General features: G+C 50.0%; 1 non-coding gene and 1 pseudogene across 1 annotated transcript; both read right to left on the minus strand.

Moving 5' to 3' along the window:
* Positions 1-15767: 15767 nt before the first annotated feature.
* Positions 15768-15839, minus strand: TRNAP-CGG (transfer RNA proline (anticodon CGG)). The gene has a single exon. It is a non-coding gene; the product is annotated as a tRNA-Pro (tRNA).
* A 10069-nt stretch (positions 15840-25908) lies between these two features.
* On the minus strand, positions 25909-37649 carry LOC136502997 (uncharacterized; annotated as a pseudogene).
* Between the last annotated feature and the right edge of the window lie 34440 nt (positions 37650-72089).

The raw sequence follows: 72089 nt of genomic DNA on the forward strand, positions 1-72089 counted from the left end.
GGCATTTGGACCTCGGTCCATTCCGCGACGAAGTCAGCCAACACCTAGGATTTGATCGCTTTTCAGGAGGCATACTTAATGCCCTGATCCATCAACTCGAGTGCCCATTTTGTGGTTCTTCCCATGGCGTCCTAGCTTTGGACAACCTCACCGAGGGGGAATGATGTCACGACCATCACCGGGTGTGACTCGAAGTAGTGGCGTAGCTTCCTTTTGGTGATGAGGATGGCGTATAGGAGCTTCTAGATTTGGGACTAGCGGGTCTTAGAGTTGGATAGTACCTCACTGATGAAGTACACAGGGTGCTACACCTTGAAGGCGTGCCCCTCTTCTTCTCGCTCGACTACCAGGGCGGCGCTGACCACTTGTGTGGTGGCCGTGATGTAGAGCAGAAGGTGTTCTCCCTCGGTGGGAGGAACCAGAATTGGGGCCTTTGTCAGGAGATGCTTAACCATGTCAAGTGCTTCCTGGGCCTTGGACATCTATTCGAAGTGATCGACCTTCTTCAGAAGTCGATAAAGGGGGAGACCTCGTTCGTCGAGGCATGAGATGAAGCGGCTAAGTGCGACGAGGCACCCTATAACTCGCTGCACCCCCTTTATATCCTGAATCAGACCCATCCTTGTAATGGCTAAGAGATTCTCTGGGTTGGCCTCGATGCCATGCTCAGAGACGATGAAACCAAGCAGCATGCCCCTCGGGACCCCGAAAACACACTTCTTGGGATTGAGTTTGATGTTGTTTGCTCATAGTTTGGCAAAAGTCTGCTCAAGATCGGCTATGAGGTGGTCAGCCTTTTGGGTTTTAACCACGATGTCATCCACATAGGCTTCAACAGTTCGCCCGATGAGGTCCTCGAAACACTTGAGCATACAGCGCTGGTATGTAGCCCCAGTGTTCTTCAGACCAAACAACATTGTGACATAGCAGAACGATCCAAAGGGGGTGACGAACGATGTCACGAGCTGGTTGGACTCTTTCATCACAATTTGATGGTACCTGGAGTACGCATCAAGGAAGCAGAGGGTTTTGCACCCTGAGGTAGAGTCGACTATTTGGTCTATGCGCGGCAAAGGAAATGGATCCTTTGGGCATGCCTTGTTGAGACCCGTATAGTCAACACACATCCTCCATTTTCCACTCTTCTTTCGTACAAGAATGGGATTGGCTAACCACTCTGGGTGGTATACTTCTTTGATGAATTCGGTCGCTGAAAGTTTTGCTATCTCTTCGTCGATGGTCCTACGTTTCCTCTTGTCGAAGCGACGCAGGCATTGTTTCACCGATTTGGAGCCCGGGCGGATCTTCAAGGTGTGCTCAGTGACTTCCCTCGGAATGCCTAGCATATCCGAGGGTTTCCACGCAAAGATGTCTTTGTTTCCACGGAGGAAGTCGACGAGCGCGCTTTCCTATTCAGAGGAAAGCGTGGTACCAATGCGCACCTTTTTGCCCTCAGAGCTATTGGGATCTATGAGGACTTCCTTAGAGCCTTCTGCTGGCTCGAAGGACCCGGTCGACTTCTTGGTGTCGGGTGCTTCTTCGGTGACCTCCCTCTTGATGGCGGTGAGCTCTCCAGAGGCGACGATTGCTGCGGCATGACCATAGCACTCGACCTCGCACTCATAGGCGTGTTGGAAGGAGGTGCCGATGGTGATGACCCCGCCGGGGCCTAGTATTTTTAACTTGAGGTATGTATAGTTGGGGATGGCCATGAACTTCGTGTAACATGGACGTCCCAGGATGGCGTGGAAGGTTCCTGGGAACCCAACCACCTCGAAGGTGAGGGTTTCCGTCCTATAATTGAATGGATCCCCAAAGGTAACGGGCAGATCGATCTGCCCAAGTGGCATGGCCTGCTTTCTGGGCACGATGCCATAGAAAGGTGGTCGGGTTGGGCGGAGGCGTGTCCGGTCGATGCCCATTTCATCGAGCGTCTTGGCGTACATGATGTTGAGGCCGCTGCCTCCATCCATCAGTACTTTGGTGAGCCGCTTCGGACCGACGATCGGGTCGACCACGAGCAGATATCTCCCCAGATGCAGGACGCTCTCCGGGTGGTCGGTTCGATCGAAGGTTATGGCGGACTCTGACCATCGGAGGAAGGCAGGCGTGGCCGGTTTGGTCGTATATACGTTGCGGCGCGTGACCTTCTGATGGCATTTGGAGTCATAGGCCACCGATCCTCCGAAGATCATGAGGCAACCGTCCGGTGTCGGAAAGCCATCGTCCTTCTCCTCAATGTCGTCTATGGTGGGGGCAAGGTCCTTTCTGTGCTCCCCTTTGTTGGAACCTCCAGACAAGAACCACCGCATGAGGCTGTAGTCCTTGTAAAATGCTTCACCGAGAAAGCATGGTTCGAGCATGGCCCCTCGAGTAGTTTTTCGAAGTGGTTCGGAGTGCCCTCCGTGGGCTTCCGACCACCCTTGCAGTCAGTAGCGGCTACGAGCGAGTCCTCGTGCCGTTGCTTCTTGTTCTTCCTTTTGGCAGAACGATTGGAGGCACCTTCACCGACGCCCTCATCTCGCCTAGCCTTGCCCTCGAGACGATTGAAGATAACTCCGACCGCTTCTTCTCCTGAGGCGTGGCTGGTGGCGATGTCTAGGAGTTCCTTGGTGGTTCACGGGCCCTTGCGTCCCAACTTATGAACCAAAGACTCGCAGGTAGTCCCGGACAGGAAAGCTCCTATAATGTCGGTGTTGGTGATGTTAGGTAGCTCGTTGCACTGCTGGGAGAAGCGCCGGATGTACCCGTGGAGGGTCTCACCGGCCTTCTGACGGTAGTTTTTGAGGTCCCATGGGTTCCTAGGGCGCTTGTATGTGCCATGGAAGTTCCCCACAAAGATCTCCCTTAGGTCCGTCCAACTCTGGATTGTGTTGGACGGCAAGTGTTCCAACCATGCTCGTGCCGAATTGGCTAAGAACAGTGGAAGGTTGCGGATAATGAAGTCATCATTATCTGCACCACCGACTTGGCAGGCAAGCCGATAGTCTTCGAGCCATAATCCGAGGTTTGTTTCCCCAGAGTACTTTAGGATATTGGTCGATCGTCGATACCTTGGCGGGAAAGCAGCATTGAGGATGTGACGGCCAAAGGCCTAAGGGCTCGGCAAGCCGGGGCTCGGGCTTCGGTCTTCGCTGCTGTCGTAGCGTCCACCGTGACGAGGATGATAGCCATGGCGGGCTCCTTCTCTCGGGTCACCGTAGGTACGTCTGCGGGCATCGAGGGTGCTGTGTGCATCGTGGTTGCGGCTGAGACGCTGATGTACCGGGCCGCGGTGCGCTGCCTGCCGCCCTGTGTTGCCTGGTGGACCGACACGTCCCTACTGGACCGCTCTAAGAGCGTGCGTTGGCTGACGTCAAGCTTGCGTCGCCGAGACAACAAACTTTCTGCCTGCTGCGCCGCCGCACGCTCGAGTAGCGTGCGAATCTCATGATGGGCCCAATGATCCTCGAGCATCGTGGCCTCTGGAAGGCCATGGAGCAAGGCTACCGCTACGGCGATGTTCTGGCTTGCCTAAGCGAAGCGAGGGAGGGCTTCATCGTCTGCGATGATCCTTCGGTTCACGTCGCGGGCTATGGCGCGTGCGCGCCCACCGTCTCCGCGACGCTCAATCTCCTGATCAAGCTCCATGCATTCCAGCTCAAGCTGGAGTCGCGCTTCCTCGGTCTCCCAGTGTCGAGGTGCCGAGAGCTCAGTTGCTGCTCAGCCATGTGCTTGTGTTGTGTTCTGATCGGTTTGAGGTTTGATGGGCTTGTGATGGTTCGATCGGGTCTGGCTTGAATCGATGCGATTCGAGTCAAGTCCCCCTCATGGGACGCCCTACTTTCCCTTTTATAAGCCAAGGGAAAGCACGGGTTACAGCGGAGGAAGAGAAGAGATGAGAGAGAGGGAGAAGAAGTCCTTCAGGATCGCCGGTCCTTATCCTTCATGCGGGTCCCGCCGACCCTGTAGATGTCAACAGGGACGACTCCACGTCGTGGCCCTGTCCATCACTGGCGCCATGCACAGGCATCGTCTGCTGGTCATGGCGCTCCACTCCGTCCTGGCGGACATCATGGTGAACTGACGCGCCTATCAGTGTTCGTACGAGGGTTAGACAAAACAGCACTGGTACGCCCGATGCTGTTCCTGATGTGAATCCTCGTGTATGGCCCGTTGTGGCCGCGAGTTACATCGGGGCATGCCGGTCTCTCCCCTGGTGTCAGAGCTTTGACCTAGGCCAATACGCTTGGACCCGGAGTGGTTGGCGGCGGTGTGGGCCTCCGTCGGGCGAGGCGGAGTCCACAGCCTCGGGGTTGGGCGAGGCGAAGTGCAAACCCAAGGGTCGGGCGAGGCGGAGCCCACGGCCTTAGGGTCGGGCGAGGCGGAGCACAAACCTAAGGGTCAGGCGAGGCGGAGCCCGTGGCCTCAGGGTCGGGCGAGGCGGAGCCCCCTAGAGGCCGGGAGAGGCAGAGCGCAAACCTAAGGGTCGGGTGAGGCAGAGCCCGCAACCTTGGGGTCAGGCGAGGCAGAGTCCGCGGCCTCGGGGTCGGGCGAGGTGGAGCCCGCGGCCTCGGTGTCGGACGAGGCGGATCCTCGACCCCAGGGGTCGGGCGAGGCGGAGCCCATGACCTCGGGGTCGGGCGAGGCAGAGCCCACGACCATGGTGTCGGGCGAGGCGGAGCCCGCGACCTCGATGTCGGGCAAGGCGGATCCCACCCCCAGAGATCGGGCGAGGCGGAGCCCGCGACCTCGGGGTCGGGCGAGGCGGAGCCCGTGGCCACAGTGTTGAGCGAGGAGGAGCCCACCCCCAGAGATCGGCATCAGAGGTCGGGCGAGGCAGAGATCGCCCCCCAGAGTTCGGTCGAGGTGGAGATCGCCCCCTCGGGGTCGGGCGAGGCGGAGCCCCGCGCACCTGGGGGTCGATTGGAGTTGTAGCCGCGCTCTTGACTGCTCAGATGAATCAATGTTGATGGTCATTAGCTCCTCCTCTTCGGGTACCTTAGTATTGGTCCCCGACAGTAGGTGTTTACATGGGTCATGCTTTCTAGAATTATCTGAAATTGTTCATTATCTGGTTGTACTTGTGTTGCCTCCTAATATTTTAATACCTCCTGGTTCATTCCCAATGTTTAACTTTGAAATATTACAGAGAATCAGATAAAAAAGGAAAAAAAGAAAAGAAAGATAAAAGTGTTGTTTCGATACGCTTATAATCGGATTATCCATCGTTGGCCACGAGAATCGATAAGAAGCTTGCCAAAACGCCCCCTGCCATGGATGGTTCTCAAGAACGTCCATGATCTATGCACCATGAGATTGAACTGGAGATACGACGACGATTGTTTAGGTGGGACTAAAAAGGTATGGTATGCTAGCTTAATGGCTGATGTGGCCTCCATCATCTTGTTATTATTTTTTATTTTAAAAAAAGGTAGGAGCTCTGCCCTTGCATTAGTAAAGGATGATAAAAATAATACATGAGGTTTTGATCTTTAGGGCCACCCACTAAACATGTGGTGCTAGGACATAGAGAAAAATGAACAGACCAAACTCCAAAGTGAAAGGGGTGAATAAAAACAGGATTTCACTGAAAGATTAAAAAAATATGGTCCAATAGGTTCATCTCCACCTCTAAAATACTCCATCAATTATAAGTTATAATTCACTTTGGCTTTTGTAAGAGTTATATTATAGTTTTATGTGTATTTATAAACAAATTACACTCTCTTCATTTTAAGTTATAAGTCATTTGGTATTTTTAGATGTAAAAATAACTTTATTTAGACTATACCCAGATACATACATAATATAATGATTTATAATTCGAAAATGACTTTTGGATTATCTGTAACCATAGTCAAACTTACGGATACTTTGGCTTATGAAGAACTCAGAAATCCTAATTTTGGTATAAAAAGAGCAATTGGGATTTTTACTTATGATGAAGAACTCAAAGATCCCAATTTTGGTATAAAAAGAACAATTGGGATTGTATTTGGTTCATAGCCACATCTTGACACGCAATTAAGAAAGAAGAGAGATTTTATATGGTTGTGGCTTGTCAAATTTGTTTAGGCCTTTACCTTATGTCATGGCCTCATTTTCTTACCAAACTCTGTCAAATGTGTGGTGGTCATTTTCTCACCACACTTTTTACTGTAGCTATACTTTGCTTATGTTTAGCTATATATAATCGTGAAACGATGGGGTAGACAAAAGGCAAATATGGAACTTCACCTAAGGTCCGATCCAAGCATGCATGCTCACGCACATCGTAATTCGAATCTCACTGTTACTACATACATTATACATACGATGGGTGTGTTCAGGCAAATTACAGTTTTCTTTAGCAAGGACGCAAACTATAGTTTGATGAGAGTAGCATGTGTTGGTAACTTTGTACTAGTACGAGAGTAAAATAACTTTGAGAATGGCTGGGAAATCTGGACTGAGCAACGAAATGAGAAGCAGGAAAGAATTTGCGTCTGGCCTGGACCCTTTCTTTTTCTACGCCGAAACTACTGATGGAGGTGGCCTCGTCAATACCCAATAAATAACATGCGGGGGCACCACAGCTTTCCATCAGAACAGTCAGTAATCAGATTGGGAACACCGGTGCGTGCCCCGCTAGAGGCAGGTCTGACCAGCGAACTTCCACGCGAGCACGGCGGCGATGATGTCCGACGAGAATCATCACCACCCTGATGATGTGGGAACGACGGTGGGCTAGCTAGGTAGTGGATCCCCGGCCGGAACGTGATGGCATAAGAGATGACGACATACATGGGCGAACGAACGCTAGCTTTACCGGCGGTGACTCCTCCACGGCCACCGGCGGCACCACAATTTCCAGAATCACCAGCAGCATTGGACGGCGCCTCAAGGCCGAGGAGGGTCGCCGGCACCAACGGAGGTGGCTGCCGGGCCCGGGGTGGGCGTCGGCGACCGGCTGGTGCTGAGTGCTGAGAGAAGAGGCGTCCTGGGTTGGTAACGGGACTGTTTGTTAATTTTTTTCTATAGATGCTTTGGTGGTGAAATTCTTGAGGGCTATGGGATGGAGACATCATCCTGTATCATATCTGCAATGGATATTGCTGACAAATCAATTGCTCATGACAGTTGGATCCCCAATTGCATCTTGTGATGAAATGTGTTTCAGTTTGAAGGATATATATATATATATATATCAAACGGTTTCCGCAGTAAGCCAAGTTCCAAGAAATCATCCAAGACAGCTCAGAGCTCAGAAGAGAACAACTTATACATCCTCCACGAGATCTGCTGACAGTGGAGAAGCAACACAACTCCAAGTCTCACTCGTTTACCAAGCCTAGCTTTTATTTTGTTAAATAAATACCAACCTATTCCACATTGGGAATGCATTTGCCCTGATAGCATAAAGCATACAAGTGTCATTTCATTTTGCGCATATATATACGATAAAAGCCGGATTACATGATGGCATCAAAAATATAAAGTTGGCCTGATTCAGTTTTTGCTAATTAACAGAAATATACGAACCAAGAAGACTATTATTATTTCAAGTTCCTGAAACACAACCAATGACTACTATGTGCTAGATAATGAAGTCCTGAAGAAACTACAAAGGCTTCACATTTGCTAGTGCCACACTCTAACGCTTTCCATTTTATGAGTGGCCACCAATCTTAGATGAATGTCATTTGCACAGCCAAAACCAAAATGGTCGGGTGCTCCATATTCTATAGCTTCAGAACTATACATGGAAACAAAAGAAACAATTGCACGAATTTATTCTATTTATTTTCAGGGTCACCCTAAAGATTATAAGGTACTACCTCCATTCCGTTTTATAAGACGTGGGCTGAAATAACATGGTCTCCTAAATTACATTTTGATCAATTTTTTACTTTATATTATATTATTTATGCTTATAAATTTATGATTATTGGATAGTACAATTGCTTACGAATCTAACGTATCAATTTTATATTATGATAATTAAAAATTGTTAGCCAAATTATTAGTCAAAATTTTTAGAGTTTGACTATTGATATGCATGTACGCCTTATAAAAGGAGACGGAGGTAGTATATACCAAACTACATAAATGCACGCACACGCACACGCACAAGAACAAACTATAGTAGTATAACACTTCATTAATACATAGTACTGTATATATCAAATCTATCACTTACATGTTTATCCTACCAAAGTCGGTCAATTGGAAGTAATTATGTGATCCAAAGTCGGTCAATTGGAAGTAATTAAGTGGTCAAGTTTTGAATAATAGTCAACGGTGACAATTATTTGAAAACAAAGGAAGTATTTTACTAGAAGCTACTAGAACATTGACTAGTTTCTTCCATATATACAGATTGGGTCAAGTTTCTGCCCAAAAGAAAAAGGAAAAGAAACCTAGCCATACATGTGTTATATATAGACACAGAGAAGGAAAAAAACTGACCACAGTATCTAGACACAAAGAAGGAAAATGTCATTTAATTGATAGGAGAAACTTTTATTTAACAATAAAAATAAAATTTTCCACACACCCTGCAGTTAAATAAGGTCTACATTAATGACAAGCATTTGAAGGATCCCGGTAGACATTTGGACTTCTATGTGAATGTGATATGTGTAAGGAGTAACCTATGAAAATAGAAGCATAAGTAAACAACATATAGGAATTCTGTGGACCCTCTGATTTTTTATTAATACAAAATCTCACTTTGGGGATCTCCCCCACAGTTTTTTGCATCACGAAAAAACTCTTCTAGAGACTAGACGAAAAATTACCAATATATACCTAGTCCATAATGGTATTATATGTATGTACTACAATACTAGGCAAATGTTTCGTTCATAAACCATTTAGAGGGCAACTTTTGACAAAATCCATAAAAAAATAAGTAGATGTCTAATAATTAAGTAGTTGATCCATGCCAACTCTTTTATAGAATAGACGAAAAATTACCAATATATACATAGTCCATAAACAGTAGTGCCAAAGTTTAACATTTGAACGCGACTGCATGAAATCGACCAGGGGGTTGGTTGAGACCTCGCTCAACTATCCTTTCTAACCTGGAGATCTCCCTACCGTTTGATTTACTAGTTTGTGCAAGTATCCCTATATGGTTGTATCAATTCTATGCTTCTCATTTATCCGAACAATAAAAGGGCACCTCACTTCAGTGAACTGAATACTATTCTTACCTTTAATGATTGTTTGCCTCCAGACATTGTATGCCGTATGAAACAATTTTTTTCTTTCAGCCCACCAGACTCCTTCACAACATTTGTAATTCTACACAATGAATAACCAACTAGTAGTTAGCAGTATGAACAGAACATATTGCTGTATAACTATGCGGCATAAATTCTGTTACATAACCGGGGAACACTTGCAGATATTATCGGTTCCAAAGCAGCCAAATCATCCATGAGCTTCCAATTATCCTTGAAATTAACTTGGTAAGTAAATATTGCAAAGATTCAAAATTGTAGCACTACAGCATGTCTGTTAATAGAAGACATTTTGTCAAAGGCGTTTTTTTCAAACTGCCTTAATTTCTTGTTGTATAAAGGCATTTATCTCAAACGACCTCTGAAAGTATATTTCTAAAGGCCAAATTGAAAAACGCCTTAATAACCTGTAACAATTAGAGGCATTTTTTTTTGTCAAAAATGCCTTAGTTAGTGCGACATTTTGAGGCGTTTTTCTAAAACGTCTTTTCTGTCAGTACTGTTTGGACTCGTAGAAACGATTACTGCTCCTACCGCGAATCAGCGCCGCTCCGCACTCCACGGCCTAACGGTAAAAGAGCTCTAGCAAGCGGACGTGTGGCCTATTGTTTTTTAATCTCCTCCACGCACGCGCCTCCCCGCGAGTCGCGACGCAAATCGGCGCCCACCCCTCTCCCTCCCGCCAACCTCGCGCTGCCCACCCTTCCGCCGCCTGCTCCTCCCCTGCCCTGGCCTCCCTCGCCGCTCGCACCTCCCCGACGCGCCCCTGCCCCTCCCCCGCTCACCTCTCCCACGCCGCCCATCCCTCCCCCGCTCACCTCTCCCACACCGCCCGTCCCTCCCCTGCCCAGATCCGAAGTGAATGCGCCTGATGGAGGTGGATCTAGTTGCGGCGAGGAGGAAGAAGGTGCACTCAGCGAGGGCGACAACGGAGGCGGGTTGGATTGGGAGCTTGAAGGCAGTACAAGGGCATGAGGGTCATCAGAAGGGAGGAGGGCCCTTGCTGCTTCCCCACCAGCAGGCACGCTGATCCATGACTAGGTCTCCATTCCTTCCTATGAACGTCTGCATCCTTAATCTGTTTGTACGCAGTGGCGGATCCAGGAAAAATTTTAGGGGGGGGGGCTAAACAAAAGTGCGACAGCAACGTACCTCCGACTGCTACTCGATCTTAAGTCTCGGCCCCACCTACACGATAGAACTTTGCCTAAACATTTATGGGGGCTCCAGGGCTCCGGTATCGGTAGGGGGGGCTCGAGCCCCCCCCCCTCCCCGCCCCACCATTGAATCCACCACTGTTTGTACGTGTATGGTTTTGTTCAGAGACTGATCTAGTCTTGTATTCCAGTTTGTACACAGACCTAGGGTTCCTGTTTGGTGTGGCCTGTTTGTGTCTTAATCTCGTAGGCAAGGTGTTCGATGGAATGCCTCTTTCAGCTTTGAGTTGCATTCAGTTTCTGTCGAAATTGATGTCAAAGTCAATGGGAAAATTTGATGCTCATCTTGCTTGTTAGTTTCACAACACAACTTGGATTTATAGGTAATATATTATGGGATGTAAGTGCAGAACATATAAATGCCACATAAAATGTTTGCTCCATACAGACCGACAAACAAACAGGAGATAACCATGCGTGGGTATATAGATATATAGTTAACTGGTGTGGTGGTCCAGTGGACATGGGAAGTCCGTGGCAGGAAAACTATGTGATGGTGGGGGAGGGTCACAGACTTACAGTGAGCTACAAGGGATGTACTCAATAAAGATACTTCAAATTGGTCTAGAGTTATGATATCTAAATTGTCCAAAACTTTAAAAAATCATCCAAACTAAGAGCAACTCAAAAGCAAATTGTATATTTGCATTAGATTATCCTATTCCTATAAGCACCAGCTTATAAATGGCATTTAGGAGTTTAGTGTTAATTAATTCTCAGAGTGCATATCAAAATAGTTTGCGGGGGTTTCCATATGAACACTAGCTATAGTACCAAAAACGACGACGAAAAAAACATGTTTCGTATCTAATACTTTCAATTCGACTAATAGTGATGGAGATGATCTAGAAGATGATTGTAGAGGCGCGGTCCTTCTCGAACAGGGCCGCCATGCCATGGATCCAGTTGGGAGCCATGGTGTACGCCTTCTTCTTGTTGAGGGCATGATGATCCATCCTGGTGAGGGAGTTGGAGTAGCGACCTATATATCATCTCGAACAACGAACCTTCTGATACCCCGCCCGCATGACCTCAGCTCACATAAGGTGGTGCGGTCCTCAGCGTCATGTTTAAGATTGAGGATGATGACGTCACCGAGACACGCAAGATGACCCGCAAATCGCTTGGGCTAGTGAAGACAAGGGAGGTTGCCGCAGATCCATCGAGGAGATGAGGACGAAACGACTTGCTACTGGTATGTGATAAAGAGGGGAGTCTTTTAGATATTGACAAGGTAGTCTGCTTTCTTCATATCCGTAGTATTCTATTTCATTGAAGTGGACAACAGTAGTAATTTTGGCTAACAAAATCATCACCTCTCAGACTAAAAGGAACGTAATTTTGGCTAACAAAATCATCACCTCTCAGACTGAAAGGAACAATGCAAACACTACCATCCAAAGGGAAAGAGTGGGCAAAGTTGATACAAGACATGACGAAGCATTTCAGGAACCTCAAAGACTTACTCAAACTGGTTCTGAAGAAATGGTTGTTGGACTTCTTGTGAAGAAAATATGATATGGTGTGGTTTTGCCACATCTGCGACTGATTCTGTTAGAGCTAGCAATTAGTGTGATTAACTAAGAGATGGAATTTTGAAAGTAGATAGCTTGTGTATAGCAAGTAGAATGCATGCCATCTAGGTAGTATGCAAGCTCTAAAATTGTGATCTGGTGAATGCTCTACATTTTTGTTTTGAAAATGAATGAGGTACTTGTTAAGTAGCCAAACGAATGAATTGTTGGAACTTGGGTTCTGAACAGACCAAGGGGAGAGTACAGAATAGAGAGCTTGGCGGTGGATGGGGGGACACATTAGGATTTTGAGAGAGAGAGAGAGTTCCTTGCCCTTATTTCCTTGGGCACTATATATAGGCAATGGTAAATTACAAGCACTTCCTTGATGTGGGTGAGTTTTACAAGCTACTACTCTAGCACTAGTTGGGCCTCTTCTAGGGGACCTTAGCCCATATACTATATGGGCTTCCCCCAATATAGGCCCTCAGCTATTAGGTCACATGGCCGGTACAATAGGACCTAATAGATGTTCATATTAGAAGAGGCACAAGTACAACTTAACCTAGTCGTGAGGATCGCCATTATCAATCTAGTGCACGCCTCACTAGAAATTCCATCCCAAAAACCCTATGGGAAAAAAGGGCATGAAGAAAAGAGCATGCACACAGCTCTAGACTATACATGTGCTAACTCCTGAGGCTTCTAGCTCCAAGTGCCTTGATGTTGATCTTCCCTATGACTTCATCTTTGAGCCCAAGCCGGCCAACACATATTTATAGAGCCCCAAAGGGTCACATACTCGTTGGGCTCAAAACATCTTCTCTGCGCACTGACCGAACATGCTATTAAGTTGCACTGGACGTGTCTGGTCGGTGGCATCCGGTCGCTCCAAACACGCCACATGTCCTGTTCAATTGAATATAGCCGTTAGCGCCCAATGGCTAACTTCACACGCTCAATCAGCACCTGACCGGACATGCAGGTCACATGATCGGACTCCCTAGCCACCTGTGTCAGGTGCACTCCAGAGAGGTTCTAGAGAGCATTTTACCGATCGGACGCGTCCTGTCATGTGCGACCGGACTCTCAGCAGCGTCCGATCCGCACAACACCGGCACTCGTTCACCGTGCGCTGCCACGTCTTCAAGACCGGACTCAGAAACAGTACTAGCACCGGGTCTGGTCCTTCTACTTCATCAAGGTTCGGTCAAGGGTGCAGAGATGCGCCACCTTTACTTGCTCTGACCAAACTCGCCGGTCAGGATCCGGTCCTGTTGAAGCCAGGGTCCGATCCCTTTGCAACCCCTCCTTTTCTTCTCCAACTTCTTCACCCTTGCTTCCAAGTGCTAACCACATTGTGACTCACCTTTGTGCATTGAGTTACCATTTTCACAAAGCATTTTCAAGGGTGTTAGCACTCACTAGAATCTAAATGCATATGCAATGAATTAGAACATCTAGTCGCACTTTGATAATCGCATTTCACAATGAATTTCACCCTTGAATTTCACCCCTCTTCATAGTACAGCTATCGATCCTAAACCCACTCACACCCACTAGGTGTCTTGAGTGGCAAAACAAAATGGCCCTATCATTTTACCTTTGCCTTGAGCCCATTTTATTTTTCTCTTTCTTCTTTTCCAAATAGGGAGCACTTGATCTTCACTTAGGCCATCACCATGATCATCATCTAGCTTCACCACTTGGATTGGACCAACCTATCTCAATTACACACTTAGAGCATAGGGTTAGTCCTAATAGGTTTCATCAATTATCCAAGACCAAACTAGGGCTTTTAATCTCCCTCTTTTTGGTATGATGACAACCTTTCACAAAGATATGAATTAAAATCATTTTGGATTCATGTTGCTTGCCCAATTTTTTTACCATGTGTAAAGGATATGGACAAGTTTCATAAACCTGAATTGATAGCATTAGCTCCCCCTACATATGTGCATAGATAGGAAGTTGTTGACACAAAAATGTGACAATATGATCAACACACAGCAAGCCGAAAGATCTGAATAGAACGAGACCAAAAATCTGCTTGGCTTCAACACAGAACCAGTCGATTCTGAAAATCCAACGACGTGCTAGTCAATTTGACCTGTAATTGACAATGAGAGAAAATCTTATCAGTAATTTAAGGTGGAACATGTCGGTGTTGCACCAAACATTTCTAAATGTACGGCTAGATAGCCGATTCAATGAGGCTATCAACTAAATAGTCGATATCCAGCGTATCCATAAGAAGCGATACAAGAAAGCATCATCGGATAAATGGAACATGATCGATATAAAGTGTTGAGCCGATAAATTTGATGAAAAGAGTATAACATGCGAACAAATCGACCGTCTAATATAAATAAATCTATAAACAGTTTGAGTCTAATCTATTATCATTAACGGTGAGGTTCGATCAGATCGATACAACTATGATAATAATGATAAACTAAAGCAAAAGAATCTATAAAACCATCTATATGCCGACAGATTCATGAAAATATGCTATATGCGTGAGAGTATAGACAAATCGGCTAAAATAGTCGATGCAGTCATAGCAAACAAACAAAGTACGTATCTTGATCATGAACAAAGCCACTAATCGATAATTTCTAATCTAAAGTCTTACCAGTGAGGTTCGACCGGATCAATGTAGCTATGGTAGTATCATTAGATTGGATCTCGTTAACTAGTAAATTTATTCAAGATTGAAACATGTCTTTGAATGCATACTATGTTTGATTGTAATAGAAATAAAACAGCCGATCTAGCGGATTCACGTCGAGCCAAAGGGAGGTTGCCGCAGATCCACCCCGTAGATCCACGTCGCCTCCCAATCTCTTCTTTGCGTGTGTACGGATGTGCACGCGTGTGTGTGCATGTGGTGTGAGTGTGAAGTGTGTGGGTTGTGTGCGTTCAAATTGTACCCGATAAAGAAAAGTCCACATGGTATGCCAACATGGAAAAATATGTTTCACGGCATACATATGATAGTACATGCACACGTTTAACAAGTTCATGCATTAGTTTGCACAATTTACATGTTGTTGGACTAAAGTGAAACAACCATACAAGTAGTTGTATGGTGGATGCAATTTACTCTTCCAGGAGAAAAAGGGAAATTTTTTTTACAAGAACAGGACCTTCGGAGCTCAGGAGGACGCGAAGTGTGTGTGTGTGTTTCTTTTTTTATTGGAAAGTATGGTTTCTTCTCCTTTTCTTTTACTGCTTTAGCAAAAACCTCTTCTTTCGGGCTTGGAAACAAAAACCCAGGACCGTCCCAAACCTGGCAGGATCTTCGTTCTGTAAGAGATAATGGTCGAATAACAAACAAACAAAAAAGCCCCGAAGGTTAGGAGGACCTTCGGCTACACAACGAAATAGAAACCCACAAGCTCTGATTGGAAAACTGGGTGCGCCAAATAAGAAGAGGCTGAAGGCTCTTAAGATCACAGATGAAAAGTAGCTTGATAGTGTGATGCTGAGGTTGCAAAGCTTGACCACCTCGATCGGGTCGAACCTTCGCAGAGCCACATTTTTGCCAAATCGGAGAAAAGAGTCGGCTCAAACACCTTCCCAAAAAATGATAAATCGTCCTTCACGGAAAAGGCAAAAAGGAGAGAAAAAAGGATTTTCCAAATGCAGGTGGTGCAGCAGCCAAAGGGGTTTTGAACAAGAAAAAAAAGGCAAAAAGGAGAGAAAAAAGGATTTTCCAAATGCAGGTGGTGCAGCAGCCAAAGGGGTTTTGAACAAGAAAAAAATAAAACATAAAAGGTTTTGAACAAGAAAAAAATAAAACATAAAAAATTAACAATAGGGGGGTGTTGCGAGAATCGAACTCGCGACCTCTCGCACCCGAAGCGAGAATCATACCACTAGACCAAACACCCAACTGTTGTTGTTTGTGTCAGTGGGTATTTATTAAACCAAAGACTTAAATGGCAGTGAGCAATGCAAGACAAACCACACAGGAAAAACCAAAGACTGAAATGGCAGCAAGCAATCCTAGTTTTGCAAGCCAATTTGTATTGATGCCCAAGTGTATATACAAACTCTATGTATGCCGTGTTAGTTTGGAACATGCGTAACCCACACACATGCCGAATTTAATTCTGCATGTTCTCTAAACATGATACGAGATGAACAGCCTACCGTTTATGCATGATGACATACGCCATTAAATATGCAACACGAACCTTCCTCACAACCCAATCCAGGTAAAATAGAATCGATCCATGGGAATATATACATCGTAACAAAAGTAGAGTAAAAGTTGAGGGAAACAGGAAATCAAAGCCGGCCATCGGTGCGATACAGCATGCATTGCGCCACACGGCTAGCTAGCATCACGTGGATAGCATTAGAGGGGATCCACTGATCGTCCAATCCAATTTCCAGGATCCAGATTGAAATCCCAGCTTCTGTCATTCACCGGTGATCACTGCACCAAGGTACACCGGTCCGCCCCGTGTTACAAGTAGAGCTAGCTATACATTGCTACCATACCTCACTGCTGCTTGCATCATAAACGTGATTCCAGCAAACTACTTCTGTACAGGAAAAAAGAAGGGGCCATTTCTTCTGGGATAAGCTTCGGTTTTTACTCCAGCTCGGATTCCGACACCTCTTCCTCTACCAGCTCAAAGGCGTCGATATCCGCGAAGTATACTCTGCTTCTCCAAAAGGTCCTCTAGTAAGTTGGGTGTGCTTGCAATGGACCGCTTCTGTTTCAGAAATGGCAAGCAATTAGAGAGTCGGAAGTTATGGCCACAGTATGGAGAAGAATTGATCTTATAAATGCAGCTTTAAGCGTACTATAAAACTGCAGTATCTAACCTTCAAACACTTGTATCATCATATTTATATATGGCATAGCATAAATGTTTCAGAATAGATGCACTTTATGCAAAGGAGAACCGGAGTGAAACTTTAACATCTCGCAGACTTTACTGCAGACACAGCTCTAATTAATTAAATACTACCACATTATAAAGTTTGAACAAAATCTTGAGTTTGTGACTGTAAGCATAATGGCACTTCATTGTGTAGACCCATGAAGAGAGCACAATGGTACACGCCTTAATAACAGAAAACCTGGTAGGGTCAGTATGAGGAAATGCACTCAGATTGTGGCCCTGCTTACCTTTTTACCTTCATGGCAAGGAGCTGATGCAGAGGTGGGCCGAGTATCCTTTTTTCCTGAAAGATTAGTGAAATTCAATAGTTCATTAAACGAAATGCACTCAGACAGTAACTGTTAGGTATCAATGAAACAAGATGGACTAAGGATCCCTATAGTCCTGACTTCTGAATATCCTGTTCATGCGATGTGATGGTAAGTTTGTTGTGTCCGAAATTCAAGACATCACAACACCACTTCTTCTACTCTATATCACTATATGTCATTTTGCAACAAGCAATGCAAGCATTAAGACATCGAGTATTACAGCAATTCCATCGTATGAAAACAATAAGAATGGAAAGGTTTCATATCAGTCTAGGAGAACCAGGGCTTCAACTCTTGTTACCAATAAGTGCATTGGACCTGAACATTGCAGAGTGAAAGGTGAATGGAATTATGTGACGTGCGCAGGATGCAGCACAACGCTAAGGGGATGTTTGGTTCAGCTAGGAGCTCCTAAATTTAGTCCCATTTAGTCACTTTTTACCTAAACACTATGACTAAATGAGGACTAAAAGGGCTTTAGTCCTCTGTAGCAACTCTGGAGTGACTAAATGAGACTAAACCATTTAGGAGGGACTAAATCTAGCAGCTGCAATCCAAACAGGGCCTAAGCGTGGTGGACGGTGATTCTCACTGATTATGATATCATCGGACCCTTTTTAAGAAAACTAGTAGAGTATTGATTCTCACAGGCAATCAGGAATATGCATTATGAAAATTTCAGGTGTAGGGGGTGTTTGGTTTTTTAGTCGCTCCTAAAATTTGTCACATCGAATATTTAGATACTAATAAAGAGCATTAAATATAGATTAATTACAAAACCAATTACATAGATGGAGGCTAATTTGCGAGACGATTTTTTAAGCCTAATTAATCTGCCATTAGCACATGTTTATGTTAGGATCATAAATGTGTACCTCTCTGTAACCGTAGATCCGGTAAGCCTCCTCGCCTTTCTCTGTTGCGACGCGTAGACGCCGGTGCCACGGCGTAGTAGGCATCCAGTGTAGAGACAGCTCCGGTGAGGAGATGAGGTGGCGATCCAGTGGTGTTCCCGTGGCCTGCAGAGGCGACGGCGGTCGTCGGTGGGCACATCCCGTTGCTGGCAGCACTACTTTAGGATCGGATTAGAGTTTTCTGTAGGTGGGATGATGGCTCCGTTCAACCTCGTAGCCCGAGCCTTGATCCCCACCTTCTTTTTATGTGTGCTGTGCGACAGGGGCCCACCAACCGTATTAGGGTTGGGCTCCCCTGATCAGGGAGCAGAGACAAGGGTCCAATAGACCGTTGGGCCTATTGGTGGAGATCAAGTAACATTCTCCCCCTTGATCTCATTTCATCTTTCACTTTCATATCATTTACTTTTATTCATTCCATTACAGATTAGCGCATAGAGCATGTCTTATCGTTACGGTCCATTACCGATAGACTTAACAGCTACAATACACTACTCTGTTCTGAAATAGATACTTATCTTTAGGCCTTCTTTTGTCCAGGAATTTTAGGCTTCCCCTTAAACACATGCTAGCTACATGTTCTCTGAACACCATGTTCTCTGAACATGTTGGGTGGTAAGCCTTTTGTAAGTGGATCCGCGAGCATCTTTTCTGTACTTATTTACTCAAGACTTATGACTTGATCCCAGACTTTATCTATCACAACATAATACTCTATGTCAATGTGTTTGGCAGCACCACTTGACTTATGTTGTGAGCATACTGTACAGCTAGATTATAATTATAGTATAACTTAAGTGGTCTATAGATGTCGTCAACCACCTTCAAACTGGGTATGAACTTTTTTAGTCAGTTCACCTGCCCGTTGCCTCATAACACGCTACAAATTGTCATACATTGTGGACGATGTAGTGACAGTTTGCTTTGAGCTTTTCCATGAAATAGCTCTCCTTTGCGAGATGATAGAAAATCCACGTCTGGATATATATTCACTCTCGCATAATCAGAATCTGAATATCCCACTATGTGGAGTCAATCATATCTTCTATACGTCATCATGAGGCCTTTCATTCCTTGCAAATAACGCAAGACTTTCTTTATCAATTTCAGTATTCTGTTCCAGAATAGCTCTAGAATATGCCAAGTAAAACCCGGTAACAAATGCCAAGTCAGGGCGCGTACATACTTGAGCATGTTGTAAGCTTCCGACAGCTGAAGTATATGGAACCACTTTCATTTGATTGAGCTCATATTGGTTCCTGGGGCATTGAAAATCTTCATATCTGTCGCCCTTGACTATAGGAGCAGGTGAGGGGCTACATTTGTGCATACTGAATTTCTTTAAGATTCTTTCTATGTATGCCTTTTGTGACAGTCCTAATACCTCTTTTCTTATATCTCGGTGAATCTCGATCCCTAGAACGAATAAGACTTCACCAAGATCTTTCATATCAAGTTTTCTTTTAGGACAAAACTTTTTTGTCTCCTGTAGTAGACTGACATCACTACTAGCAAGTAAGATATCATCCACATACAGGACAAGGAAGATAAACTTCCCATTCTTAAACTTTGCATAGACACAATTGTCCTCTACATTCTCTTTAAAACCTAAAATTCTTTATTGACTGATCAAACTTCAAGTATCACTGTCTTGAAGCTTGCTTTAATCCATAAATGGATTTCTTTAGGCGGCATCCCATTTGTTCTTTTCCTTCCATGACAAAACATTTCGGTTGTGCCATGTAAACATTTTCCTCCAAGTGTCCATTGAGAAATGTCGTCTTTACATCTATCTGATGTAATTCTAAATCGTAATGTGCCACTAATGCCATTATGATTCTGAAGGAAACTTTACATGAGACTGGAGAAAAGGTCTCATTGTAATCAATCCTTTCTCTTTGCATATAGCCTTTTGCCACAAGTCGTGCTTTATATTTCTCTATATTCCCTTGAGAGCCAAGTTTTGTTCTATAGACCTATTTATAGCCTACTGTTTTGGCTCCTTTAGGAATTATTTCCAAGTCCCAAACTTTATTGGCATTCATTGATTTTATTTCATCTTCCATGGCCTCAAGCCACTTTGATGAATGATCATTTCTCATGGCTTCTTCAAATGAGGTGGGATCATCCTCCATTTGAAATTCCTCAGTGTTGTACACTTCATAATCAGCAGGAATAGCTGATTTTCTAACTCTTTAAGACCTTCTAGGGGCCTCTACTTTTGGCACATCTTCTATTTGAGGCTGTTGTTGCTCCCCCTCATATGTGGCAATAGGTTCTATAGAATCCTGAAGAACATGTTCCTTATCATAATTCATTGTTGCCACAGGTAGGATAACAACAGGTGCTGGCACCACAGTATCTAGCTCTGTCGGTGCAGCTATAGTAGGTAGTGAGAAAATTGGCTCATGAATCATTGGAGTGGGCGCTTACACCCGCTTTACTTCAAGGTCAATTTCTCGAGCTACCATGCTCTCTCTCATCAATTCATCCTCTAGGAAGACAACGTGTCTTGTTTCCACAAACTTTGTATATCTCTCTGGACAGTAGAAAATGAAAACCTTTTGACTTTTCTAGGTAGCCAAAGAAATGGCACCTTACTGTTTTGGGATCTAACTTCCCAATGTTTTGGTTAAATACTTTAGCCTCAGCAGGGCTCCCCACACACACGCAAGTGGTTTAGTGAGGGTACTCTTTCTGTCCACAATTCATACGGTGTTTTTGGCACTGACTTACTTGGTACTCTTTTGAGAATATGAATAGGGTTTTTAACACCTCCATCCACAGGCTCAACTATAAGGTGGAGTAACTTATCATACTGCTCACCATATCCATCAGGGTACGATTGATTCTTTTAGCTACTCTATTCTGCTGAGGTTCACCCGGTATAGAATACTGGGCTACTATGCCATTCTTTTAGGGTATGCCGACTGTAGTACTCCCCCACGGTCAGACCTGACTATCTTAATCTTTAATATCTTAAATTTATCATATGCTTCTGTTCTTTCTTTGATTGGATAAATATAGCCATAATGGAAGTAATCATTTGTGAATGTTATGAACGAATCATAACCATCCACACTCTTTACAGGAAAATGACCATAGATGTCTGTGTGAATAATCCATAAAATTCCTGTGCTTCGTTTGTCATCTTTCTTAATCTTCTTTACATACTTTTGTTTTATGCATTCCCTGCATTGTTCTTAATATGAGAGCTCTAATGGAGGAAGAATATCATTCTTAACTTGTCTTTCTATTCTCCCCCTCGAAATATGGCCTAAACGACAGTGCCATAATTTCGACAACGCATCGTGAGCTCTCTTATGTCACCATTTCCAGAGTAACACTCTATTATCAGTTGCTTTATCAGCTGGATAACATATGTCTTTGAAGAGCCAGTGAACTGACTCTTTATTCTATCAAGGTACTCGGTGACCGTGTCATACTCTGGGATTGAGCCCACAATTACAGGGTCAATTGTGTTCTTTATCTCAGCCAAACATTTCTTGTTGGCAGTGACACACTTCCTATGCTTAAGGCATAGGACATCTTTTAGGATTCAAAATTCCTCTCTTTAGTTGCCTAATCGACATTATTCTCTTTTGTCTTCCTTATCGGTGCCACAAACTCAGTGGAACACGGTGAGGTGACTATCCAATCCACCTTAGACAAGATGAAAATCAGATCAAAACTTTTCTTAACATAAAAATAATATCATTTTCATGCCTTGATTCCAACGTTGGTCAAAATCAGAACATACAACTATTCTTATACACTAATTCTACATCACCGTTGTGCAGAAATAGAATTAATACATAAATCATTAACTTTCACAATTATTCTTACACACTAATTCTACATCATTGTTGGACAGAAATAGAATTAATGCATAAATCATTAACTTTTATAACTGTTCTCATGCACTAATTCTACATCACCGTTGGACAGAAGTAGAATTAATGCATAAATCATTAAAATTATCAACTTTTCTTATACACTAATTCTACATCACCGTTGGACAGAAGTAGAATTAATGCATAAATTATTAAAATTATGATATTGTTATTAACAACGTTGGTCAGAAAATAACATCATAATCATGTCAAATCTTTTTTTCTCCAATTAAATACCACATTGGTTCAAAATAACTGGAGAATCAATATTTTCTTTAGCAGCGGAAAAAATCTCTTTTTCTCCAATTAAATACCATATTGGTTCAAAATAATTGGAGAATCAACAACTTTACTTTGGCCGTAGAAAAATTCTCTTTTCCTTGAATTTTACCCATAGGGAAAATTGTATTTTCGATTTCCTTTAATCCATTAATCAATTTCTAGGAAATAAAGATTTACTGGAAAAACTTTTCTTTTCTCCAGTTAAATATCACGTCAATTCAAAATCACTGAAGAATATATTTTTTCTTTAGCAGCGGAAAACATATAGTCAATTTCTTAAATTTTTACCCACAGGGAAATATTACATTTTCTATTTTTCTTTTGAACCATTTATTCATTTCCAGGAAATAAAATATTTACTGGAAAATAAAAAGGCAAAACAGATTCAAAACCTCATTGTTGGGCTGGAACTGATACAGTGGCCTGGCCCATCTCTCCGCGCGCGCAGGCCGCACCCAGGCCGCAACCTGGGCCTAGGTCGGCAAAGTTGAGCTGCCGTGCGTGCCCGCCTAGGCTGGCGACGGTCTGATCTGATCTGTGCCCTTGATTTCGATCCGACGGCCGGGCGCTCGTTTCGAGCAGTATAAAAACCCGCCGACGCCGCAGCCGGTGCGAACCCTTGCTCAGTCTCTTCGCTACTCTCTCTCTCTCTTCACCCTCTCTCTATTCCTTTCTCAGTCGCAGCGCAACCGAGTGACCAAGAGCGAGACGGCAAGCGAGCGGGCGATGGAGCGAGTGCCATGGCGCCGTCGCCGGCCCCCTCGCTGGCGCGCGTGCTCCCCGACGGGTGAGCACACCGCCGTCGAGCGGCCTGGCCGCGGTGCCCCCTTGGCCGAGCCCGGCGAAAAATCTTCCCCAGCTTGGTCTTCTTTTCCTGCGCGACAGTGATGTCGGCAGCGCGGTGCACGGCAAGTTCGTTCTCTTCCCCTTTTCCCCCTCTTTGATTTGGATCTGTTTTCCTCTTATCCGAACCATTGAGTGTTGGGGATTAGGGTTTAGATCTAGGGTTAGGGTTCGGTATCCGACCCTCCCCTTTTCCCCTTTCTCTGATTTGCTTTTGTGATTTTGCTTTTCTTTTTGGAGTTCATCCGAATGGATCTAGGGTTAGGGTTTCATTTTCTTTTGATTTCTTTTTCTTTTCAGAGTTCATCTGAATCGGTTCCCTTCCCTTTTTCTTTTCTCTTCTTCTTCCCCAATTGGATCTAGATCTTGTTTGCTTTTCTTTGTTTGACCGATTGGGGTTAGGGTTCATGTGCCGACCCCTTTTCTTTGTTCTTTTTCTTTTCGCTTGTTCACCCGAAAAAGGGGATCTAGGGTTAGGTCTTAGGGTTCGGCCAAATCCGAACCCACTCTTCTTCTTTCTCACGCGAGTTAGGGTTAGAGTTGGGAAAAACCCTCTTTCTTGTCAGATCCGAACTGGATTTGATCTTTTCTGTTCTTTGCCGTGCGCCGTCGAACGGTGCGGCTTCTTTCCCCACGCGGTGGCGGTGATGACCGGGGTTCCAGTGACGTCCGCCACCCCCGGTCCTTTCCCTTTTCTTTTACCCGGTTAGGGTTAGGGTTACACAGAAGCAACCTAGCTCTGGTACCATTGTTAGGATCGATGATTACCTCTCTGTGTGTAACCGTAGATCTGGTAAGCCTCCTCGCCTTTCTCTGTTGTGATGCGTAGACGCCGGTGCCGCGGCGTAGTAGGCGTCCAGTGTAGAGACAGCTCCGGCTCGGTGTAGTCCTCGCGGACGCCGGTGCTCGGCGCGGCCGGTGAGGAGATGAGGTGGCGATCCAGTGGTGTTCCCGTGGCCTGTAGAGGCGACAGCGGTCGTCGGTGGGCACATCCCGTCGCTGGCAGCACTACTTTAGGATCGGATTAGAGTTTTCTGTAGGTGGGATGGCGGCCCCGTTCAACCTCGTAGCCCGAGCCTTAATCCCCACCTTCCTTTTATGTGTGCTGTTGGTTCCTAGTCACAATCATTGCACAGCCTGACAGCCGAGAGGCACTAATACTGACGAGGCTGAATTGAACATACACCAACACAGATGACATATACTGGGGCTAGGCAAGTAAAGTAATCTCACCTGCTGTTGGTCCTTGCAGATTTCCCAAGAGGGGGCACCTCGCCGTGGCAGCGACAGGTTCCTTGCCCTTGCTGTTGGTGGCGGTGGGGTTCCTCCTCCACCTCCCTTGAGCCTCGGTGGTCCTACGGTGAACTGTGGAGATGGTCGGCGATTTGAGCACGCTACGCTCCTCCTCGAGGACTGCAAACGAAGAGGAGGCAGGATTAGAAATCCCACTCCAATGCGGATCGAAAAGATGCCACTACCATTCAAAAACAGCCGGTTGCAGCGGATCGAGCACAAATTGGTGCAGTAGCTTCACTAACCGGCGGCGGAGGAAGGCTTGGGCGCGGGCGTGACCGAGGCGGCGGAGGAAGGCTTGGGCACGGGCGTGGCCGAGGCGGAAGGCTTGGGCGCGGGCGTGACGGAGGCGGAGGAGGCCGCGGAGACGTTGGAGGGCGCGGGGAGGGACCGGCGTGCGGTCCTCCTGGGCTTGCTCGTGGTCGGGGTCTCAGCGACGACGAGGAGGTTGGTGACGTCGCCCAGCGGCGCCGCTGCCGCTTGGTGGCGCAGGACTTCGGGCTCGTTAGGGACGCCGGGGGCGCCGCGGCGCTCTTGGAGGTCCTCATCGTCGGGGTCTGGACCGCGTGCGGGAAATGGGAGAGCCAGGAGAGGGGAACGCGCGGAGGCGCGATGGATGGAAGGCTCCGTGGACCGATGTGGGCTTTACTCTATGGATTATTGAGGCCATGTTTAGTTCCCCAGATTTCCTGAATTTGGCACTATACAAAAAGAAGATTCCCCATCACATCAAACTTGCGGTACATGCATGGAGTACTAAATGTTAACGAAATCAAAAACTAATTGCACAGTTTGATTGTACTTTGCGAGACGAACGTTTTGAGCCTAATTAGTCAACGATTGGACAATTATTACCGAGTAAAAACAAAACGCTACAGTGTAGCTACAGTAACACCGAATCCGGCCTCCAACTAAGCATGGCCTGAGATGGGCTATGCCCAATACGTCATGGTTTTGGGGCTTTAAGATTTACCGGGACTATTTAAGCCAGCTGTCCTCAAATTTTCCCCAAATTTCAAACACAAACTTAAGGTCTTAAGCTGGATAAGAAAATATAAAAAATAGGCCCTACACCCTGGGAACGATGCGCCGGTTTGGCGAGAAACCAGGGAACATGTTTGCGATCTGTGAATCCTCCTAAAGACGTTTTTATCATGCATCTTGACAGTATATATCTACATGCTCCATTCCAAAGCGGAGTACATAGCAAAAGCTTAGGTATCTAGAAAAACCAAAGCGTCTTATAATTTGTAACAATTTGTAACGGATGGAGTACTATTCATGAGCAGCAACATGAAAACAGGCTAATTAAGTCACAAATGGAGGATTACATAATGGTAATAGTAGTCTGCATAAGCACTATCCATAACTTCATGATGGTTTACACGTAGATAGATAATCAGCATAAGCAGAACAATCTTCCAAAAGGTGCCATCACAGTGAGGACGAATCCACCATTGTGTCTAGGACATACTAGTACTAGTTACCAGGCCATTCGGTTCAGAAAAGCAGCATCTGATTAACACTAGGTTGCCACAAATGATTCAAGCATCTACTAGTTAAACTTAACACATTCAGCCAGGTTCTACATGTCTAGCCTGCTCGACAGAACAAAGCCATAATGTTAATCCTACATGATAATTAACTTGCAGCCATCAGCCCCGCCGCAGTGCTAATATGCTGCCGAGATCCATGGATCAGTCAAACTTTCAGCCTCTTTCCGCTGTCTCCAACCTGGCTTGCTTCCACCTCTCTCTGCCAGGAAAAAAAAGAAGGCTTCAATCAAAATAAAGAATTAGGGTGCGCTCAATGTCCAGTTAGAACTAATCTCTCCTTTTAAAGATGAAAGCTAAAACAATTAGTTAAGAAAGAAATCAAAGAGACAGTGAACAGCAGCTACAATAGCAAAATATAGGAATGCTAGGTTTCAAATGTAGAGAACTTGCAATGTCCAATTCGGCAGTATTTTCCAGATGATGACATATTGCTATTTAACTGACTCAGGACAGGTTCATTTGTTACACAGGCAAACACTCATAATTTAGATACAATAGCTTTCATTTACAACATTTTTTAGTTTCGTTTTACTCCCTCTGTCCATCTATGATCAGAGTATCTGCTTGGGGCAGCAAGACCAAGTAGAAGGAAAATTCTCACCGTTATCCACTAATCACAAGTGTCACGACTGCTAGTAGTCCCCAAGCATCAGCGCTTGGGAGAATAGCGGCATAGCATCTCATTGATGACCTGAGTAAAACTAGCACCTAGGTATAGTAGCTGCATAGCATTACGCGTTTATCAATTCTAAAACCCTTTTTGGGCCTTGTATATGTTCATCAAACTTGGACAGAGGGGAATAGTTTAAATTTTAAACTAACGCCTACAGGCCGAACCAGTCGACAAAGGCCCTGTTCGGGAGGCCGTAAACGATCGTGGATTATTTACTGCTGGCTGATTTGGTGTGAGAGAAAAACACTATTTCTAGCTGGAAATTTACGATCGTTTACGAGCAAGCGAACAGGCTGAAACTTAGTTACACACCAACTCTGGAACAAAGATATATGTATCAGTTGAGGCTCAACGTGTACCTCACTATACTAATTTTCAGGACAGATCCTTAAAGTGAGACGCAACTAGCTTAGTACCAACTGTACAAAATTTTTCCTAAAGCAAGACACAATGTTTTCCTGGTGTGGGAGAGATTGAGCTCTAACTAAAATTCAGTTTGATATTGTCTAGTATTCCACAACTAGCTTTGTACTAATGACTATACAAAAATTGTCCTGAGACAAGTAACAATGTTTTCCTGGTGTTGGAGACAGAGCTCTAATTAAAATCCAGTTTGATATTGTCTATAATTCAGTTTGATATTGTCTAGTCCACAACCATGACAGGCGATAGAGAAGGCTTGCACCAATCTGCCCCTACATCAGTTCCAATGTGGAGAGAACTAGCTAGGCCAGCTAAGAGCAAGTATAATAGCAGGCTATAAGCCGACTAAATGCTGAAGTGGAGAAGACAGAGGAGAAGCGGGCTGTAAGCTTACAGCCGGCTTGGACACAATAACCAAGAAAGTCTGTGAGAGAGACAAGTGGGCCATGTATTAACTGTAAAGAGCTAACTACTATATAAGTAGGCTAAGAGAAGGCTGCAAGGAACCTTACAGCCAGCAAGCCGGCTGTATTATTAGTCTTGCTCTAATAGGCAAACGTTCCTTGTGAATTTGAATTGAACTAGATTATGACAGACAAGGCAGAGAGCTCCGGCCATGCATTAAAAAAAATTAAATGCAATTAGGGAGAGAAAATCCCCACCTGAGGTTGAGATGTTTCATTCAAAAGGGATAGTAAAACATATCCGGCCAATGGTTTCCCAACATGCAAATTACGCACTACTTATTTAATGAAGAGTTAAATGCACCAGAGGTCCATTAACTTGTGATGATGTTTCGGTTAGGTCCATCAATTTTCAAAGTGACTTTTTGGGTCCATAAACTTTGTACGTCGTATCACCTAAGTCCATACCTCTTCATGTTGGCTTCTCGTGCTGATGTGGCATGATGTCGTGGCATGCAGGCCAGCCGGGCAGGTCCAGCTCGCGACGCGCACCGCTCCATGCACTGGGACGGCGCGCACCGCTCCATGCACTGGGACGGCGCGCCACCACTGGGCAGGTCCAACGGGTCAAGCGACGCCCTGCGCCGCGCGCTGCTCCCGTCCCCGCCCCCACCCCCGCCCCGGCACGGCGGGCGCTCCCACCACGACGGCGATCCGGACGTCGTTCTCCTCCGAACCCCTCTCCGCCGCCTCCTGCACAGCACAACGCAACCAACCACGCGCATGGCGGTGCCTTCCGGGACCGCGGGTGCTGTGGCGAGCGCCGGCTCGGCGGGGGCCGCGGCGTGGCGGCGGCGGCGGCCTGCTGCCTGGAGGAGGTGACGTCCTCGACCTCGAGGAGGAGCAGCCGCTCGGCGCGCGTGCGGCGCTGGGCGTGGACGAGCGCCTGCATGCGACGGAGCGTCAGGTTGGCCTGGCGCCGCACCAGCTGGCCCCTCACCATCGCCTGCAGCCTCACCATCCCCCGCAGCGCGGACAACGCCTTCCTCGCCTGCGCAATGCAACCGTTTCACATTTCACTCCGTACGCGGAGAATCGCCGGAACCGAGAACCGCACGCCACCCGCGAGGCCCCGATCGCGGGCGCCGTCAGGGACAACTAGGGCGCCACGCTCTCCGTGTCCGCCGGCGGCACGCTCGCCATTGCCGCGGGGAACAAGACCGTCGTGTGGTCCGTCCAGCCGGCGTCCAGGCTGGCGAGCCCCACCGCCCAGATCCTCGACAACGGCAACCTGGTGCTCGCGGATGGCGTCGGCGGCGCCGTGGCGTGGGAGGGGTTCGACTACCCGACGGACACGATGCTCCCGGAGATGTAGCCCGTCCGACCCCTCCCCGTGCCCCGTCGCCATGGTGATGGACACCAACGACAACCCCCAGGTGTTCATCTGGAACGGCGGCGAGAAAGTCTGGCGCTCCGGCCCCAGGGACGGCGTCCAGTTCACCGGCGTGCCGGACACCGCCACCTACTCCGGCTTCACCTTCAGCTTCATAAACAATGCGCAGGAAGTAACTTACAGCGTCCAGGTACGTACTTATTAACATATTATCTACAACGTAACAACACCTAGCTCCATTTGATTGCTTATTAGATGCAAGTAACCATCACATTGGACGACGATGCAGGTGCACAATGCGTCGATCATCTCGCATCTGGGTGTCGTGAGCACGGGGAACTACGGGCTGCTGCAGCTTTCGACGTGGGTGGAGGCGGCGCGGGCGTGGAACCTGTACTGGTACGCTCCCAAGGACCAGTGCGACGCGGTGTCTCCCTGCGGCCCCAACGGCGTGTGCGACACCAACAACATGCCCGTCTGCTCCTGCCTCCACGGGTTCACCCCGAAGACCCCCGCCGCGTGGGCGCTGCGGGACGGCCGCGACGGGTGCGTGCGGTCCACGCCGCAGGACTGCCGCAACGGCACCGACGGCTTCATCACGGTGCGCCACGCCAAGGTGCCCGACACGGAGCGGGAGCGCGGTGGACGGGAGCCTCACGCTGGAGCAGTGCCGCCAGGCGTGCCTCCTCCCCGACGTCAGAAGCGTGACGACCGCACCCGCGGTGGACGACGCGGCCTCAGGGACGACGGCGGCTGCAGCTGCGACCTGCTGCTGCTGGTCCTGCTCCTGCGCCACGACGACGACATGCACCTCGGCCTCGGAGAAGCAGTGCGACGACGTGGACGCGAGCGGGCCGTGTCCCTGTGCGCCACCGGACGCGCCCGCGCCCGCCCCTACGCCCGGCCAGGCGTCGAGGCTGCCGCGCTCGAGGAGCTCGTAGACGAGGATGCGGTCGCGGTCGGCGGCGCAGTAGCCCAGCAGGCGCGTGAGGTTCGGGTGGGTCAGGCTGCCCAGCACCTCCAGCTCGGCGCGGAACTCGCGGTTGCCCAGCACCTCCAGCGCGGCAGAACAGCAGCTACTGCCACTACTCGACGTCGACGACGACGCCGAGCCGCACGCCGGCGAAGGCCGAGCTGCTGTGCCAGAAGGTCTCGCCGACGCCGTCGGCGCTGACGGACGCGAGAGCGCGGACCCTCAGCGGCCGTTTCGACGACGCGTCCTTCGTCTCCGCGTCAGAGCCGGTGCCGAGCCGGCGCAGGGCGTGGCGCGCGGACCTGCCGTCATTTCCGAGCTACATGGCTAACACGGAGTCGTCGCGCGCCAAGGCGCGGTCGCAGAGCGCGCCGAGGCAGCGCCTCTCGTCGGCGTCCGAGATGGCGGCCGCGGCCTCGCTGTCGCCGTCGTGGTGGGAGTATGGAGGAAAACGGTACGGATATTTATTCAACCGTCCGTTCGACCCAACAAATATGAACACTTATATGGATAGTTACTCGGATATCTGTAATTTTTTTCGGACACGGATAATAAAATGGATATCTTAGGCGGATATCAAATACCGTAATTTTTTTCGGACACGGATAATAAAACGGATATCTTAGGCGGATATCAAATACGAATGTAATATCATCGATATCCAGCGGATATCAAATACGAATGTAATACGGTTAAGTATTGGATATATCCGGATATTATTCAAACGGATATTATCCGGATATTATTCAAATGACCTTGATGGAGAAATGATCAAAATAAAAATTGTAGATCTCAAAAAGCTATGAAACTTTGTTGTTTACAACTTTTTCATTTGAAATCATTTAGTGCTTCAAAATGCTATTTGAATTTCAATTTCGAAATGGGTAAAGAACGCCTATTTCTCTTTTTAATATTTTGCTAAAACTTGTAACTAGTTTTTCTCCCTCGTACTAACTTCAAATTTGATATTTTTTTTTTCTAAAATTTTCTAAAATCATGTTCTATCAATTTATTATGTTCTTATAGCTATTATTGTGTTCATCTTTTCATGTGACTGTATTCTATCTATTTGAATTTTGAATTTCAAAAAATAGCAACTTCAAACGTTATTTTCAAACATTAAATGACTTCAGCTGAAAAAGTCATGAACATAAAAGTTGTAAAACTCATCAAGATCTACTATTTTTATTTTGATCATTTGTTCATCCGAGATTATGGTAGTAACATTGTTCACAAAATTTACATCTCTCTTGTAGTTTCATAAACTATAAGAGAGATGTGTGAGATTCATTAATAATGTTACTGCCACTATGTTAGATGAACAAATGACTAAAATAAAAGTTGTAGATCTCAGAAATTTATGAAACTTTATAGTTGAAAACTTTTTTATTTGAAATCATCTTGTCAAGGAAAACTACGTTTGAATTTCTCAAATTTAAAATTTGGATTTTTCAAACGATATCAGAATCTCAGATGGAGAAACAACCAAAATGAAAGTTTTAGATCCCAAAATGTTATGAAACTTTGTTGATTACAGCATTTTCATTTGAATTTGTTTAGGGCCTCAAACAATAATTTTTTGCTTTTTTGTTTTTTTCCTCGAATTGTGATTTTTGGAATTGGGCCAAAATATTACTTCTTGCCCAAACGGCCCAATCCTCTATAACCCTAGCTAAGCTAGCTGCCCATATATAAGTTCCCACTTGGATATATATATATATATATATATAAATATATATATGCTGCTTTTATATATATATGCTGCTTTTACTCAATATCGAATAGATATTTGTATCCAACCTTCTCCGAATCCGATTCATACCATATTCGATACTCATTATTCGCATCCGTAACCGAGTCAATCCGTATTCGTATATGTATCCGAACGCTATCCGTGTCCAAATCCGAATCCAAACAGAAATATGAAAACAAATATAATATGAGTGATATCCGTTCGTATCCGATCCGTTTTCATCCATAGGTGGGAGCGCCCGTCGTGCTGGGCGGCGGTGGGGGCGGGGACGGGAGCAGCGCGCGGCGCAGGGCGTCGCTTGACCCGCTGGACCTGCCCGGCGGTGGCGCGCCGTCCCGGTGCATATAGCGGTGCGCGTCGCGGGCGCGTCGCGAGCTGGACCTGCCCGGGTGGCCTGCATGGCCACGGCATCATACCACGTCAGCACGAGAAACAACGTGGAGAGGTATGGACCTAGGTGATACGACATACAAAGTTTATAAACCCAAAAAGCCACTTTGGAAGTTGATGGACTTAACTGTTAATGGACCTCTTATGCATTTAACTCTTTAACGAACTCGATTGTGTTAATAATATATATACAGCAGTAAATTTATGAGCAGTATATATGCTGTATGTTCATTCATTGATTCAGGCCCTGTTTAGTTCCTAAAAATTTGTACCCTAAAGTGTCACATCGAATCTTGTGGCACATGCATGTAGTACTAAATGTAGACGAAAAAACTAATTGCACAGTTGGGTGAGAAATCGCGAGACGAAACTTTCGAACCTAATTAGTCCATAATTAGACACTAATTACCAAATACAAACGAAAGTGCTACAGTAGCAAAAAAAAAAAACCAAAAATTTTCGCCAACTAAACGCGCTCTCATTCATATACAAAACTCAAAAACAGCAAGCAATATATAAGTAGTGTCTAGTGTATAAGTTGCATGTTGGGAAGCATGCAACCGCAGTCAGCAGACATTACCTGGCTGTCCTTTGCACCGCCGTGCAGGGGAGCGCAGAAATCAATAGACAGGAGGCGGGGCGTCATCTGCGTCAGGCTTTACGGCGGAATACCAGAGCTGGTGGAGACGATCTTGTTGCGGCGCATGTCGATGCCAAGAACATAGTGGCGTTTGAACTGCAGCTCGGTTCCCAGAACAACCTGGCAACCCTGGACGATGAGGCGTTCCTCGATATCATTGACGAGGGCGTAAACGACACCATCCTCACACGGGCTCAGCCCGGGGCAGAGAGGCGTGCACTGCGGCACGTTGAGCGCGCGGTACTCCTCGGTCGCCCAGAGGTCGTCGAGGGTATAGTTGGCCAACCGGGCCGCCCGGCCCGGCACGGGCACGGCCTGGCAAGGCACGGCACTAAGCGGCATGGTGGCCCGCCGTGCCACCGTGCTGAGACAGCAGCCCAGGCACGGCCCTATCAGGGCTGAAGCGTGCCGTGCCGTGCCTCCAGGCACGGTGGCACGTCAGTGCCGTGCCAGCTCAGGCACTATGAATATTTTCTGTCACAAGCAATTTGACAGCATCATATTTAACTTCACAAGCACATTTTCAAATCAACAACTCCAGAAATTGAAGTGGAGAAGCAAAATCAGATCAAACACACAGAGAGTTAAGAAAATAGTAATAGATAGGGAGCTTGTGCAATGACTGCTTCATTAAAAACCCACCTAGGTAAAACTCACCCTTGTGAGAAACCCTAGGCAGAAAAAGAGTACAGCCAAGCTCCAGATAAGTTCATTGTTCTTAATCTTACATCATTGTCCAAGTTTCAAATTACAATCCCATTACAGAAATGATAACTAAGAGAGAAACTAATTGTCCAAGGTCTTCAAAAGCTTCTTCAAGAATCCTTGTCCAGTTGTCCTTGTCCTTGTCCTTGTCCTCCATATTGTGCTGCAGAGAGAACAGAGTTAGCATTAGGATAATGATGTAGATTTAGTGATGTCCTCCACATTGTGTTAGGTTTTGGTTTAGTGATGTACCTTGGCATCAATAAGCACTAATCAAGATAGAGTTCTTCAAATGCTTCTTCAAGCTCCTTGTCCTCCACATTGTGTTACAGCCTTGCCTCCGCCAACTCCCAGTCTTTGATGCAAGTGAGCATCTCCACCGTCTCCGGCTTCAGCCTCCTCCGCCGCTCCTCGATGATCCTGCCAGTCATGCTAAAAGTGGATTCTGAAGATATGATAGACACAGGAACAGTTAAAACATCCTTAGCCATGATGGACAGCACTGGATATGTCAGTTTGTGCTCATGCCACCATCTCAAGATGTCAAATGAATCATCCAACTGGCTAACAGTGTCACAATCCAAGTAGTTAACAAGTTCAGATGCATTAGAACCTGTAGAAGTAGCAGCATGTAGCAAAGCAGTAGCAGATGTATCTCTAGACAGATTAAGAGTAGAATGCAACATAGAAGTAGAAGATGTACCCCCACCAGAAGAATTAGAATCATCATCATATATTTCATCCCAAGCAGACCTTTTCTTACTAGACAGGTTTTGAGGGACAGTCCTGCTCAACCTAACAGCTCCAAACTTCTTCTCATACTTATTGTAAACATCTGTCAGTCTAGCTCTAGTGCCAACCTGGTAAGCACTGTAATCTGTACTGGTAAGGTTCATCAACTTTCTCAGCACTTTTGAGAAACCTTTCATTTTAGCTCTAGGGTCCAAGATGAATGCAAAAGAATAGAGCAAAGGTATGTCCCTCCAATACTTATTATATTTGTCTACCATAGGTTGAATCACATCTCTAAGGTAAATGTCATTAGCATAATTATTCAGGTGTATAGCAATTTTAACAAGATAATGAAGCATAAGTGGAGATGTAGGATAGTAAACACCAGACAATGTAACTGTAGCATCATAGAACAGTTCAAGAAACTTGAATACTTTTTCAGCAACAGTCCAATGCTCCTCAGTTAGAAGCAACTCACCATCTTCAACTCTAGGATAGTTGGCATGAATGAAAGTAGTGAAAGGATCTTTATGAGAAAACAAAGTCTTAAGCATGAGATATGTAGAGTTCCACCTCACATCCATGTCCAACTGAAACTTTCTTGGCCTAAAACCAACTGCAATGCAGTAGTTTTTGTATGCTACAATTCTCTGGTTAGATGAGTTCAAAAATGATATTGCAGTTCTAAAAACTTCAATCAAAGGTTTAAGAAAGTCAAGTGCCTCCTTAACAATCAGGTTGATTATATGACATGCACAACGCTGATGCAAGAACATAGTAGTAACAGTAGATTCAGGATGTCTTGGATCCTCTACAGGAACCTCAAGACCAAGATATTTAGATAAAATAGGTCTAAGCATACGCATGGCAGAAACATTAGATAAAGCATTGTCCAAAGTAACAGCAAACACTTTTTCAAGCACACCATATTCACCAAGTACAGATGTAACTCTATCAGCAATGTTCTGTCCATTATGGGAACAATCAATAAGCACAAGACCAAGCACCCTCTTCTCTAGTTGCCAATCAGGATTTATGTAATGAGCAACAACACTAAGATAATCCTCTTTGGCATTGCCATACCATATATCGGAGGTAAGGCAAACGCAGTTAACAGAATCAGAAGCAAGTCGTTCAACAAGCTTAACCTTTCTTTCATCAAACATTTTGGTCAAGTCTCTAGTGGTGGTTTGTCTAGAGACAGCAACAAACTTAGGATTATGAGCATTTTTTATGTACTCCTCAAAAGCATTAGATTCACCAAAGCTGATAGGAACATCTACCCGAGCAAGCAATCGACACAATTCAGTACGAGCACGCATAGGACAGTATTCCCAATTACGCATAGAACCATCAGGATTAAAAGAGATTTGAGACTGAGTATAGTTCCTAGTTTTCTCAAGCCTCTTAGCACATTTAGCACGGTGACGACGAAGATGTCCAGTGCCACCACTAGATCTACCAGAGTACTCCTTGTGGCAATGGATGCAGACAGCGCCATACCTGATTTTCTTACCTTTGGGACCGATTTTGAAGAGCTTCTTGAAGTCGTTCCAGACATCAGAGGTACATGGGCGTGATACCTTGTCATCGTCATCGTTCTCACCGTCTTCTTCTCCACCACCCCCTTCTGCAGCATCAAGGTCGATGGGGTCCCCCTCTACGCCAGCTCGAGCTCCACGACCGAAGAGCTCTTCTAGGTTGTCTTCGCCCATGTCGTCGTCTTCGTCATCACCAGGGAGGCTCCACAGCCTCTCATCTTTGTCTTCATCTTCCATGGCCGTGGTACTAGCCTCCACCGTGTCTTCAGAGATAGCGGGGGGCCGGGCCACGACCGACATTCTCACTGGCGCTGGCCTCAAACGGCTGCCAAAACACAAAAGAGAAGAAGAAGAAGTTAGATCAGGAATGGAGAAGAAGAAGAAGTGAGACCAGATCTAGGGTTAGGGTTTCTTACCTCCCAGTCGTCGACGACGTTGAAGGAGCTTCGACTCCTCCGAGCAGCAGTGGATCAGCGGATCTATAGAACAAAACACACAAGTTAGAGAAGAACTAAAGACGAAGAAGCAAGATGAACGGGGAGCTGTGGGATGGCGAGAAGAAGTAGAGGTGGGTATCCTACCTGGATCTTCGTAGCTCTGGCTTAGGAGCCACCGGAGGGCGAGACATAGAGGAGGGGACGACGGCAAGCCGTCGTCGCCCTCACCCCTAGGAGTTGCCGTTTGCCACGGCTAATGAAGCGCAAGCGAGGAGACCGGCGCGGGAGAGTGGGAAATGAAGTAGGGTTTCGGCCTTTCGCCTTTCGGGTGGGAGAGGGGAGTGAGGCTGGCGTGGCTTATATACACCGCGTTCCAACGATCGGATCCAACGGTTAGAATCATTTAGGTTCCTGATTCAACAGCTGGCGTTCATCAGGTCGTGCCGATGCCGGGCCAGGCCGCTTTTCCATGCCGTGCCCATGCTGGCCCATGGGCCAAACTCAAGGCCCAGGCACGGGCATAGGTGCGGGCCATGCCAGGCACGGGAACGGGGCCATGCGGGCCGGGCCATGCTTGGGCCGTGCTTTATCGGGCCATGCCCGTGTCAGCCCAGCGGGCCTGGCCCATCTAGAAAACTTTAGTCAAGGGGGAACACGCCGTCTTCCTACCACCCTATGAGGTCAGGCGATAGGGTCTAGGCGGTGAGCCTGAATTGGTGGGTGTTACAGCCTAGCACCAGTAAGCCCACCATGGCGATGAACTTGATGCGGCCGCAGACGCAGGCAGCAGAGCGGGACTCCTCCGGGCGCAGGCGGTACGGGTAGTCGGTCACACTAACCGTAGGGCACCCGTCGGGCAAGGGGATGAAGCGGAGCTTAGGATACTCCGACCCCCAAGGGTTGGTGTAGATGACAATGCCTTGGAGCAGATCCACCCAGCACAGGCAGTCATCGGGCCCGGAGAAGGAGGTGTCGCCTTCGAACATGTGCATGTCATTGCCGAGCGCCCAGCACACCTCACGGGGGAGATGGACCTCCTTCCGGGCCCACTGGGGTGTGGGTTGTTCATCGGAGCGCCATAGGAGGAGCACAACATCGGGATCGGGGGATTTGCGCTGCGGCATGGTGGCGAGCTCGGTGAGGAGGTACGCGGAGGAAGGGCTAGGGTGGCAACGCAGGACAAGGGCTCTCGACTCGATCCCGTGGGTGCAGCAGCGCGTCTCGGGGGGGGGGGGGGGGGGGGGCACCGTGGAGAGGCGAGCAGCGGAGGCGGCGGCATCGTAGATGAGGTAGCAGCCGCAAGTGGATGAGCCTGGGCCGGAGTAGTTGCCACCGTAGAGGATGAGCAGGCTCCTATCGGCGCACGCGACAAGGGGGTAGGAGGATAGCGAGCCTCGATGGGACTTGGAGACCCGTAGCCTAAAGGTGGCGATCTTCGGCGCTTGGGGGAGGACGACATCTGGCTTCATGAAGCCCACTATGGCGACGGTGGCCTGATATAGCGCTGGGATGAATGATGCCTTGGTTCCCCCCATGCTCTTAACCGCCGCAGCCGGCGATGATTCATCGTCGCCCTCGTCGAAGCTACAGTCGATGCAGCGGTTGAGATGGACATAGGCAGGAGACATGGCGGCGCCGGACTAGGGGTGATTAGGGAGATTTAAATTTTTACTCCTTAGAAAGCATCTCAACACTCACCGCTACAATTTTATCAATAAAGATAGAAAACAGATACAAAAATGTCACTTTTGCTCACATGGCACGCTAGTCCTCACATCAGCAGGGATCCAAGTCAGCATACGGGCGTCAAATGTCTCTCTTGCCCCTGCTCTCTCTACTCGAGCGCACAGTCGCCATGGCCATGGCCCGTATCCGCGCCATCTCCACCCTAACCTCCAACCTCGTGCACCACCACGTTCGCCTCGTCCTCCTCTCCGCCCGGAGCACCTCACCCGAGCCGAAGACCGCCAGAGCAGCCCCAGAGTCGGGTCATCGCTGTTGCCACCGCGTGCGCGCGTAGCCAGCCGGTCGCGTGCGCACCGGCTGCCATGGCCGCGAGCCTCGAGCTCGGCCACCGCCATTCCCTCTGCTGCACGCGCTTGCGGGCAGAGCCAAGCATGCCTCCAGCTTCGCCACTTAGCCACCTTTCCATGGCGCATGCTCGCCTAAACCTACGCCGCTGGGAACCACCGCGACCCTGTCGTTGTCGACGTGCACGTCCGCAGGTAGCTGACGCGCGCGGTTGGAGCCCTGCGGCCCACCTCCGCCTGCTCTGAGGCTGCTAGTAGCTGCTCCATCATGCGCTGATGACGCTCGCCACCGCTACAACATGTCGGAGTGCTTCCAGCACTGGGCCGCGGCCGCACCCGCCGCCAGCAGCCGTGGTTGGGCCGCCTTGGCCACCTCCGGCCGAGCCACCCCAAGCGTGGGTGGGTTAGCACTGGACGTCCCGCACCATGATTGCACGTCCCACGCCATCGACGAGGCCTTCGCCGTCAAGTCCATGGACTAGTCGCAGTTGGCCGACGACCTCGACCGCGAGCTCGAGGAGCTAGAGCCGAAGCTGGCGCAGCTCGCCGACGCGGGCAACCCCGGCGTCGTGCTGACGCACACGGTGTAGGAGGACGAGGCGTGGACCCACACGGTGATGGACCTGTGCATGGGCCCGGACCTGCTCGAAGGGGTGATGGGTGGGGAAGACGGCGTCAAGCTTAGGGAGTAGGTGAAGAAGCTAAGGGGCACACTCGAGGCTACCGTGGCACCCGGTGGCTCATCGCGGCGTAGCTTCAATGAGTTCATGGATGAGTTCAAGCGCCGGTGCGGAGGCAACCACTGATCCAAAGCTCGTTGGGCATGAGCTGCCGCATTCTGGGCTACGAGCGCGGGCACCGCTAGGGCGCGAGCTGCCGAGGCATGGTGCGAGCACGCGCAACGTCACCGGGCTAGGGCGCGGGCAAAAGTGCGCCACCGCCTGGCCAGAGCACCACCGCTGCGGGGCATGAGGTGCCATGCTTTAGGTGCCTAGGGCTACCAGCATGGCCAACGCTGGGTGCGCGAGTTGTCGAGGCCACCAGGAGCACGGGGCGAAAATGCTAGCTGCTTGGGTGGAGAGGAAAAGGGTAGGAGGGACATTTCACACGTCCCGTTGACTCGAATCCATGCTGGCATGGAGAGCTGGTGTGCCACACAAGCAAAAGTGGTAAATTTGTAGTTGTTTTCTCTCTGTGCTAGTGAAAATGTATTGACATCCGTTAAAGTACTATTTGAGGAGGTGCCATTTGTTATAATGGTAAAAAGTTAAATCTCCCCATAGGGAGCGAGGAAGGGAGGGGGGAATTGCTACCCTTTATCTAGATCTAGATCTAGAGTCCAGAGGAGGGGAGGAGTTGGTTACCCTCGCCACAGGCCAAGAAGTGCCAAAGGAGCCTAAACAGGGGTAGAGCAGAAGTCGGCCAAAAAGAATGGTCCAGATCGAAAAATGATCGGTGGATGCGGATCGAAGGGTTATTAGACGACAGATACGGCTCCACCACAAACACAACCGATAAGCATAGGAGCAATCGTTTTCGTTCGGCCACGAGTGCCAAGGCAGGAGTCAGTTATAAAAAATCTCCTTCTCCTAGATAGAACAAAAAAACAAAACTAAAACAACCGAATCATACAATAATTGTTGGGTCGTCGCTCTGTCTCTATCCGTGCGATGCCATGACCCCGCTATAATCTAGCTGCCTAGGTTTCCCTCTAGATGCGACCCTAGCTGAGCCCCACGTGATTATACTTCATCAAATGCCATCAGATATTGGCAGAGACAAAAAAAACCAGACGAAGACATGACCCGAGCGCCTTCGTCCTCCCCCACCGCCGCTGCCTTGGTTATCGCCTTGGCCCCTGCAGCACCTCCCCTCCCCTCCCACGATGCCTCCAATGACGGTGGCAATGATCCTTGATGTCATCTTGATCACCACCGCCCCTGCGCCAACGTCGAGTCCCATCGGCGATGATCCACACGTGCCAATCATGGTCGTGGAGGCCGGCCAAGCGGCAGGGGAATCCGATAGGGCGCGCGCGTGGACCTCCCCCCGATCTGGTTTGACCGCGCGCCAAACCCGCCACGCTGCCGTCATGGTCTTCGAGTCCGGGCGGGCGGTAGAGGAAGCCGGCAGGTCACGTGTGTAACACCCCAAAATACGTTTTATATGTCAAAAAGCGTATAGTGGTAAAAGGTACGATGAGAGTTTTAAAAGGTGGCAAAAAATGATTTTTTTGTACGGAGCTTGGATGGATGATCAAAGACCATAGATGCGTAGAGCTCATCGAACACTTTCCATTTGACTATTTATACGCATTGTTTGGAGATCGGAGCACTAATGGCTGAGGAATGCTTTGTTTAAGGATAAAAATTAATTACATGAACAGTGTCATGCTACAGGGGTTACAGCAGAGAGGAAAAAGAAGAATCAGAGGGAGAAGAAGCCCTCTAGGATCGTTGGGTCCTTCTTCTCTTCTAGGCGGGTCCCACCGACCCTGTAGACGTCAACAGCGACAGCTTCACGTCGTGGCCCTATCTGTCACCGGCGCCATGTGCAGGCGTCATCTGCCGATCATGGCGCTCCACTTCATCCTGGTGGACGTCGTGGTGAACTGACGCGCCCGTCAATTTTCATACAAGGGTTAGGCAGAAAAGCACCGGTTTGCCCGATGTTGTTCCTAATGTGAGTCCTCAGGTATGGCCTATCATGGCCATGGGTTATATTGAGGCATGCCAGACACCTCCCTAGCGTCAGAGCATTGACCCAGGCCCATACGATTGGACCTAGAGTGGTTGGCGGCGGTGCGGGTCTTCGTCGAGCGAGACGGAGCCTTCGGCCTTGGGGTCTGGCGAGGCAGAGTTCCTCCCTAGAGGTCGGGCAAGGTAGAGCGCAATCCCAAGGCTTGGGTGAGGTAGAGCCCAAACCCATGGGTCAGGCGAGGCAGAGCGTGGACCTAGGGGTCGGGCGAGGCAGAGCGCGGACCCAAAGGTCAGGCAGGACGGAGCCCTACCCTTAGAGGTCGGATGAGGCGAAGCCAGCCCTCGGAGGTCGGGCGAGGCGGAGCGTGGACTCAAGGGTCGGGTGAGGCAGAGCGCGGACCTAAGGGTCGGTGAGGCAGAGCCCGACCCTCAGAGGTCGAGAGAGGCAAAGCGAACCCTCAGATATCGGGTGAGGTGGAACCGGCCCTCGGAGGTCGAGCGAGGCGGAACCTGCCCTCGAAGGTCGGGCGAGGCAGAGCACGGACCCAAGGGTTGGGTGAGGTGGAGCTTGGACCCAAGGGTCAGGCGAGGCAGAGCGTGGACCCAAGGTTTGGGCGAGGCAGAGCCCTGCCCTTAGAGGTTGGGCGAGGTGAAGCCAGCCCTCGGAGGTTGGGCAAGGTGGAACCAGCCCTCAGAGGCCGAGCGAGGCGGAGCTTGCGTACCTAGGGGTTGGCAAGAGCTATAGTCATGTCCTTGACCGCTTGGATGAATTAACGTTGATGGTTATTAGCTCCTCCCCTTCGGGTACCCTAGTATTGGTCCTCGACAGTAGCCCCCGTGCTTGCGGAGGAGTAGAATACTCCTTCGGAGGTTTTTTTGAATGGGAGGGCTCTGAGGACCCTGGCCTCCTTTTGTCACCCACGACATGTCCCGGGGACGGTGATTCCCTCTCATCGAGGTCGGACCCTTCATGGGTATGGCTGTGAGATTTGGTGGGTTGTTAGCTAGCTAGTTCGAGTGGGGTCTCGACATCCTCTTCGCCGAGATCCGACTAGGGTAAGCTTGGTGACCAACTTTAGATCCTCAGCAGTCAATCCATATAGTTCTTGGGTCCGTTCGACCAGTCTCGAGGGCTCTCTGCCTTTCCTCAAGAAAAAACCATGGATCATGCCTGGCTGAGACTCGTTTGTGGGCCACGATGCCCGCGGTGCTTCATGCGCCTGGGTATTGGCCACTTGCGAGCCCATCCCTTACTCTTAAGGGTGCCCGGAGCGGTTGTCGAACCCATCGATGGGCCAACCTTCGAACTCCTGGGCCTAGGCGGGCCATAGAGGTGTTTTTTGATCCGTATTCCTCTTACTTGTGTCGAGTCATGACCCGTCCAGAGAGGTGAAATGTCCGATGAGTTTTCTGAGGGGACGGATAGAGATTGCATGTGCACTTCCTACGGTGGGACATTGTGGAAGATCGTGGCAGATGTGGAGATCTAGGAGGACAGTTGGTTTCCTTACATCCGTCGCCAGTATAAAAGCAAAGGGTTTGCCCCCAGGGTTCCATACCTTGCATCCTTGCCTCCACAGCCATGACCACTACCACCAATCGCCTAGGGTTCCCCGTCTCCACATCCCTACTGCCACTGAGCCCGCATCCAATGGATCAGTGGTGCCACTCTGACATCACCTTCCAGCACATGGAGGGCCTCATCTGTCGTGGTGGTCTTCTCCGCACATGGACCTCGACCGAGGAGTGGCTGCTGCTCGACGAGGAGCATCTACCGTCGCCGCCCGATGGCTATGTAGTATCATTGGCCCACTTCCATGAGCGTGGATTCATGATCCCCGCCCACATATTTGTTTGGGGGCTACTACACTACTACAAGATCGAGCTGCAGCATCTCAACCCCAATGGGATCCAGCACATGGTGGCGTTCGTCACCCTGTGCGAGGGATTCCTAGGGATCAGCCCCCACTTCGATCTATGGAGGCACTTATTTGCCATCCCCCTCTAGAAGAAGAGGGAGAAGAGCGCCAGGCAGGAGCTGCACATGCCGATGGGGTGCGCCGACATCCAACTCTAGAACAATCGAGTCGGTGAGTATCCATCGATGTGGCTGTCAACGTCCAACAAGGGGTGGCATTCACAATGGTTCTACCTCAAGAACCACGCCACTGCCCCCTACCAGAGTTCACCAGGCACCTGATCGAAGAGGCCCTAGAGTCATGGAGGAAGTGGGGTGTCCTAGAGGAGGACAAGAAGAAGAACTAGGACCACATCGCCGCCATCCACATCTTGAAGGAGAGTGGCCTGAAGGGGTCTGGCATCATTGGGGCCTACCATGAAAGGAGGGTGGCGCCATTGATGACGCGTGCGCTCCCACTGTACATGATGGCACCTGATGCATCGTTCGACAGAATGGCGCTTATCGAGGGGGTGCTCCCCAACTCTGAGATCGCGCAACACATCAAGGAGGCAATGGAGCCCTCGTAGGATGGCATAGGTGCCCCCTTGATTTTGTTTACCTGGTGCCAGGGCATCCTCCGATGCGGCCGAAACTAGGTCATGTTGTCTTTGTAAGTTTCCCCTCCTCATGCCTCCTCTTCAATTGATTTCCTAACCTCTCAATACTAACTTTGAGAGGGATGGGACCAGCCGAGGGACCTCATCCTCATGGATCACCCGACACCGTTGCCGAGGGATTTGTCGATGAGGGCAACAAATCACGCCGTGGGTGTGCGACTGAGGAAGGCAAAGGAGGACAAAAGGAAGAAGAAGCAGCGAAAGCTACAGGTGTGGGAGCCAGGGGAGGACACCAACAGTGATGATGATGATGATGATGATGATGGGGACAATGATGAGGTAGTCAACGACATCGAGTGGGATGACCTAGAGAATGAGGATGTGCTGACAGGTATCGGCTAATCCTTGTAGGAGTTAGGACCCTTCCTGTTCCACGAAGGGGAGGGTACGTCCAAGGAGCCAGCGGAGGTAGGCTGTACCGTCGGCCTATCCTAAGAGTCAATAGGGGTGGGCAGCTCTGCTACCACGCCTGAGGTTCTAGCGAAGGTGAGTGGCTCTGGCATCGTGCCCCAAGAACCAAGGGAAGCAACCCCTCTACCTAGGAGCAGGGGGCAGGCTCGAAATGGCCCTACCCCAATGAGGTGGAGCAGAGGTCGGAGGGTTCGCCCCCCAAATGTATCTACCACCCGATGGCATTGAGGCCAGTCATCAGCTCCTCTGTTTTTCCCTATTTTGGCCGGATTTCATCGTGACTTATGCTTTTTGTTTCTTGTAGCATCGGGAGGCAGCGTAATCCTTTGGCGCTGGCGCCAAAGAACATCGTCGCCCTTCAAGTGAGATGGCAGCCATCGGCTGGCGTCGCACCTGTTTCGGGCGGGAACGACACTAGTGTGACTGTGTCACCAGATGGCCAGGCACCACCCATGGTGGTGCCTTGTGCCCTCAGCGGGACAGGTGGATACGGGGGCTCAAGGGACACCTTCAGAGGTCATAGAGCAGCTGGCGATGGAGGCGATACCGCTGTCACTGACAGGGTAGATGGGGCTACCGACCGCGCTCATGGTGGGAGTGACGTGTCTGGTCAGGACCCCACCAACGCAGGTGGGGGTGGCGGCGGCTATGATAGGTGGGTCACAGCCGGGCGCTATCCTAGCAACACCTAAGGAACCGGCATGACCTAGGCCATTGGTGGCCCAGGCGATGGCATCTAGCATTGGCTAGATAGAGAGGGATGCGGCCAAGGGGTCCTTGGAGGTCATGGTGTTGGGAGAGGAGTCAACATCCATATCGCTGACCCCTTCCGGTGTTAGAGGTAGTGTCCCGTTGGGGACATCACAGCGAGGAGGGTTGGCAGCGATCGCAGCCAATGGGGAGCCATCCCTGGACCTAACATCAGTGAGCAGCAACTCACCTATGCAGGGCGAGCCCTTGCTCCGATGGGCGAGTCTAAAGGACCCGACGTCGATGCTCTTCACTCTCGATGACACCGCAGAGAGCATGGAGCGGGAGAGCCTCGACGTGGGGATCGCGTCAGTGCTCGAAGCCCTGGACCACTCCCGCGGTGCCTTGCATGACATTGTCATTCCCTCCGACTGGGTATTCGCTTGACCCTACTTCTCGCCCTTTTTTCTCTATATATTTGTTGTATTCTGTCCATCATCTCCTTTTAGTCCCTTATCACTCGCAGCCGGGGGAAATCTTGATTCCTTTGTGAGCAGAAGGAAAACTAGGACCACCTCATCGAGGAGGTGTGACTGCATGGGGAGGTGACCGCTCAGCTTGTTGCCACCAAGCAGAGGGTGGCCGAGCTAACTCCCCTCGCCGAGGAGGTAAACAGTCTTCGTTTGTGGGTGTCCAAGGCCCGTCGGCATGCAGATGAGGCCAAGAGGGCATTCAAGGCCCTATCGGCAAGATCGTGGAAGGACAATGAGGATGCTGCCAAGGTCAGGAAGGAGCAGGATGAGCTGCTCTAGAAGGATGCTGAGACCCGCCAGTGGATCCTTGTCCTTCTGGCTGAGGTTGAGAAGGAATGGGAGCTGAAGCTGGGGGCCGAGGAGAAGCTCGCGACCCTAGAGAAGAGGGCGAGTCTAGATACCACAGTGGTCGCCCGGCTACGCAAGGAGCGGGATGAGTTGCTCCAAACCATGGAGAGGCTCCGCTTGAAGCATGGCGTGACTCGCGAGGAGCATGACCAGGCCCTCTGAGAGCATGACTAGGCCTACCAAGAGTGTGACGACGCGCATCAGAAGGTCGGCTCCCTCTAGGCCGAGCTTGGGAATGCAACGGCCTAGAAGCTGCAGGCCGAAAGCATTTCTGGTGAGTTGGTCATGGACCTCGCTAAGGCGAGGAGGAATCTTTAGGCAGAGAGCGACGAGCTCAGTATCCTAAGTGCCACCCTCAGAGTGGTCTGCGATGACCTGGAGGTGGTGTGGTCAGAGGGGACCAGTTCACTCATGGCCCATGCCATCGAGATCATGGCATGGGTGCGCCACCTCGAGAAGAATGCCCTTCGCGTCAGGGTTAATCAATCCTTCACAATTGCTCATTCTCATTATGGGGACAACATCAACCTAGGGGCGATGAGCCATGGCTTCGTGCCTGGCTATGAGGCCCACGAGCTGGAGGAGATGGAGACGACGGTGGCTCCCCTTTCGTAGGACCTAGCAGACAAGATCGAAAGCATAGTTCTCCTCTGGAGGGGTTAGTTAGTTCAATAGGTTGATCACTTTTGTAATCAGAGGACATGTGCCGACCCTTTTGTAATGCTTAAACAAATTTGTGTTTTTGTTTCGTTTGACCAAGTCTGTTCTTTTGTTTTGGTGTGTTCTGACCCTTCCATTTGTTAAGACCATAGAGCTTGAGGTGTAGGAGGGAAACTCTAATCACGCTGGTAAGCAAGAGTGCCATAGCCACTGGGGCATAGGTTTCTCGCCGTCTAACCATCCTTGCTCAATCGTTTGTTTACGCAGACCTTGCTACTAGGTTTAACATGAGGAAGGGTGTCGGGCATGGTGACTATTTTAGAAAGGGTGTATGTATAACCTTATTAGCCCCCGAGTGAGGCCTGACCCCTTACCGTTGCTAGGGTTGGGTGTCACTAAAGGTCAAGGAGAAGATAGCAAAACTAGTAGGAGAAAGTGTCTCTTGCTTTCGTGTGCACCCCCTCCATAGGATCTGAGCCATCGTTCTGTGACCGTGTGCTCGGTCTCCTTGAGAGTCCAACTTTCCTGAAGCCCCCATGCATAGCAGGGGTCTGGTCAAGGGTCATCTCATCTTTGTGATCGTCGCCCCGTCTACGGTTTTCATAACTAGAGGGATTGAGCTAACGTCACTTGCCTCGATGGCACGAGTGACATGCTCAGTGAACTTGCTAACATGCATGTTTGAGTGGAATCCAGGTTCGTCGTTTGTGATGGGGTCGACAAAAGCCCTTATGTGGCATTCCACTACTCCTTAACCTGCCTTCTAGTAAATGCCCAAGCCATTCTAGAGGGTGACTCAGGTGGCCTGATGGCCTCCTCTCAATTGGAATTCTGTGGGCTCGGCTTGAGGTTAGGATCGAATGAGAAGGTTGAGATGACCCTGTCCACTTTTAAGCGGGTTGGGCGAAGGCCGCTGGGGCTCATCTATGTTCTCTCTCTTGGCTCTGTTTGACGTGAGGCAGCTTTGGGCCCTTCATGGGCTGACCTTCAAACCATAGTCTCCTAATTTAGGGTCGGGCGACTCGAGCCCCCGAGCCCCATGGGGTTCAGTAGGGGTCGGCCGTGTTTCATGCATCACCCCATCCTTGGTTTTTGCTACTAGAGGGGTTGAGCTAATGACACTTGCCATGATGGCTCGAGTGTCGCGCTCGGTGAGCTCGCTAACAGGCATGTTCGAGTGGAATCCGGGTCCATCGTTTATGATGGGGTCGACAAAAGCCCTTATATGGCATTCCACTGCTTCTTAACCCACCTTCCAGCAGATGCCTAAGCCGTTCTAGAGGGCAACTCAGGTGGCCTAATAGCCTCCTCTCAATGGTGATTCTGTGAGCTTGGCTTGAGGTTAGGATCGAACGAGAAGGTTGAGATGACCTTGTCCGCTTTTAAGTGGGTTGAGCAAAGGCCGCTGGGGCTCATCTACGTTCTCTCCCCTAGCTCTATTCGACACGAGATGGCCTCGGGCGCTTCACAGGCTAGCCTTCGAACCCCGATCTCCCGATTTAGGGTCAGGCGGCCTAAGCCCCGTGGGGTTCGGTAGGGGTCGGCCATGTTTCATGCATCACCCCATCCTCGGTTTCCATAATCAGAGGGGCTAAGCTAACGACACTTGCCTCGATGGATCGAGTGTCATGCTCGGTGGGCTCGCTAACGGGCATGTTCGAGTGGAATCTGGGTCCATCATCCCTTGACGGGGTCAGTATAGCCCTCATGTGGTATTCCACTACTCCTTAACCCACCTCTCGGCAGATGCTTGAGCCATTCGATGGGCTCAGGTGGCCATTTGGCCTCTCTTTGATGGAGATTCTATGGGCTTAGCTCAAGGTTAGGATTGAATGAGAAAGGTGGAGATGTCCCTGTCCACTTCTGAGCGGGGTCAGGCAAGGCCTCTAGGGCTCATCTCAGTTTTTCTCCCCTAGCTCTGTTTGACGTGAGGCAGCCTCGAGCCCTTTGTGGGCTAGCCTTCGAACCTCGGTCAACTGTCGCTCATGTCGAGTGAGATGACTACCGCTTCATAAAGCGACACGAAGCGTTGTGATGTAGCAATTGCATATGCAATGCTCGGATGTATGTGATGAATGTATGGATGAATGGATGAATGAATGAATGTATGAATGCATGCATGAGAATGGATAAATGAATGATCATGCAATGGAAAAAGAAGTGGGGATTGGTAAAGTTACCTCGATGGCTTGAGTAACGCGTTTGGGGAGCTCTTACTGAAAATGTCTGTGTGGGGTCCGAGTCCAACATTCATGACGGAGTCGGCGTAACCTGCATGAGGCATCCCACTTCTCTGTACCCATCTCTCGGTAGCGGCCTAAGCCATCTGATTGACCTAGGCGACCTACCGGCCTCTCCTCGATGGAGATTCTATTGGTAGGTCCCTCTAAATCCTTCCAGGGAAGGCGAAGGCTAAAGCTCAGAGTGCGGGGACAAATATTCTGATCACGCTGGTGAGCAGAAACGCCGTAGATGTTGGGGCGTAGGTTTCTAGCGATCTGACTAGTTTTACTCAGAGTTTGTTTCCGCACACCTTGCATCTAGGTTTTTAGCACGAGAAAGGGGTTGAGCATCGAGAATGTCTACCGAATAGACACTCTTGCCAGCCCCCGAGTGAGACCCAACCCCTTGCCATTGCTGGGGTCAGGAGCTTGATAGCGAAATTAATGCGTGTAAAGTAAGGGTGACCCATCTTTCGACAGCGGCCCGAATCATTCGATTGATTTAGGTGGCCCGCTAGCATAGGACTTACCTCGATGGCACGAATGATGGGTTTAGGGAGCTCTTACCGGATATGTTCGAGCGGAATTTGGGTCCATCGTTCATGATAGGGTCGGCATATCCCGCATGGGGCATCCTACTGCTCCCTACCAGTCTCTTGGCAGTGGCCAAGCCATCCGATCAACTTGTGTTACCTGCTAGGACATGACTTACCTATGGAGATAGGGGATGAGAACATCTCATCTGAAAACTTAGTTAGGCAGATAAGCCAGGTGATGAACTCGTAATAAATGGACAAGCTCTTAGATTTTGTTATGGCCAAATAGTTTTTAGCTCTTCTCCCCCTTTCGTATAAAAAGGTTAGTGCATTCTAACCCTTTCTGTCGTTAAGGTCATAAAGCATGGGGTGCGGGTGAGCAAGTTCTGATCACGCTGGTGAGTAAAGGCGCCATAGCTGCCAAGGCATAGGACTCTCATAGTCCAACTAGTTATACTCAGAGCTTGTTCTCGCAACCCTAGCTCGATGACTAGCTAGGAGTCACCCCGGACATCGAGGTGTCGGATGCCCTACTTGATGGTGATGCGTAGGCCATTGATGAGAGCCTTGTATTCAGCCACATTGTTGGAGGAGGGGAAATAGATGCGGACCATGTACCTCATGCGTACCCCGAGGGGCAAAACGAGGACCAGCGCCACACCGACGCATTTGGACCTCGGTCCACTCTGCAACAAAATTAGCCAACACCTAGGACTTGATGGCCATTCAGGAGGCATATGTAATGCCCTGACCCATTAGGATGACCTCACCGAGGGGAAGGACGTCATGACCGTCATCGGATGTGACTCAAAGTAGTGGCACAACTTCCTTTTGCCGATGAGGATGGTATACATGAGCTTCTGGATATGGGGGTAGCGGGTCTTAGAATCAGATAGGACCTCGCTAATGAAGTACATGGGGCGTTATACTTTGAGGGTGTGTCCCTCTTCTTCTCGCTCCACTACCAGGGTGGCACTGACCACTTGCATGGTGGCCGCAATGTGTAGCAGAAGGGTTCTCCATCGATCAGAGGAACCAGGATCGGAGCCTTCGTTAGAAGCTACTTGACCGTGTCACGTGCCTCCTAGGCCTCGGATGTCCATTCAAAGTGGTAAGCCTTCTTAGAAGTTGATAAAGGGGAAGACCTCGTTCGCCGAGGCGCAAGATGAAGCGACTGAGCACGGCGAGACACCCTGTAACTCACTATACCCCCTTTACGTTCTAAATTAGGCCCATCCTTGTGATGGCTGAGATCTTCCCTGGGTTGACCTCGATGCCATGCTCGAAGACGATGAAACCAAGCAGCATGCCCCTCAAAACCCTGAAAATGCACTTCTCTAGGTTGAGCTTAATGCCATTTGCTCAGAGTTTTGTGAAGGTCTACTCAAGGTCGGCTACGAGCTGGTCAGCCCATTTGGACTTGACCATGATGTCATCTATGTAGGCCTCAACGGTCCGCCCGATGAGGTCTCTGAACCACTTGAGCATATAATGCTAGTACATAGCCCCAGCGTTCTTTAGACCGAATGACATTGTGACGTAGTAGAACGATCTGAAGGGGGTGATGAAAGATGTCACGAGCTGGTCAGACTCTTTCATCATGATTTGATGGTACCCGGAGTGCACATTAAGGAAGCAAAGAGCTTCGCACCCTGAGATAGAGTCGACTATTTGGTCTATGCGCGACAAAGGAATTGGATCTTTTGGGCATGCTTTATTGAGACCCATGTAGTCAACACACATCCTTCATTTCCCACTCTTCTTTTCTATAAGAATGGGATTGGCTAACCACTCGGGGTGGTACACTTCCTTGATGAACCTGGCCACCAAAAGCTTCATGATCTCCTCACTGATGGCCCTGCGTTTCCCCTCATCGAAGCGACACAAGCATTGCTTCACTAGCTTGGAGCCTAGTCGGATCTTCAAGGCATGCTTGGTGACTTCCCTCAAAATGCCCGGCATGTCCGAGGGTTTCCACGCAAAGATGTCTCTGATGGCGCGGAGGAAGCCGATGAGCGCGCTTTCCTATCTAGAGGAAAGCGTGGTGCCAATGCGCACCACTTTGCCCTCGGGACTACTAAGGTCTATGGGGACCTCCTTGATGCCCTCCACTAGCTCGAAAGACCCTGCCAACTGCTTGGGGTCGGGTGCATCTTTGGCTACCTCCTTCCTGATGGTCATGAGCTCTCTAGAGGCGACGATTGTCGTGGCATGATCATAGCACTCGACCTTGCACTCGTAGGCATGCTGGAAGGAGGTGCAAATGGTGATGACCCTGCCTAGGCCCGGCATCTTTAGCTTTAGGTAGGTGTAGTTGGGGACGGCCATGAACTTTGCATAGCATGGTTGTTCTAGGATGGTGTGGTAGGTTCCTTGGAACCCAACCATCTCGAAGGTGAGGGTCTCCGTCCTATAGTTGGACAGACCCCCGAAGGTGATGGGTAGATCGATCTACCCAAGTGGCTTGGCCTGCTTTCTAGGCATGATGTCGTGGAAAGCTGCTCCGGTTGGATGGATGCGCGCTCGGTCGATGCCCATAGCGTCGAGCGTCTCAGCGTACATGATGTTGAGGCCGCTGCCTCCATCCATCAGTACCTTGGTGAGCCATTCCTGCCGACAATTGGGTCGACCATAAGCGGGTATCTCCCTGGCTATAGGACGCTCTTCGAGTGGTCGGTCCGATCGAAGGTTATGGTAGACTCCAACCATCAGAGGATGGTAGGCATGGCTGGCTCGACCGATTAGATCTCATGGCACGTGAGCTTCTAACGGTGCTTGGAGTCATAGGTTGCCGACCCTCCGAAGATCATGAGATAGCTATCCAGCATCGAAAAGCCACCGTCCTTCCCCTATGCATCATCCGTGGTTGGGTCAGAGTATTTCTCATGCTCTCCTTTGTTGGAGCCTCCAGACAAGAATCGCTTCATGAGGCCACAGTCCTTGTATAGATGCTTAACGAGGAGGCATGGTTCGGACCTAGCCCCTCGAGTAGCTTCTCAAAGTGGTTCGGAGTGCCCTCCATGGGCTTCCGACCCCCTACGGTCGGTGGCTGCCATGAGCAAGCCCTCATGCCACTGCCTGTTCTTCTTCTTGATGGGACATTTGGTGGCGCCTTTGCTGGCATCCTCGTCCCATTTTGCCTTGCCCTTGAGGCGATCGAAGATCGCTTCGACCACCTCCTCCCCCGAGGCATGGCTGGTGGCGATGTTGAGGAGGTCCTTGGTGGTTTGTGGGCCCTTACATCCTAGCTTGTGAACTTGGAACTCACAGGTGGTCCCCGACAGGAAAGCTCCTATAACATCGGTGTCAGCGATGTTAGGCAGCTCGTTGCACTAACTAAAGAAGCACCGGATGTACCCATGAAGAGTTTCTCTAGCCTTCTATCGGCAGTTCTTGAGATCCCATGGGTTCCTAGGGTGCTTGTACGTACCCTAGAAGTTCCCCACTAAGATCTCTTTTAGGTTCGCCCAACTTTGGATTCTGTTGGGCAGAAGGTGTTCCAACCATGTTCGGCCCAAATTGGCCAGGAACAATGGAAGGTTGCGGATAATGAAATTATCATTATCCGCTCCACCGGCTTAGTAGACAAGCCGATAATCCTTGAGCCACAATCCGAGGTTCGTTTCCCCATAGTATTTTGGGATGTTGGTTGGTGGTCGGCACCTTGGCGGGAAGGCGGTGTTGAGGATGTGTCGTTCGAAGGCCTGAGGCCTCGATAGACCGAGGCTCGAGCTTCGGTCCTCGCTACTGTCATAGCGTCTGCCAGGGCAAGGGTGACAGCCATGGCTAGCTCCCTCTCTTGGATCATCGTGGGTATGTCTATGGGCGTCGAGGGTGGCGCGTGCGTCATGGTTGCGACCGAGACGCTCATGCATTGAGACCACAGTGCGGTGCCTGCTACCTTGTGGCGCCTAGTGGACTGATGCGTCCTTGTCGGGTCACCTTGAGGGTGTGTGCTGGCTGGCGTTGAGCTTGCATCGCTGAGACAGCGAGCTCTTGGCCTGCTGCACCGCTGCTCGCTCGAGTAGTGTGCAAATCTCATGGTGGGCCCGACGATCCTCAGGCGTCGCGGGGCCCAAAAGCCCATGGAGCAAGGCCGCCATAGCAACAATGTTCTGGCTCGCACATGTAAAGTGTGGGAAGGCTTCATTGTCTACGATGATCCTTTGGTTCACGTCGTGGGCCATGGTGCACGCGCGTCCACCGTCTTCGTGGTGCTCGATCTCCTGATCAAGCTTCGCGCATTCCTGCTCAAGCTAGAGTCATGATTCGTCGAGCACTAGATGCTGAGCCTTCAGCTGCTCCACCCACAGGTAGGGTGGGGCCCTATCTCCTCCTCGACCTCAATGTCGAGGTCATTTATTGGGGTAGCCTCCTCTTCATGGATGCTTTCAACATGTCTCTCGGGGCTACCTACCATGAAACACTCATGAGAGGGGTGATGACTCCCCCTGCTAGAGTCTAAGCCAGAGGGTAACTCTGATTCTCCCGCAAGGAGGTCGTGGAAAGACTCTATGACATATTCGGTCATCCCCACGAACCTGTCGTTCGTGGGAGATGAAGGCATGCGTTGCACCACAGGGTGGTCGTTGGTCTCTGTGACATTGCGAAGACCGAGCAAGAGCGTTATCAGGGTGCTTCGGATGAGGTATTCCAAAGAGAGTGACTCCCCTCTGGCAAGCTGTGCCATGACAACGAGAAGGTGAGGTGGTGCAGGTCCTCCTAGGATGGCTGGGGTCTCAGGAAGGCACCGAGCTAGCGCTCTAACCTCCCGTAGTCAAAGTGGAGGAGTTGGCTACTTCCGAGGGCACGGGCCTTCGATGCATGCAGCTATAGCTCCTTAAGCACCTTGGCGATTGCGTCGAGGCCAGCGGAGTGGAGAGGTCGGATGGCGGCAGGAGCCATTGCCAACTCTACCTCTGCCATAATGTTGAAGTCTAGGTCCCCGAAGCGCACGTGTGTACCTAGAAGCCAGCTTAGGTTGTGACTAGCCAGCTTAGGGTGTGGATGTCGAGACACGCAAAAAGGCCCCTACCTGGCACACCAACTATCAGTGTTTCGAGTTGCCACCAACAAGTAAATTTCTAATATTGCGCGTCTGGCCCAGATGGTGTGCTTAGAGCACACAAGGTTTGTAGTGGTTTGGGCAAAATGTCTCTATGTTCAGTTCGTTGATGCTGCTCGTGTTACTAGCACTGAAAGTTCATAGTAGGGGTTACAAACGGTCGAGAGAGGGACGGGTCCCAAGTCTCTAGTGTTGTGTTGCTATTAGTTCCGATCGGTTCGAATTTGAGTCGAGCTCAGATGTGTTCGAATGTGGGATCGGTCCCCTTAATGGGACGCCCTGCTTTCCCTTTTATAGGCCAAGGGAAAGCAGGGGTTACAATGGAGGGGAAACAGAAGAATTAGAGGGAGAAGAAGCCCTCTAGGATGGCCGGGTCCTTCTCTTCTATGCGGGTCCTGCTGACCCTATAGACGTCAATAGGGACAGCTTCATGTCATGGCCCTATTATTCACTAGCGCCATGTGCAGGCATCGTCTGCCGGTCATGGCGCTCCACTTCGTCCTGATGGGCATCGTGGTGAACTGACGCGCCCATCAGTGTTCATACAAGGGTTAGACAGAACAGCACCGGTTTGCCTGATGCTGTTCTTGATATGAGTCCTCAGGTATGGCCCATCATGGCCATGGGTCATATCGGGGCATGCCGGTCACCTCCCATAACTTTAAAAAAAAGCTGCCTAGTTCTTTGGGAGAGACAGAAGCATTGCCTATGTCAGAGGTAATAACTGTTGGCCAACATGTCCACTGATGGTGGTTGGGAGAGAAGTTTGGATAGATTCTTATCATACCCAGGTGTATATTGTTGACCACCAATTGACCATTTCCATACCACTCCCTCTGAATGTTCTCATCATCATTCTACATTTCTTGGCTTTCCTGTTCATTTATTGGAGCATCTTTAGAATTTATAAGTGTAAAAAGTTTTGCTATTGTCCCTATAGAATAGGAACAAGTGGCTCTTATGGTTTATTTTCTGCCACTTCTTCCTATACCCCATCATGCTCCTGCTCTTCTAGGTGCTGCAGAATTGGTAGGATGTTCTGTGTCTCAACTTCTATATTGATAGTCTAAAGGTTTTCTTGGATAACAGGGGGAATGGGGACTTCATGTACATCTTCCTCTATGAGGAGGTCATGGAGGTCCTATTCCAAAATAGGTGGAGCTATGTTCAGGTTGATACCCTATTTAGGTGCCTGCTGCTGCTGCGTAGTAAGCCAGGGCTAAACATTATTTTGCTGTCCCTCCACTATTTGAGATGGCATTCCTCCAATCTGACTTTGTTGCTGCGTATTTATTTCAGCATGTTCCCCATCGCCTTGCTGCCCTAATCCAAGAAAATTAAAAATGATTAGATTGGGGCAAATGGGGTTTTCTTCAGCACTGCTGCTAATTCTTGTATGAAGCGGTGTAGCAGATAGTGGAAGTGGAGAGGCGCTTTGTACTGCGTCTCTAATAATCTAGGTTGTGCCCTCTTCCCTGAGGGTCTCAAATGCATCAGGCCCATCATTTATAGACTTAGAGGGTAGAGTCCACGGTATGATCCTAGGCTCAGGTAGCTGAGGTCTACAAAGCCAAGCCCACACTGCAACGATCCCAATTTCCTCGAAGGGAAATCCATAGATTCGAAGTATAACGTGATAGTCCAAGGCGATCATCTCATCACATTATCAAATAACAGTCGATATCACAGTCATACATCGAATACCCATCTTAAAGAGAGTACAAATAACAAGGTTTACTCATTATTACATCGCCACTTGGCGAAATCACTTAGAGCACACAGCATCCAGAACAACATCAAGTAGAAAGGCAGTGGACGTCAACTCCATCTTCTCAACCAAACTTGAGCGCAGGAACAAGACCTCTAATCCTCCCAACCGTCTCGCTGGTAGTCGTACTCAAGCTTGGAACCTATCAAACAATTATCAGTACGATTTGTACTAGCCACTGGCTCCCACCCTATGCTTTGCGTTTGCTTTGTGGTAGTGGAATGCAAGGGTAGAGCAAAAGACTTATTTGTGGCTATAGTTTCCTATGCGACTATGTTAAGTTTTAATAATAATTCATCAAGTTTTAACCCATTTCATCCACACATTCTCCCATCCCATCACACATGTCTCACCACTCTCACACTCTCTAGGCGACAAGGACGACTCCCGCTCGTACCTTGCCTCGTTGGCCAAAGCCGGAAACCAACACAAGAACCCGAGGGAGAGAAGAAAGGACTCCACTCACTAATCAAGGGAAGTGTAGGTCATAGGAATGTCCATATCCAAGGATGCTGCTATACATATAGATTGATCAACTCTACAGAGCGTGTACACCTAGAACCACAAGATCACCATCATTGGCGGTGCCCCACCTAGGCTGATATCGACTGCCTCCCAATCGGTATGGTGCCACCCTACCACTCAGCCCTGGGCCACCTCAGAGTCCACCGGCATGTTGAGACTGTGAGACATAGTACTGGGCCCCAAAGGTCACTACGCTGTCTTAGGAGGGTGTGGGCCATATGCCCATACCTCCCTACACTATCCACTTCCAACCTAGCAGTAGTGGCACCATCCTACCTGGTCGGGTAACCGTCCCCCGCCCATTCAGGAGCGAGTGGTGTGTATGTAGGGTCCTATGATCTGGTTCTCTCGACATACCAATCCTTAGGGGGGCTGGACAGGATATCTTCTCAACAGGGGATAACCAACACCCCGTGACTCGATGGCACCTCCATCCCAGGGCTTCATCCCACGAAGACACTCAACCCTAGGATCTCCTCATCTCACATGCACCCACCACAGGTACCACTCATAGGGGATGCCTAGGTCACACCCCCCAGCAAGACTCATCATAAGATCCTGCCCGATCGACTCAACCCTCACCACACACCCAAAATGCACGCCAAGATCTCCTCAGTTGTTACCACATTACCGGCACCTAGTGCCTTAACCACTCACATACAATCCTCCACCAAGCATCACATCATAGATATAATGTGTAGTAGAAGCAGTAGCAAGTAAGCGAGCGCCTAACCTAATAGCGGGTGTGCAGGGGTATATGTTGCAACAAGGTAATGGCTCACAAGCAATTCTACCATGCAACCTATCACAGATCATTTGCATAAAAGTAAAGCGCTAGCATCTACATTGTAGCATGTCTAATAGGATTCTACAAGGTTGGGTGGGATGTGGCACCTGGCAGGTCATCTCCATGCTCCTCAGTCTGTGGCCCCTCCGAGTCTATCAAACAAGACATATAGTCATGATAAGCGACTCCTATAGATGATCACAAGGAAGCAATAGAAATTCAAAAGATCAAAATGCACTCAAACACAAGCCTATGACGTAGAGCTCATTTTTAGAAAAATTTGGACACTAGTTTCATATTATTCTGAGGTTGTATGAATTTTCTAAGTTTAAATCATTTTTTGAAAAAGAAAAATAAGAATTTTGAATAGTGAAGGACACGTGTCAGCACGTGATTGGATGTGGAAAATATGGTCACTAACAGGTGGGACCCGCGATCAGCAGTGACTGACGAGTGGGGTTAGGTCAATGGTCAACATTGACTGGACAACGGTCAATGTTGACTGGGCCTAATGGGCCGGGTTGGGCCGATCTAGACCAGGCCTAGCCTAGACATGTGTCGCATGGGCAGGCGGCCACGTGGCATGCATGGGCCGCTACTAGGCTCGGTATACATGCGCAACTGACGGTGGACCAAGCGGTGCGGGTCTATGGACCTCAGACTCGGTCCATGGTGGACCGCGTCCACTCCTCTCTCTTCTCCCTTCGGCTCACGATGAACTAGGCATAGGTAGGTTTGGGCAAAGGGGCACAGCTGCCTCCCCCTCTCCTCTGTTACTCATGGTGGTGCCCTTCACCAATGGCGAGCTCGCTCTGTTGCATGATACTACGACCTAGTGGGGTGGCTAAGGGGCTCTATGGCTTCGTGGGGTCATGGTGAGTTCACCGACAGGCTAAAAACGACACCTTGGCCACCGGTGAAGTCCAGCAGCGGCACACAGTGACTCACAGCTACGCGAGGTCAGCGGCGAGGTGCTCTGGTGACGGTAAGGCTCTAGGGAAAGCTCCATTAGCTTCCCCGTGCCATGGAGGTCATGGCTAGAGCTCCAGGGGCGACGCTAAGGCCTCCGGTGGGGCTAGCCATGACAGTGGCATCGTGGCAGTGATGGTGCGCTACGATGAGGTCTCTATGGCCTCAATTGAAGCCAATGGTGGCTCCTTTTCCCTGATTGGGGCCATGGAGAAGGCAAAAGGACCCATTGACGGTGACCTAGAGGCACGACAGACCTCATCGGCCCCTCCTCGCATCGTGAGGTAGCCAGAATCAACGAGAACACAACGGCAACATTAGAGGCGTGCGGCTCCGGTGAGGCGGAACACGGCCAATGGCTCCTGGGGGTCTCCATGCCTTTCTACCTATCACACGTTGTGTCCCTCGGTGAGGCGAAGCTCACCAAGGCACTCGTCCTATCTCTACTAGCCCAAGGCGGCTAGAACGTGGAGGCGCCATGGGTGGCCTCAGCCATGGTGACCGTGCGGTGCGCGGCGAGGTCACACTAGCGTTCCCGAGCATCCGAGGCTCAACAAGGCTGGGTCCTTGGTCATGTATGTGTGTGCATGTGTGTAGTGCACCATATCAGCGAAAAGGGCAGCCTTTGGCCCTCCCAAGATGGAGAACATGGCGGCACGGCTTGACACGTCCACGATGGCGAGCACGGGAGAGCAACGTCGGGGGCTCATCGTGGTGACGGGGTAGGTAGGATGGTGGTGCGGTGGCAAGTTGAGGCCATGGCAAGGTGGTGCAGTGCCATGCTGAGCAGCTACAACAAGGAAGATGATCGGGGCGCCGTCTTCTTCTCCGGCGAGCTCGGGTGACTCTGGTGAGCTCGGCTCCTTCCCTCCCTCCTTCTCCTTCCTCCTCCTCCTCTAGGGCGTCGTGGTGGTTCATAGGTTGCCATAGAGTGGCGGCGAGGTGAAGCGAAGGTGCTAGGGCTCCAAGGAGGGGGTTTTATAGGGCGGTCGTGGCCATGGCAGCAGCGGACGGCGGATGGAGGGGAAGGGGGCACGTCGAAGGCGATCAGGGGCTCTAACTTCAGGTTTTAGGGAGCGGGCGTGAGCACGGTTGCCTTGGCGCTCCCATTTTCGTGCGGTGGCCGGTCAAGGGCGGGTACGACGGTGGCAGGCGCGTTATGCTAGGCGCGGGCCATGGCGCTCGCGTGAGCGGGTAGGCAGGCGCCAGCTAGGGTAGGTGGTGGCATAGATCATTGACTTGGCGAGCATCCACGCGTGTACGAGCAAGGGGTAGGGCATGGATGGCTGGCGCGGAAGCGGTGCGGCGCTCTGCTTCGATTAAAGCAGAGAGGGGGAGCGGGGTAGGGGATGATAGGTGGGGTTGGGTTGTAAGCGGCAGGGAGAGAGAGGGTGATGTAGGTGCGGGCGCGGCGTGGTGGCGGGCCGCTGCTAGGCCGGCTCGGCCACGCGCGCGGGAGCACGGACGCGGTGCTAGGCCGTAGCACGGGTGAAGTAGGTCGGCACACGCGTGGGAGAGGGCACAGGTGCTAGGCCGCACGGGGGTGTGGGCTGGGCTCCTTGCTGCAGCTGGGCTTCTTTGGCTTTTCTATTTTCCTCCCTTTTTCCAATTTCCACACAACACCTAAGGCTCCTATGCATGTATTCATGTGTTGCCAACACGTATACACCCTAGTGGAGGTCCACTAGAGATCATCTAGGGCTTTAGGGTACAAGCCATAGGTTGGCAACACACACACAAAGTTGTCGAAATGTTTAATTGATTTTATTGCATCACATAAAATCTTGAAGAAGTAACTCACAAGTGGAATTAAAATGCAACAATTCTCAACCATGCTAACTTGGGTTCTACTTGTGCAACTACATGGTTGGTTTTCTAGTATGCACACTCACCATGCATGGGTTTTGTTAGAAAAATTTTTAAGTATAGATTTTGAGTATTGGAAAACCTGGGTTGTTACACATGCTCCACCAATTAGTAAAAGAACTAAGGCCCTCTTTGGCGCAGCTCCTGGAGGCTCTGGCTCCTTCGACGTGACACTGCAGCGACACTGTAGCAGGAGCCGTTTCGGAAATCAAGGCAGAAAATGAACTGGGAAGAGCCGAAGCTGGTGAAGCCACGATTGCGGGCTCCTCCGGCTTCGTGCTACAGTAGCGCTATAGTAGCCGAGCCAGAGCCGGCGAGAGCCGTGCCAAACGAGCCCTAAATGCGGGTGGACTGCTCATGCTCGGCAAAAGAGGCACGCTCGTGGTCTAGGAGAACCATTTGGGTTGTTCAAGTTCAACTTTTCCTTTAATGCTCCATTCACTCCTCTGATTCATCCTCAACATTTTTTGGTTGAAGCGTTGTTACCCAATGCAATTCACTGCAATATGTCCCCCACGCATGCACTTATGACATCTAATCTTGGTTTTGCAGTCACTCCTTGAATGACTTTTTGAAAGGCAACGCGAGCAAAACCTGGAGCTTCCTATCCATGATAGATTCGGAGCAGGATGAAAAGCAAAGGGAGGTTGACTCGTCCCAATACCTAAATTCAAATTCAAATCCAACCAAGTAGAGTCTGTTGCCTTTCTGCGCTCACTGTTGACTGGCTTCTCCCTATTGACCAGGTTCTTCCTTACTGAAGTTTGAGCCCGAACATGAAAATGTCGGTCTAGAGGGACTACACGAGAACCCCAAGCGTCTTTTGAGAAAATCAAATGATCAAAAACTGATTGTTTGCTTGGAGGTCTGTTTGATTCTGCCATAATACCGAACTTTTGCTTGATCGAAAGGCAGTTTGCTCCTGTCAAAATACCAGACTTTACAGGTGCCACATAACTCAAGTGCTTCGAATTTGCTAAGGACCTTTAACTAACACCCAGGAATCCTCTTCTTCTCTGTTGAAAGCTGCAAGCTCAAGATCCCAATGAGGACCATTGCCCCACAGGTGAAAAAAGATCTTGTAGCTAGAACACTCATAGCTAGCCAACTTGAAGATGTGAAAGCCCACACTTTTAGAAGAACCAAAAAGCAAAACACACGAGGACCAAGCTGAAGAAAGCAAAATTCTTGAGCAACACCCCCAATGGTGTCTTGGAGTATGAGACCCATCGAGAGAGGGCAAAGGCGGAATTTACAGTGACCAAAAGAAGCAACCATAAAGAAAACACCAGAAGAAACACCTACGGGGGAGACTAGAAGCCCAAACCTCTGGGAGCTCCATCAGAGGCTGGATGGGGGCTTACTTAGAGGCGCCATTGGAGATCTCAGACAGGGAGAGCACTGGGAGAGGAACTATCTTGATTGAGTGTTCTAGCAAAACATCGAGCAACTAGCGTGACCAGCTCCTGTCTAGACGTCGAGTTGGACCTAAAGGCGAGTGGCGAGCCGACACAGCACGCACGTGTGGCGGGCGTGCAGGCCGGTGATCGACAGGCGGGGGCGCGCGGCTTTCATGCCTAGATAGACGTGAGCATGGGCCACGTGTGGGGGGTGATGTGTGACCTACACACGTAGGCAGACGCGTAGGTGGTGCATGGGTGGACGCGCGGGTGGCGTGTGGGCCTCCGGTGGTGGACGTGCGGGCGACCTACGGCGGCTGGCGAGTGGACGGCCAACGGCGATAGTCCGCTTACGAGCGCCCTGTCTATGGACATTGTCCCACTGCTGACAGTGGTCCATGGCCACGCTATGGCGGAGCCACATCACATTGCTTGGGCTCGCTTGTATCATGGTGTCAGGGACCAATACTAGGGTACCCGAAGAGGAGGAGCTAATAACCATCAACATTGATTCCTCCGAGCAGTCGAGAGCACGACTACAGCTCCAACCGACCCTAGACGCGCAAGCTCCGCCTCACCCCACCTCTGGGGGCGGACTTCGCCTCGCCCGACCCTGAGGCCACGGGCTCTGCCTCGCTTGACCCCAAGGTCACGGGCTCTGCCTTGCCCCGACCTTTGGGTTTGCGCTCCGCCTTGCCCGACCCCAAGGCCACAGGCTCTGCCTCACCCAACCCTTAGGTTTGCGCTCCGCCTTGCCCGGCCTCTGGAGGAGGGATCCGCCTCTCCCAACCCTGAGGCCACGGGCTCCACCTCGCCCGACCCCAAGGTCACGGGCTTCGCCTCGCCTGACCCTTAGGTTTGCGCTCCGCCTCGCCCGACCCTTGGGTTTGCGCTCCGCCTCGCTCGGCCTCTGGGGGAGGACTCCACCTCGCCTGACCCCGAGGCCATGGGCTCCGCCTCACCTGACCCGAGGCCATGGGCTCCGCCTCGCCTGACCCCGAGGCCAGGGGCTCTGCCTCACCTGGCCCTTAGGTTCGTGCTCCGCCTCACCCAACCCTGAGGCCACGGGCTCCATCTCGCCCGACGAAGACCCATACCACCACCAACTACTCTAGGTCCAAGCTCTGTCACTAGGGAAGAGACTGGCATGCCCCGATGTAACCCGTGGCCATGATGGGCCATACCGAAGGATTCGCATCAAGAATAGTGTCAGGCATATCGGTGCTGTTCTGCCTAACCCCTGTACGAACATTGATAGGCGCATCAGCTCACCACGACGTCTACTACGCCAGAATGGAACGCCATGTCTAGCAGACGACGCCTATGCATGGCGCCAGTGGCAGACAGGGCTACGACGTGGAGCTATCCCTGTTGATATCTATAGGGTTAGCGGGACCTACATGATGGAGAAGGACCTTGTGATCCTGGAAGCATTCGGCTCTCTGTTTCTTCTCCTTCTTTTTCTGCTGTAGCTCGTGCTTTCCTATGGCCTATAAAAAGGGAAATCAGGGCGCCCCATGAAGGGGAGGACTCAAACCATCAGACCGATCAAGCCGAACCACGAGATAACAAACACACGAGTGCACGACTGAGCAGCAATCGAGCTCTCAGCATCCATTCACTCATTTCACTAGAGACTTGGTACCTGTCCCTTTCTCACCCATTTGTAACCCCTATTTCAAACTTTTAATGCTAGTAACACGAGTAGCAGCAATGAACTAGACGTAGGAACTTTCTACCCGAACTAGTATAAACCTCATGTCCTTTAAGCACACCATTTGAGCTAGACGCGCAATATTATAAATTTACTCATCGGTGGTAACTCGAAACACTGACAGTTGGGACGCCAGGTAGGGGCCTGTTTGCACGTCTCGACATCCACACCAGGCCTCGGATGGCTAGTCACAACGTCAGCTGCGTCTCGGGCGCGCACGTGCGCTTTGGGGACCTAAACTTCATCGTCACAACAGAGGGAGAGTTGGCGTAGGCTCCCACCACCATCCAACCTCTCCACTCCGCCGCCTCAACTCGATCGCCAAGGCGCTTGAGGAGCTACAGCTACATGCACTGGAGGCCCACGCCCTTGGGAGTGACCAGCTCCTCGGCTTTGACTATGGGGGGTTAGAGCACCAGCTCGGCTCCTTCCTAGGACCCCGATTGTCCCAGGAGGACCTACGCCACCTCACCTTCTCGTTCGCTAATGTCATGGTGTAGCTTGCTAGGGGAGAGCTGCTCTCCCTAGAATACCCCATCCAGAGTGCCTCGACAGTGCTCCCATCCGGTCTCCACAACACTGCAGAGACCATTGGCCACCTTGTGGCATGACGCACGCCTCCATCCCCCGCGAATGATGAGTCTATGGGGATGACCGAATATATCACAGAGTCTTTCCATGACCTCCACGTAGGAGAAATGGAGTCGCCCTCCACCTCTGACTCTAGCAGGGGGAGCCATCACCCCTCCCGTGAATGTTTCATGGTAGATACCACCGAGGGACACATTGAAAGCATCCACGAGGAAGAGGCTACCCCAATGAACAACCTCGACGATGAGGTCGAGGGGGATGCAGGGGCCCCACCTCGCCTACAGGTGGAGCGGCAGAAGGTTCAGCACCAAGAGCTCGAGCAAGCGCAACTCTTGCTCGAGCATAAACGCTCGAAGCTCGAGCACCACAGAGATGGTGGGCATGCATGTGCCATGGTCTGCAACGTGAACCTAAGGATCATCGAGGACGATGAAGCCCTCCCACACTTCACCCGGGTGAGCCAGAACATCACTGCTACAGCGGCCTTTCTCTGGGGGCTTTTGGAGCCCATGACACTCGAGGATCATTAGGCCCATCACGAGATTCGCACGCTACTTGAGCGTGCGGTGGTGCAGCAGGCCAAGAGCTCGCTGTCCCAACAACACGAGCTCGACGCCAGCCAATGCACGCCCTCATAGCAACCCGATAAGGACACATCAGTCCACCTGGTGGCGTAAGGCGGCAGGCCATGCACCGCGGTCCTGGTGCATGAGCATCTTGGCCGCCACCATGACGCGCACGACACCCTTGATGCCCGTAGGCATGCCTACGGTGATGCAAGGGAGGGGGCTAGCCACAGCTACCACCCACATTGTGGTGGACGCTGCAATAGCGGTGAGGACCAGAGCCCAGCCCTGACCTGCCGGGACCTCAGGCCTTTGGCTGACACATCCTCAACACCGCCTTCCCACCACAGTATCGACCGCCGACCAACATCCCAAAGTACTCTAGGGAAACGTACCCTAGACTATGGATCAAGGATTATCGGCTTGCTTGCCAAGCCAGTGGAGGGGATAATGATGATTTCATTATCCGCAACTTTCCATTGTTCTTCGCCGATTCGGCGCGAACATGGTTGGAACACCTTCCGCCCAACAGAATCTAAAGTTGGGTGGACCTAAAAGAGATCTTCGTGGAGAACTTCTAGGGCATGTATGCGCGTCCTGGGAACCCATGGGATCTCAAAAACTACCAACAGAAGGCCAGGGAAACTCTTTGTGGGTACATCCAACGCTTCTCTAGGTAGTGCAATGAGCTGCCTAACATCACCGATACCGACGTCCTAGGAGCCTTCCTATCTGAGACCACCTGCGAGTCTCTGGTTCACAAGCTAGGATGTAAGGGCCCGTGAACCACCATGGATCTCCTTGACATCACCATTAGCCATGCCTCAGGCGAGGAGGTGGTCGGGATGATCTTCGATCGCGTCAAGGGCAAGGCGAAGCGAGATGAGGACACCAGCGAAGGTGCCTCCAACCGTCCCAACAAAAAGAAGAACAAGCAACGGTGTGAGGACTCGCTCGTGGCCGCTGCCGACTGCAAGGGGAGTCAGAAACCCATCAAGGGTACCCTAAACTAGTTCGAGAAGCTACTCGAAGGGCCATGCCCGAACCATGCCTTCCCCATCAAGCATCTCTACAAGGACTATGGCCTCATGAAGCGGTTCTTGTCCGGAGGCTCCAACAAGGGGGAGCATAGGGGGGACCCTAGCCAACCGCAGATGATGGCAAGGATAAGGATGGTGGCTTACTGATGCTGGATGGCTGCCTCATGATCTTCGGAGGGTCGGTGGCCTATGACTCTAAGCGATGCCAGAAGCTTATGCGAGGTCTATACGGTCGAGCCAGCCACGCCTACCTTCCTCCAATGGTCAAAGTCCGCCATAACCTTTGATCAAACTGACCACCTAGAATGTGTCCCGTAGCCAAGACGATATCCGCTTGTGGTTGACCCAATCATTAGCATGAAGTTGCTCACCAAGGTACTGATGGATGGAGGCAGCGACCTCAACATCATGTACACCAAAATGCTTGATGCCATGGGCATCGACCGAGCATGCGTCTGGCTGACTAGGGTGCCTTTCCATGGCATCGTGATAGGAAAGCAGGCCGTGCCACTCGGGCAGATCAATCTACCCGTCACCTTTGGGGATCCATCTAATTATAGGACGAAGGCCCTTACCTTCGAGGTGGTCGGGTTCCATAGAACCTAGCACGCCATCCTAGGACGTCCATGCTACGCGAAGTTCATGGCTATCCCTAACTACACCTATCTAAAGCTGAAGATGCCGGGTCCATGCGAGGTCATCACCATCAGCACCTCCTTCCAGCGTGCCTACAAGTGCGAGGTCAAGTGCTGCGAACATGCCACGACAATCGTTGCCTCCAAAGAGCATGCGGCCATCAGGAAGGAGGTCATCAAAGAAGCACCTAACAACAAGCGATTGGCTAGGTCTTTCGAGCCTATGGAGGGAGCCAAGGAGGTCCTCATAGACCCTAGTGGCTCCAAGGACAAAGTGGTGCGCATTGGCACCATGCTTTCCTCTAAATAGTAAAGCACGCTCGTTGACTTCCTCTGCGCCAACAGAGACATCTTTGTGTGGAAACCCTCGGACATGCCAAGCATCCCAAGAGAAGTCACCGAGCATGCCTTGAAGATCAGGCTAGGCTCCACGCTGGTGAAGCAGCGCCTACGTCACTTCGATGAGGGGAAGTGTAGGGCCATCGGCGAGGAGATTGCGAAGCTTTTGGCAGCCAGGTTCATCAAGGAAGTATACCACCCCGAGTGGTTAGCCAATCCCATTCTTGTACGAAAGAAGAGTGGGAAATGGAGAATTTGTATTAACTACATGGGTCTCAACAAAGCATGTTCAAAGGATCCATTTTCTTTGCCATGCATAGACCAAGTAGTCGACTCGACCTCAGGGTGCGAAACCCTTTGCTTCCTTGATGCGTACTCCGGGTACTATCAGATCGCGATGAAAGAGTCCCACCAGCTCGTGACATCTTTCATCACCCCATTTGGATTGTTTTGCTATGTCACAATGTCGTTCGGTCTGAAGAATGCTAGGGCTATGTACTAGCATTGTTTGCTCAAGTGTTTTGGGGACCTCATCAGGTGAACCATTGAGGCCTACATGGACGACATTGTGGTCAAGTCCAAAAGGACTGACTAGGTCATAGCCAACCTAGAGTAGACCTTTGCAAAACTCTGAGCAAATGGCACTAAGCTCAACCCTAAGAAGTGCGTTTTTGGGGTTCCGAGGGTTATACTACTGGGTTTCATCATCTCCAAGCATGGCATCAAAGCCAACCTAGAGAAGATCTCAGCCATCACAAGGATGGGTCTGGTAAAGAACGTAAAGGGGGTACAACGAGTTAAAGGGTGCCTCGCCATGCTCAGCCGCTTTATCTCACACCTCGGCGAACGAGATCTCCCCCTCTATTGGCTCCTAAAGAAGGCCGACCATTTTGAATGGACGCCCGAGGCCCAGGAGGCACTTGACATGGTCAAGCAGCTTCTGACGAAGGCCCCAATCCTGGTCCCTCTGAATGACGGGGAACAACTTCTGCTCTACGTCGCGGCCACCACACAAGTGGTCAGTGCCGCCGGTGGTAGAGCGAGAAGAAGAGGGACACACCCTCATAGTGCAGTGTCCCGTGTACTTCATTAGCGAGGTCCTGTCCGATTCCAAGACCTGCTACCCCCAAATTCAGAAGCTCTTGTACACTGTCCTTATCACCAAAAGGAAGTTATGCCACTAATTCGAGTCACACCCAATGATGGTCGTGATGTCCTTCCCCCTCGGTGAGGTCGTCCAAAACTAGGATGCCATGGGAAGAATTGCGAAGTGGACAGTCGAGCTGATGGGTAAGGCATTTCCTATGCCTCCCGGACGGCCATCAAGTCCCAAGTGCTGGCTGATTACGTTGCAGAGTGGACCAAGGTCCAAATGCCACCAGTGGTAGTCGACCAAGAGTACTGGACAATGTACTTTGATGGATCGCTGGTGAAGAAAGGCGTCGGCGCGGGACTGGTCTTTGTTTCAACCCGCGGGGTACGCATGAGGTACATGGTTTGCCTCCATTTTCCCTCCTCCAACAATTTGGATGAGTATGAGGCACTCATCAATGACCTATGCATCGCCATCGAGTTGGGTATCCGAGGGCTTGACATCCAGGGTGACTCCTAGCTGGTTATCAACCAAGTCATGAAGGAATCAAGCTACCACAATGCCAAGATGGCTACGTATTGCCGAGAAGTCTGCCAGTAGGAGGACAAGTTTGATGGTCTCAAGCTCAATCACATCCTGAGGCATCTCAATGAGGCGGCTGACGCACTGGCGAAAGCGGGGTTTGTCTGAGAGCCCAATGGGAGTCTTCGCCAGCGATCAGCACAAGCCCTCGGTCCGCTATGAGGAGCCAGAACAAGCCGGTGATGGGTCGTCTGCCCTGGGCTTGGGGGCTAACTAGCTGTCAGCTCTATTGAAAGGTCCTAATGGCTAGAGGGGGGGTGAATAGCCTAATAAAAATTTCTACAACAACACTTAACAAAAGGTTAGACAATTATGAGGCGAAGCAAGCATTGCGCTAGCCTACTCAAAATGCAAGCCACCTACGACAATTCTAGTTTAGATAGTATCTATTCACACAATAGCTATGACACTATTCTATGTTAGTGTGCTCTCAAAGGCTAACTAAAGAGCCACACTAACCAAGCAAGCAAGCTCTCACAACTAGCTACACTAAAGAGCTTGACAACTAGTTTGCGGTAATGTAAAGAGAGTGATCAAGAAGATTATACCACCATGTAGATGAAGGAACCAATCAATCACAAGGATGAATAACAATGAAGACCAATCACCTCAGAATCAATGATGAACACAATGATTTTTACCGAGGTTCACTTGCTTGCCGGCAAGCTAGTCCTCGTTGTGGCGATTCACTCACTTGGAGGTTCACGCGCTAATTGGCTTCACACGCCAAACCCTCAGTAGGGTGCCACACAACCAACACAAGATGAGGATCACACAAGCCACGAGCAATCCACTAGAGTACCTTTTGGTGCTCCACCGGGGAAAGGTCAAGAACCCCTCACAATCACCATGATCGGAGCCAGAGACAATCACCAACCTTCGCTCAACGATCCTCGCTGCTCCAAGCCGTCTAGGTGGCGGCAACCACCAAGAGTAACAAGCGAATCCCGCAGCGAAACATGAACACCAAGTGCCTCTAGATGCAAACACTCAAGCAATGCACTTGGATTCACTCCCAATCTCACTATGATGATGAATCAATGATGGAGATGAATGGGAAGGCTTTGGCTTAGCTCACAAGGTTGCTATGTCAATGAAAATGGCCAAAGGTTGTGTGCTACAGCCAGCCATGGGGCTTAACTAGAAGCCCCCATGAAATAGAGCTGTTATACCCCTTCACTAGGCATAATGTGGGCAGACCGGATGCTCTGGTCCAACTGACTGGACGCTGCTCCTTAGCGTCCGGTCGCCTGATGGCGGCCACGTGTCTCCTGCGTTCAACAGTGATCGTTTGATCTCAACGGTCAAAGTGTTGACCGGACGCTCCGACAGAGCTGATCGGACGTTGGACCCTCAGCGTCCGATCGTTTATAGTAAGGGTCCAAAACATGTTTTTGCCGACCGGACGTGTCCGGTCATGCTTGACCGGACACAGCCCAGCGTCCGGTGGTTAACCCTAATTACTGTGCCGACCGACCACTCGACCGGACGCAGCCCTTCAGCGTCCGGTCGTAGAGCGACCCAGCGTCCGGTCAGTTGACCGACGCCAGCATCATTGCGACCAACTCCATTTCACATCTAACTTCTCCACCCTTGCCCAAATGTGCCAACCACCAAGTGTATCACCTTGTGCACGTGTGTTAGCATATTTTCACAAACATTTTCAAGGGTGTTAGCACTCCAAGTCGTCTAAGTGGCAGCAACCACCAAGAGTAACAAGCGAATCCCACAGCAAAACACGAACACCAAGTGCCTCTAGATGCAAACACTCAAGCAATGCACTTGGATTCACTCCCAATCTCACAAAGATGTTGACTCTATGATGGAGATGAGTGGGAGGGCTTTGGCTAAGCTCACAAGGTTGCTATGTCAATGCAAATGGCCAAGAGAGCGGGCTTGAGCCTACCATGGGGCTTAAATAGAAGCCCCCATGAAATAGAGCCATTGTACCCCTTCACTGGGCATAGCTCGGGGTGACCGGACGCTCCGATCAGATCGATCAGACATAGGACCCCAGCGTCCGGTCGCCCGATGCTTGCCACGTGTCATCGGCTTCAAACGCTGATCGCTAGATCTCAACGGTCATTAGTACATTTAAGTAGTGACTGGACACACTGCTCAAAGTGACCGGACATAGGACCCCAATGTTTGGTCGTTTCTAGTAGCTTCCAGAGGTGGAAATTCATGACCGGACGCGTCCGGTCACCCCTAACTAGGCTCACCCAGCGTCTGATCAGTCACCCTCTTCTGTGTGCGCTGCCACGTTAGCAGGACCGGACGCACCCTATATGTGTCCGGTCATGAAGTGACCTAGTGTTCAGTCGAAGACCGACGCCAGCGTATTCACTAATTCCACTGACCGGACGCACTGGTCCAGTTGAGGCTAGCGTCCGGTGCACTCTGTGAACCCCTGTCTTTTCTGTACTGTGTGCCGATGGAGTTTCTTACCCTTGCTCCCAAGTGCAAAACACAATGTGTATCATCTTTGTGCATGTATGTTAACATATTTTCACAAATATTTTCAAGGGTGTTAGCACTCCACTAGATCCTAAATGCATATGCAATGAGTTAGAGCATCTAGTGGCACTTTGATAACCGCATTCTGATATGAGTTTCACCCCTCTTAATAGTACGGCTATCAAACCTAAATGTGATCACACTCTCTAAGTGTCTTGATCACCAAAACAAAATAGCTCCTATGGTTTATACCTTTGCCTTGAACTTTTTGTTTTTCTCTTTCTTCTTTCCAAGTCTAAGCACTTGATCATCATCATGGCATCATCATCATGTTATGATCTTCATTTGCTTCACCACTTGGAATGTGCTACCTATCTCATGATCACTTGATAAACTAGGTTAGCACTTAGGGTTTCATCAATTCACCAAAACCAAACTAGAGCTTTCATCCATGCGACCCCAAGGTCATGGAGCTTGACGAGGATCCAACGATAGAGCCCGACCCTCTAGCTGACTAGAGGATGCCTTACCTCGACTACCTCCTCTGTGAGGCGCTGCCGATGGACAAAATGGAGGCTCGGTGGCTCGCGCGTCGTGCCAAGTCTTTTTTCCTTACTGAGGGCAAACTCTACAAGCGAAGCCACATCGGGATCCTGCAGCGTTGCATCCCCATCAAATAGGGGAAGCGGTTGTTGAGCGATATCTACGGTGGGGGTCTGCGGTCACCATGCCGCGCCTATAACCCTGGTCGAAAATGCATTTCGATAAGGCTTCTACTGGCCGACCGCAGTAGCCGATGCCAAACAGATTGTGCGCACCTACGAATGGTGTCAATACTATGTTTGGCAGACCCATCTGCCGGCCCAAGCGCTCCTGACAATCCCCCTCACATGGCCATTCGTGGTCTAAGGGCTCAATCTGGTCGGACCACTCAAAAGGGCGCCCTAGGGCTATACGTACATGCTTGTCACCGTAGACAAATTTACAAAGTGGATAGAGGCTCGACCGATCTCCGTGATCAAGTCCGAGCAAGCCGTGCTATTCTTCCTTGACATCATCACACATTTTGGGGTCCCGAACTCCATCATCACGGACAACGGCATGTAGTTCACTAGAAAAAAGTTCCTCCGATTCTACGATGAATACCACATCCACGTCGAGTGGGCCTTCATGGAGCACCCCCGCACAAATGGGCAGGTCGAGCGCACAAACGGCATGGTCCTACAAGGCCTCAAGCCTAGGATCTTCAACCGATTAAATAAGTTTGGTGGACGATGGGTCATAGAGCTTCCCGCGGTGCTCTAGAGCCTGAGGACGACCCCTAGCCGAGCCACCGGCTACACACCATTCTTCATGGTCTATGGTTCTGAGGCTATCCTCCCGACCGACCTCGACTATGGAGCGCCAAGGGTCAGGGCGTACGACGAATAGGGAGCTAAGGCGTCCCTCGAAGATGCCATGGACCAGCTAGATGAAGCACATGACATCGCCCTCCTCTGCTAGGCCAAATACCAACAAGCGTTGCACTAGTGCCACAACCATCGAGTGCATGGTCGGGCCTTCGATGTCGGAGACCTGGTGCTCTGCCTCGTCCAGAGCAACAAGAACTGCCACAAGCTCTCTCCACCGTGGGAGGGACCATACGTCGTCGTAGAGGTGCTCTGACTAGGCGCCTATAAGCTCAAGACCATTGACGGCGTAGTCTTTGTCAATGCCTGGAACATCGAGCAGCTACGTCGCTTTTACCCTTAATATACGTACACTTTCTCTTATCAGTTTCGCTATCAACTCTCCGATCTTTAGTGACACCAGACCCCAGCAACGGTAGGGGGTCGGGCCTCACTCGGGGGCTAATAAGAGCATATCTATCCGGTAGACATTCTCTACGCCCGACCCTTTCTCACGTTAAGACCCAGAAGTGAGGTTTGCGGAAACGAACGCTGAGTAAAACTGGTTGGACTATAA

Source organism: Miscanthus floridulus, chromosome 14 (genome assembly GCF_019320115.1).
Source record: "Miscanthus floridulus cultivar M001 chromosome 14, ASM1932011v1, whole genome shotgun sequence".
NCBI classification, from domain to species: Eukaryota; Viridiplantae; Streptophyta; class Magnoliopsida; order Poales; family Poaceae; genus Miscanthus; species Miscanthus floridulus.